Source organism: Amia ocellicauda, chromosome 16, assembly GCF_036373705.1.
Source record: "Amia ocellicauda isolate fAmiCal2 chromosome 16, fAmiCal2.hap1, whole genome shotgun sequence".
NCBI classification, from domain to species: Eukaryota; Metazoa; Chordata; class Actinopteri; order Amiiformes; family Amiidae; genus Amia; species Amia ocellicauda.
This window is the reverse complement of record NC_089865.1, coordinates 21685903-21757991: the sequence shown is the minus strand read 5'-3', so window position 1 is coordinate 21757991 and position 72089 is coordinate 21685903. Positions and strand designations below refer to the sequence as shown.

At 40.1% G+C, this 72089-nt stretch overlaps 2 protein-coding genes across 8 annotated transcripts; both read right to left on the bottom strand.

Moving 5' to 3' along the window:
* Nucleotides 1-37923: 37923 nt before the first annotated feature.
* LOC136711656 (5'-AMP-activated protein kinase subunit gamma-1) lies at nt 37924-47745 on the bottom strand. Of its 6 annotated transcripts, none has more exons than XR_010804767.1 (13): nt 47414-47716; nt 46738-46777; nt 46214-46323; nt 44541-44622; nt 43838-43896; nt 43358-43403; nt 43186-43240; nt 42808-42934; nt 42484-42649; nt 41521-41558; nt 40141-40287; nt 39732-39900; nt 37924-39152 (listed from the first exon to the last, which is right to left on the bottom strand). XR_010804767.1 is itself a non-coding variant. In XM_066688037.1 (13 exons), exons 1-13 carry the CDS (start codon nt 47450-47452, stop codon nt 39121-39123), a joined length of 1032 nt encoding a protein of 343 aa, XP_066544134.1. In that variant the 5' UTR covers nt 47453-47715; the 3' UTR covers nt 37924-39120. The 6 variants fall into 6 exon arrangements, 4 of the variants coding, with proteins under 4 accessions (XP_066544134.1, XP_066544133.1, XP_066544135.1 ...); XM_066688037.1 differs by having other exon boundaries at nt 39807-39900; nt 46214-46320; nt 47414-47715; XM_066688036.1 differs by having other exon boundaries at nt 39807-39900; nt 47414-47714.
* A 3340-nt stretch (nt 47746-51085) lies between these two features.
* On the bottom strand, nt 51086-71846 carry ttll4 (tubulin tyrosine ligase-like family, member 4). Of its 2 annotated transcripts, none has more exons than XM_066687658.1 (19): nt 71750-71846; nt 68409-69927; nt 66901-67013; nt 63556-63619; nt 62682-62803; nt 60414-60524; nt 60234-60310; nt 59815-60009; nt 59330-59412; nt 58696-58824; nt 58083-58205; nt 57743-57841; nt 57340-57474; nt 57072-57206; nt 54048-54150; nt 53576-53786; nt 52762-52832; nt 52452-52531; nt 51086-51871 (listed from the first exon to the last, which is right to left on the bottom strand). In XM_066687658.1, the coding sequence occupies exons 2-19, from the start codon at nt 69839-69841 to the stop codon at nt 51718-51720; spliced, it is 3438 nt and encodes a 1145-aa protein (XP_066543755.1). In that variant the 5' UTR covers nt 69842-69927; nt 71750-71846; the 3' UTR covers nt 51086-51717. The 2 variants fall into 2 exon arrangements, with proteins under 2 accessions (XP_066543755.1, XP_066543756.1); XM_066687659.1 differs by lacking the exon at nt 71750-71846 and adding an exon at nt 71242-71336.
* Between the last annotated feature and the right edge of the window lie 243 nt (nt 71847-72089).

The following is a 72089-nucleotide window of genomic DNA, read 5'->3' as shown; positions in this document are numbered from 1 at the left end:
GAGGGAATCTACAACTAACTTGAGAAAACGTTCAGTTCCACGAGGACAACTGTTCTTCTGACAAGAACCACCCCCGACACCCCACTCGCCCTCCCCCCACCCACGCACTTACTCCTGATTTGCTGGCAATTATGAACTATGAAGAATTAATGATCTTGTTGCAATATCGAATTTCTCCACTTCAGTGGCCCGATGTAGCAATCCATTTTCTGCTAAGTTCAAAACACATTTATTAATATTCTTTCTCCATTCATTTCAGACTAATTTGCCCACTCAGTCCTAATCAGGAAAATTGCAGAAAATGAATTAGGGGAAAATATGACGGGGGTGGGGGGGAGTATTATAATGTTAACAAGCATGCCTGTACTACTTTCAACAGGAAATAACCAGAGAAAAAATATTCGAAACCGCTATTTTGTATTTCACCTCGCTTTGTTGTTTTATTTCACCAGTAATTATAGGATTTGCTCTTTCTCTTGTTACTTGTTGTCTTTCATAACATGTTGTTTACTTCTGAGTAGTTTCGTAAGGCTACATGTATGAATCTTGATTTAGTCCCCCACCTCACTCCCTCCTAGTCAACTTTGAAAAGGCAAAATATGTTAATATGTTAATATGTTGAAAAAACACATTTAAGTCTCTATTTAAGAATCCATTTGATGTTAAATACATTCAAATCTCCTTGGTTGTGCAATTAAAACATTTTCCATAGATAAATCCTCATTCAGGATAGTCAAGTTAGTTTGGCAGTTTTCTTGACTGTATTCAAATACAAACTGAAGAACATTTTTAGTTCGAATGAATCCTTGTGAGTCCCATTTTGCCATTTGCACCTCATATTTAAAATACAAAAATAGAAAGTGTAAGCGAACCGTCAGCTGGAATGCAGATGTGCTTTTGTGACAGCATCTGAAGACAAGACACTTATTATAGAATGCTAATCACACATTTCTCTGCTTAAAAACTACTGGTTACAGGGCCCTAACTCTTCTCTGGATGTTATGTAAAGAGAAGTCAGCCCTGGAAGTATGGTTGACCAGTCAAACAGTCTGTTTTCAACCAGGCTTTATACTCCAATCTTGATCACAACAGGTGGGCAGAAGAGGTGAGGAGATGCAAACTGAGGGAGATGTAAACCTAACCTTTGTGCTCACAGTTGTGCTACAGCAGGAAGAAGACACCTGGGGTTAGTTTGACTCATCCTGGCCAAAATAAATGCACTGCACTGGAGGTTTGTAACCCAGCAACATGCGTGACCGAGATCAACTGGGTGAAAGGTGAGAGGCTAAGGGTGCATTTTGGAGAACACCCACTCAGACCTCCTGGGTTCAATCTTGGGAGTCTGGGACTGGGTAATCCATAAAAAACAGAAGATGTGCTGGGCTGAAGAAACGTGGGTGGCACAGTGTTGAAAAGTTTCTTGCACTTACAATGTCAATTAAAGGGTAGTCGTATTGTCCTCAGGGTCTGATTGGTTCCTTACAGTAATATATTCTCTCTCTCTCTCTCTCTCTCTCTCTCTCTCTCTCTCTCTCTCTCTCTCTCTCTCTCTCTGTATCTATCTATCCATCTCTATATCAATCTATATATATGTTTATATACATTAATTTTAAAACCCATTTGGCATAGTTGTTTGTTAGCTAACAATACACCAATAATTGAAACACTACTATTTATGGTTGTAATACAAGCGTCTTCTAAATGACAGTATGCTTTTGTAAGATATAATTGAAGTTGTACAGACATATTGACTTAATGACTTATTGATTTGTTTATAACCGGATCCATGGGAATAAAGTTTCCCCATATATTAGTATATAATGTAATGAAGAGTGACAATCCATAAAAAATACAACGTGTTCCTTTTGAGATAAATGATTTCAGGAAAGTAGACCTCGAGTTTTAAGCTCAGTAGGTCTCTTAGATGCACAGCTTGAGATGGGACACAGCCTTGTTTATGCATCCTCGCCCATCCACACTTTTTTCATTGTCTATGATTTATTTTTCTATTTTTTTAAGCAGGCAAAAAAGACTCAGTTAAAGTTCAGTTTAGCGTAACTGTATTGAGTAGAGTGTCAAGTGAGCAGCATGAACCAGAATGTGAAATATTCACACCTTTAAGCATCAGAGCTTTAGTCGCCACAGTTTTCACTTATTTCAAACAAATGCAGTTCCTTTGTTTTTTTTCGTGTTGCCAGTTTTGCCTTTTCTGCGGCATATTCCTCAGCAACAGTTTGTGTTGGGCGAGGGTCTTAAGAGTGTTAGGCTGTGTTTGTGAAATGTTTAACACACACTCACAATTTCCTACAATGTTTCAAACAAACTGAAATGTAAAATGACTCATTCTCTTGCAGATTCTTTAAATTAAACTGTATGTGCCGTGAATAATACATTTCAAATTTCAAACACTATTCTTATTTTATTTCAACTTTAGAAACTTTAGATGAGTCATAGCTCCCCCTCAGCGCTTGCCATTGACTATAACCTGCACTAATTTTAAACTGTAAATCTATAAATCTAACCATACATTAAGGAGAGTGATTAAACATGCTGGATATGAATATCATGAATAGGTATTACTATATGAAGGAACAAGCCAATTGCATATAATTTTGTCATTTGTTTCAATTATAAAAGCAATTTAGTCATTTAACAGGGTGTCACCCCAGCTCCTTGATTTAAGATTCTAAATGATGAATCATAATTAATGACACAAAACCATTAGTCCTCATAAATGTAATGCATTTATATAGATATAGATATTTGTACCTCATCCCTCTGTTACAGGCCATGTCAAAAATAGCAAATCGGCGTGGTTTGATAAGTGATGTGCGTTGGAGACGCAATCTGAAGGAAATGCATCATTGGATTCTTCATTCATGGCTTAAACCAGACTGTGCGAAAACTCCCAGAGGAAGCCAACTTTACAACAATATTTTTGTTTTCCTCCACTGAATGAGACATTCCCTGCAGGTATTACAAAAGAGCAGTCAGCTGTTTGTTTTTAAATGTTTCACTTTGAAATCCTGTCTTGTGAAAATATGGGATCTCGAATCAGACCAGATAGGATGCATGCCCACGGAAATATGTTATTTTCAAGTCCATGTAACAATACATCGGCAGCTGCTTGTGTACACAGCAGGACTACACGTCAAAGTAGTTACTTCCACAGAACTCACAATAAACAATTCGGCAATGCGTGTGACAAAGTATTGATTCGGATTTGTCATCAGGTTTTCTCTAATATTTACCTCACTTTCAGACTTTATGATCCAGGTATCCTTCTGCAGCCCTATGTTGACCCCAGTGCCATTAGGGGAGTTATTTTAGTTAATCTGTTTCTATACTGGGCTCAGTTGTAAGGTTTTATTGTTGTTATTCAAGTTAGGGATTTCACTTTCAATTTTGGGAAAATATCCTATCCCCGCTGTCCTTTTCCTGTAACATTTCTCTTTGTTTGAAAAATCGGTAAGTAAAGAAGGCCCAAGGATCATTAATAAGAAAATATAAAGGCCTCTTTTGTTATCTTAATCATGACATCAGCGAGTTTACTCAATAAAACTGCCACTTTCCTGTCTATTTGGTTAGCATTTTGTCATTTCTACATTAAGTTAAACTGTGAAACAGCTGTGCCAGAATGATACCCTCCTCCTGTTGCCATAACAACCAAGAAGACATTTCTCAGCTCCCACATACACACGAAGAGGAGCATCGTTTACAGCGCTCCAGAAAGTAAGATGCATTGCTTAAAAAGAAAACCTATGCATTTCATTTTGCTGCCATGGTCTACCACATTTCACTTAATTTCACATTCCAGAATGAACTATTTACTCAAATGAAACTACATGTTTTTCGAATACCGTAATGGCCCACAAAAACTGCTCCCTGATTGCCTGATTAGGGCTAATGAGGTCATGCAAGACATCAATAGCACCAAAACTAAAGTTGTATTCCTGTCTCATGTCTTTATGGGGTGTTTATAACCTCGGACAGTTGTTTGCATTCCCATTTTCAAAAGCTGCGGCGCTCTGCAATGTTCAGACTCTGGCTCAGGCTGGTTTGGTTTCTCTGTTTCATTACATGTGGACCAATTAGAGGAAGGTGATGTTTAGTGCCTGGGTTTTGAGTTTCAAACTGCTGTTAAGCCCACTGAAGCCACAAAACAGCCCAGCGTTTAATGGCCTGGGAGTGATTGATGCTGTGTGAGAGGCTTGAACTGCTCTTTTCACGGGGAGACCCTGCTGAAACATCGGTTATGGATCTGCTGAGGCAACCAAAGCTATGAAGTGGTAAATATTTCTTATCTCAGGACTACTGTGCTGAGAAACATGAATGCTGTTCTTTGAGGAGACACCCCTTGTCACTGGACAGAAGTTTCTCATACATTTTCTAAGCAGACTCACAGGCCTTTGCTTTGTCAGCAAAAAAATACTTTGCACTCTATAAAAGATATGTTAATTTGTATTTAATTTTTTAAAACCCACCTCTAATGGTCATCACAGGTTGTAGACTGCAGGAAACTGTGATAGACCTTCTCTTCCATGCTCAAACAAGGGTTCTTATTAAATCCTATATTTATTTATTTTTGAAAAGCTGATAATCATACAGTAGAACTCATTTAATTCTATTCCATTTCAAGACGCTGTACAGGAGTATCAATTCAACTTCTCAGTGCAGAGAAACAAAAGTGTGAAACAGCATCCCATGGCAAGTGATTACAGGACCTCAGGGGAAAGAAAGTAATAAAAAAAGAGGAAAAACAACTTTCATATGAATTCAAAGGTGGGGGAAAGAAAACAAATAATCAAAGTATATAAGATGGAAGGAAACCTCATTTTACATACTTTTGGATTGAGCAACCTCCTCTCCAATATTGCATCGTAATGATGCCTTAAAGCTTTGACCTTTTCTCACTCAGATGCAGAACCCCCCTACACATTTGTTTTGTTTTTGTCTCTATGGTTTAATATGAAATTGTTAGCAGCACAGAATGAGGAGTCAAAATGAAAATGAGACGACAGCAAATGCCTAAAATCATCACGTCTCAGTCACAACCAGGAGTCTTCCAGGGACCCACTGAATTACATTCACCCAATTCAGGGAAAACACAAGGTGAGCTGCCAATAGTGCATCACTGATTACTTTTTTCATAATCACAAATGTCAGATGCTCAGTTCTACCTTTTCTTGTTGTTGTTTTTATGTCTTATCAAAATCTGTTGTTTGCCAGATGCAGCAGAAGGAGATGGTGCTTTTCTATGGCGGACTCAGAAAACATCCCCAGAGAAAGCTTTGAAACATTCAAAATACACACAGGAAAAGTGAATATTTATAAGGCAGCTCCTTTTTTTACCAGGCTATTATTTATAGCAGCTACACCGTCATTCCTTTGTGCCTCACAGCTGTAAAAGGAAGTACACGGTAAAGTTTGCTTATTTTATATGAAAGTGTTTATTGAACTACACTGTCTGCTACAGCTCTGTAGGTTGCTATGTTTTTAAATAGTTTCTTCATTTTTATGGACAATGGAAAGATCTGTCTTTCAGAGCTAATGGATACCGAATAAACAAAACAAGCGAATGTACTGCGTATTGGTCTTGCTAAACAATTATATTTAGTTTTCCCATTTCATATTTTAGTCCATCTTTTCATTTTGCTGTCAAGGTTGTCCACTGGTTCTTAAATGCTACCATTTAATTTGGTTTGGTCTGGTTTCAGCTTTAAAGCTAAGTCTATGACTTCATAAACCATCCCCTTGCAAACATATCATTAAGACTGCAGATCAGTCCATGTATATCTAAATAAACTCTGTGGTGTCTATTTATGCTTACTCCATATTAGGAAGTGTGTTGGCAATAGTGATTACCAAGCTTGAGTGGGAGCACACAGCAAATGGCAAACATGTGTTTAATCTTTTGTGCAATTACTGTCAAATAGGTGGAGCTTCCAAATACCTCACTTCCAAAGAGGAAAATAAAAACAGGCAATTCACCAAATCTTTAATATAGTCTCAGACTCGCGAAGAAATGGTTTGTTTTAATGTTTACATTCTGGTACAATTTTGTTTTGAGAGCCTGCGAGGTAAAATCTAAAACACATGAAACTGAGCAAGCCGCAGAACTGGATCGTGCCAAGAATCTCCGATAGAATGTAATAACTGGAAATGAAAAAAAGAAAGAAAACGAAAAGCAAAACTTCTGGAAGGAATGTTGTGAGACCTGGAGATTTTAGTAGAAGATTTAGAAAAAGTCAAAGATTTAAGTCTTCTAGAATATCCCACACTGAGCTGTTAATTACATATCCATATAAATTAATCTGATTTGTACAAAAAACAAACACACAATGCGGTAGTTACCACTAATCTTACAGCTGAGGGGGAATCTGTCACAGTGTGTGCAGCAAATGAGTCAGCAGCAAGGTACAGTAATCTGACAGAAGCTGAGGTTTCCAACATGCATGCTATTTTGTCGTGCGATCCTGTTCCTCTCCTAGTGAAACCTTTTGCTGGCTTATAACAATGGAAGCTGCCAGCTCAAACTCCAAGAGGGGAGGTTTAGAGTGGGTAACGCTGGCATGAACAAGGAAGAAAGACAGCGATGAGAAGAGAGTTGTGCTTGACTTGCAAAGCAGCTCTTACTGATGACTTGAAAAGACCGTTCTGCTGTTCCAAGTAAGCATACCATTGTGGTAAGGGGAGTCAGGAGGGTGTGTCACAGTGAGTACCAGACTATTACAGAGATGGAGAGAACAAAACACAATAATACACAATAATAAAAGGAAAGTGGGTCTGAGGGCCTGCCCCCATCACAGTAAATAAGAGTGAAGTGGCTGGCCATATTTCACTATCTATAAAATGCCATTGTAGCCCCCCCAAAACAGCCGTTTTAGCCATATATGGAGCGAGGCAAAATGGAGGCAGTCTGACACGCAGATGGATGCAAACCACAGCCGATACAGTTAAATGTCACAGCCAAGTCTGAGGGGAAAACAGAATCCAGTTAGCAGTCTGCCTACATGGGTCTCTTTTCTGTTATTTTTTACACAAACAGATACAATTATCTCTGCCCTGGCCTGGTTCACGTTCAAATATAAATATTTAAAGAGTGACAGTGGGGCCCCATCAATCTTGAAGACAGGTGTGATTCCAGTTTCCTTACAGACACCTGCGCTTCCAGAGGTGCCGAGAGCGAGTGTGCTGTGAGCCCAGTGTGTTAAAGCACCTCTCCTTCAAACAAACACTGTTTCACTGATAACTCTTCAAGAGGCATTCAAGCTGGATGTCAACCCTTGCGTGGCATCAAGGAAGAAAATCACAGATTCAAAACAAAACACACACACACAAACTAGAAACATCAGGTGATAATAAATGAGGTACTTGCTTTAAAGAGAGAAAACAAACAGAATTCAGCCTTGCTATGTATGGGCACTATTCTTAACCATGAAAATATTTTAATGGTGGCTTTTTATTTGTTGATGAACAGCTAAACTGGCTTATTAGCGACAGTGAAAGAAAGCAATAGTTAATGTTCAAATCCAAGGAATAACAATGTACCAGTGAGAGTGCTACATTAAAAATACATTTTGTTATGCATGGCTTTTTTCCAGCTTGTTTGATATGATTAAAGATGATTGCTTTATATTATTTATCAAACAGTTAATAGAAATGTCATAATGTAGTGGGAACAGGGAAGCCAAGGATACACTACAGAAGGGACTCTTGGCAGGAGATGTCCCGGGTAACAACAGTAGGTCTCAATACAATGATAATTTACAATAATAAGTGTGTTTTCAGTCAAACACAGGCCTCCATCAAAACCCAAATGTCCTTCTCTGTGTCTGTCAGTATATCTATCTATATGTCTATCAATTTCTCTCTCTCTCCCTCTCATATATATATATATATATATATATATATATATACACTCACCTAAAGGATTATTAGGAACACCTGTTCAATTTCTCATTAATGCAATTATCTAACCAACCAATCACATGGCAGTTGCTTCAATGCATTTAGGGGTGTGGTCCTGGTCAAGACAATCTCCTGAACTCCAAAATGAATGTCTGAATGGGAAAGAAAGGTGATTTAAGCAATTTTGAGCGTGGCATGGTTGTTGGTGCCAGACGGGCCGGTCTGAGTATTTCACAATCTGTTCAGTTACTGGGATTTTCACGCACAACCATTTCTAGGGTTTACAAAGAATGGTGTGAAAAGGGAAAGACATCCAGTATGCGGCAGTCCTGTGGGCGAAAATGCCTTGTTGATGCTAGAGGTCAGAGGAGAATGGGCCGACTGATTCAAGCTGATAGAAGAGCAACTTTGACTGAAATAACCACTCGTTACAACCGAGGTATGCAGCAAAGCATTTGTGAAGCCACAACACGTACAACCTTGAGGCGGATGGGCTACAACAGCAGAAGACCCCACCGGGTACCACTCATCTCCACTACAAATAGGAAAAAGAGGCTACAATTTGCACAAGCTCACCAAAATTGGACAGTTGAAGACTGGAAAAATGTTGCCTGGTCTGATGAGTCTCGATTTCTGTTGAGACATTCAGATGGTAGAGTCAGAATTTGGCGTAAACAGAATGAGAACATGGATCCATCATGCCTTGTTACCACTGTGCAGGCTGGTGGTGGTGGTGTAATGGTGTGGGGGATGTTTTCTTGGCACACTTTAGGCCCCTTAGTGCCAATTGGGCATCGTTTAAATGCCACGGCCTACCTGAGCATTGTTTCTGACCATGTCCATCCCTTTATGACCACCATGTACCCATCCTCTGATGGCTATTTCCAGCAGGATAATGCACCATGTCACAAAGGTCGAATCATTTCAAATTGGTTTCTTGAACATGACAATGAGTTCACTGTACTAAACTGGCCCCCACAGTCACCAGATCTCAACCCAATAGAGCATCTTTGGGATGTGGTGGAACGGGAGCTTCGTGCCCTGGATGTGCATCCCACAAATCTCCATTAACTGCAAGATGCTATCCTATCAATATGGGCCAACATTTCTAAAGAATGCTTTCAGCACCTTGTTGAATCAATGCCACGTAGAATTAAGGCAGTTCTGAAGGCGAAAGGGGGTCAAACACAGTATTAGTATGGTGTTCCTAATAATCCTTTAGGTGAGTGTATATATATATATATATATATATATATATGTTTAACATATTGGTACTATTTCACATTTGTATAATAGCTTCTTCTGACAGTTTAGAGTGTTAGAATTAAACGCAAAGTTTTCTTTTAATGTTATCTTATGTCTTTAGTAAGTATTTGTTCTCCTCTGTCAAGCACATATACATGTTGTTTTATAGCACTATTTGTATAATTTACTTATTGTGGTTTCAAAGGAATGTTAGGCAGATCTACATTTGTTTATCTCTCACAAAGCCTAGCATTTTGTATTTTCATTGGAGTAAATTATTCCACATTGACACCTAGAGGCAGAAAGAATTCATCACCCTGACCCTGAATTGTATATCGTTTAGCGAGAAGCAAACTCCTGCTGTATAATGTATAACACTGTGACAGGTTTTAAAACACAGAAACATATACAACATAGATCTATAAATTATTGGTACCTGTTCTATTGCCACTTGAGAAGGGAAAGGAGAAGGGAGATCCTCCTTGGAATCACCATTTCTGGATTTTTCAATGTCTTTTGTTAAACCTTTGACATATAGGCATATATCTTACTGTGACAAAACACCAAGTCCAAAAAGGAGCTGACAGAAACACACCTGTATCTGGGAGCTTGGCCTTTGTGTATGACAATGATGTATATATATATATATATATATATATATATATATACACTCACCTAAAGGATTATTAGGAACACCATACTAATACTGTGTTTGACCCCCTTTCGCCTTCAGAACTGCCTTAATTCTACGTGGCATTGATTCAACAAGGTGCTGAAAGCATTCTTTAGAAATGTTGGCCAATATTGATAGGATAGCATCTTGCAGTTAATGGAGATTTGTGGGATGCACATCCAGGGCATGAAGCTCCCGTTCCACCACATCCCAAAGATGCACTATTGGGTTGAGATCTGGTGACTGTGGGGGCCAGTTTAGTACAGTGAACTCATTGTCATGTTCAAGAAACCAATTTGAAATGATTCGACCTTTGTGACATGGTGCATTATCCTGCTGGAAGTAGCCATCAGAGGATGGGTACATGGTGGTCATAAAGGGATGGACATGGTCAGAAACAATGCTCAGGTAGGCCGTGGCATTTAAACGATGCCCAATTGGCACTAAGGGGCCTAAAGTGTGCCAAGAAAACATCCCCCACACCATTACACCACCACCACCAGCCTGCACAGTGGTAACAAGGCATGATGGATCCATGTTCTCATTCTGTTTACGCCAAATTCTGACTCTACCATCTGAATGTCTCAACAGAAATCGAGACTCATCAGACCAAGCAACATTTTTCCAGTCTTCAACTGTCCAATTTTGGTGAGCTTGTGCAAATTGTAGCCTCTTTTTCCTATTTGTAGTGGAGATGAGTGGTACCCGGTGGGGTCTTCTGCTGTTGTAGCCCATCCGCCTCAAGGTTGTACGTGTTGTGGCTTCACAAATGCTTTGCTGCATACCTCGGTTGTAACGAGTGGTTATTTCAGTCAAAGTTGCTCTTCTATCAGCTTGAATCAGTCGGCCCATTCTCCTCTGACCTCTAGCATCAACAAGGCATTTTCGCCCACAGGACTGCCGCATACTGGATGTCTTTCCCTTTTCACACCATTCTTTGTAAACCCTAGAAATGGTTGTGCGTGAAAATCCCAGTAACTGAACAGATTGTGAAATACTCAGACCGGCCCGTCTGGCACCAACAACCATGCCACGCTCAAAATTGCTTAAATCACCTTTCTTTCCCATTCAGACATTCATTTTGGAGTTCAGGAGATTGTCTTGACCAGGACCACACCCCTAAATGCATTGAAGCAACTGCCATGTGATTGGTTGGTTAGATAATTGCATTAATGAGAAATTGAACAGGTGTTCCTAATAATCCTTTAGGTGAGTGTATATATATATATATATATATATATATATATATATATATATATATCACTGTCATGGAGTATTGTACTATTTTATGAGATATTTATTTTAGTGTGTTATATAGCTTGTTAATGACATATTCTGTCCACAAATCTTGCTTTCTATTATATAAATGTACAAAACACCATTAAAAAAAGCTCTTGTCTTTAGTCTTCCTGTTTCAAAGTAAACATGAATTTGCTTTGCCAAGGGACTAGTCTGGTGTGTTTTCCACCTTCAAGTTTGACACTGTCAGCACTGTCTCTCACTTTCACTCTGCTATAAAATACTCATCTGTATTAGAAATGGTAACGCTGAGGTTTTGTATACTGCTGTGTGCTCTTGCTTTACCATGTTAATGACTTGTAGCCCCCAATGCCACTCTTATGTCCTGCTAGCATCTGATAAGACACAGTGTCAGTCAAAGTGGCCTGGCAGTCAAAGTGGTTTCAGACATAAGTAATGCCCCCCCTTATCTGAATTCAGTTCAATCAACCAGTACTAATTAGGATGGATGAGTATTCAAAAACTTGAAAAGATATTACTGTGGAAAGGGTCTGGTTTAATATACTACAAGAATATGACTGAATAACTGGGTAACACACCTCCGTGAAGTTGGCACCTCAATGTGTTCAGAATATGAATCAAAATATATGCATTCGTTTGTGCTGCATTTGTGCTGCTTTGTGCCGCAAAAATCATCGTTTGTGCCGGTATGGTTCCCAAGATATTAAAGATTATATTTTATGAGCTGTGACGACACTTAGCACACCATCAACCTCCAAATCGTGCCAAAATAGTGTCTTTCGTTTGTGCTACGTCCGTGCTGGTTTGTGTCGTTAAAAGAAACATTTGTGCTATTTTATTTCTCGAGTTATTAAGCGATACTTTTTAAATTAGTGACGTCACTCAGCACCCCATCAACGTCCAAATCACACCAAAATAGTCTCTTTCGTTTGTGCTACGTTAGTGCCGGTTTGTGCCGTATTTGTTTTCAGCAGTTATAGTTTTTTAGATATTGATTTTTTAATTATCAGCGATGACGTCACCTAGCACCCCATCAAACTCCAAATGGATCCGAAGTGGTGTCATTCATTTGTGCTACGTTTGTGCTGGTTTGTGCAGCAAAAATAATTGTTTGTACCGACAGGATTCTTGAGATATTACACATTATATTTTAATCACTTAACGTCTCTGTCCTTTATGCTGCGATTGTGCCGATTTGTGCTGTACAATGCACAGGCTATTTTGGCTGTATCCGGCTTCAATCACGTATCCTGCTTCAATATAATTCTGCTCGTACGTTGCAGTGCAATCGCACAACAGGGTCTTTATTCGGCTGAACACAGCAAAGCAGGAGACTGCTTTTGGACTGCCGACAACACCAATCAAGCCATGTTTTGCTTTAATAATAATTAAACACGTCATCAGTCTCGTGCCATGTCTCGTTTTCCTAGTTTAGGACTACAACATTGTTAATAGGTTTAAGCCTAACCCCCTACCATGAAACTGCAAACAAACACTGGAAACCAGGACACCATGAATACACTTTCAGTTCACAAATTATTACCTGTTATCAACAGGTTCACCACTCCATTCTGGGTACAAGGAAGTAGCCTATAACTCCGAACTCTATACAATTGAAAAGGTATTTTGTTTTGCACCAGACATCAGTTATCCAGGGCAACTCCTTACTATGCTATTCACTCATTGTATGTTATTTCAATCGCATTGCATTAAAATCGGTCTCCTTTATTTAAGTGCTGAGTGACGTCACTAATTTAAAAACGTAATAACTCGATAAACAAAATAGCACAAATGTTTCTTTTAACGACACAAACCAGCACAAACGTAGCACAAACGAAATATACTATTTTGGCACGATCTGGAGTTTGATGGGGTAAGTGACGTCACAGCTCATAAAATATAATCTTTAATATCTCAGGAACCATACCGGCACAAACAATGATTTTTGCAGCACAAAGCAGCACAAATGCAGCACAAACGAATGCATATATTTGGATTCATATTCTGAACACATGGGGTGCACTTCATGGAGGTGAATAACTGAAATGACTCATTACTTGTGTGTGTGAGTGTATGTTACCCACAATATTTTTGTTATGTGCCAGGTAAAAAAAAAAAAAGTATATTATATATGTATTAAGGAATTATGAGGAAAATTCAATAAAATATCCTTTTCAGAAACACAAACTTCATTCCTTCTTTTAGTGACTGCTCTAAACTTCACTATTCTTTTTTGTGTGAATCTGATTTATTCACCATATTATTATTTTTTCTCATTATCCGCAGAAGATATACAAATAAAAAACTGCAGCCGCAATACAATCTCCCCCTTGAACTTAAAACATAGCACCAGGTTGTCTCCAGGCACTTTGACTGAATGCGAAGTGTGCTGAGAAATCCTAATTAACAATAAAAGTGTATTGGCTTTCTGAAAGTCAGAACAGGAAACAGCTAACCATAACCATTTTATTTCCATATCCAATACATATGCAGTATTACTGTCCTGAATAACTATGTCCATAAACATTATAAACAGGGCAGTGGAATATTACAGCTCATAGGCCTTGGTAATGACCCATAACGTTGAGAAATCACTGCTGGTCTAATGACATATAAAACAAATGTTCAGGAAAACTCACAGGTAGTGATTATGCACTATACAATGTCAGGCCTGCTCTCAAAGTATTTTTTAGATATTTTTTGTATTTGTATTATTACTTTATTAGCCAACATGCTTTGTTGCCATTGGTTGAACCCAGTGGTCCTCAAAGCTAATTTAAATTTCTTCCCATGAGGCCAAGCTACTGCACCTGCAGGATTTTGTGCATTTTGTACTTTGTGGGAATGTAATATTTCCAGGATTGCTGTGTTTTCTGATTTGGCCCTTTAGTCTCAATATGATTTGTGCTTCTGTTGTAAGGAGTAGGAGAAATATGTATTGGGGCAGAGAAGGCTATAATTCCAATGCAGTGCTTAATTTCATGTGGTCCTGGAACTTGCACAAAGCTAAATCTGTGCCCGTACACAAATCTCTTTGAGGACCCCTGGTGTAACCTATCATGCAGACTGCAGAAAATACATATTTAAGAGAAAATAGAAGGGCTAAAATAAACACATACATAGCAAACGACTGTATTAGCGACATGCCCTTCATTGGTTCAATTTTCTTTTCTTCACACAACAGCAAGTTTTTTAACTCAGACAGTTGAAGTCTAATACCATCTATTTCAAGACGTCATCTTGTATACGTTATATTTTTATTAATTTCATGTTAAAAGTACAATATAATCAATAATACATTAAACACAGAATGGAATAAATATCAGACAATACAACAACTTATAAAAAATGAAATAAACATGAAACAACAGCAACACATCCTATGCATACCACTCAACCCTCTGTCTACATACCACAATTCATTGCCATAGTTAAGATGCAGTAAAGGCAAACTTAGAAACATTCATGTACTGAAAGAACATGTAGGTGGATGATGGTAAAATAAGTCTGTAATTCAAGGAGAATTATATTTTTCATTTATATATGTCATCTAATAATAGATTTCTCCATAAAGACCTCCCAAAGATGCCAGACTTGATTTTAAAGAAAACATTTCTGATGAGAGTTGGCCTACACTTTGGTAAAATGTAAAATGTCATATGAACTCAGTTACTACAGCCCATTACAGTTGCACCATATGGGGTTGGACATGGCTGTTGTCTATAAGGCGGGGTACTGTGCAAAGACATGCTATTTTATATTATACAGTACTTTGTGCACTAAACCAAAAGCCAGAAAAACTTGTGTTGAGCCTACCTACCACATAAACAGGTCTCTAACTACTAGGGGTGTGACGATACACTTAGCTCACGAGACGAGATGATACACGATATTGTGTTCATGAGAACGAGACGAGACGATATTTTAACACTATTTTTAAGAAATCTTTAATGACGAAATATATGACTTGAAAAATAGTATTTTATTCGACTGAAAGTAACAAAATGCAAAACAATGCAGTTGCATTTTGAAATGTTTTAACTAATCATCTTATAATGAATGTTACTTCAGTTCTACTTTCTGAGTATGAATTATCATATGCAGTAAAAGACAGAACAATATGCAAGCACTGTAAAAGGTTTTGCCACAAACTCAACTAACTGGCTTCTCTCCTGTATGATTTCACATGAGTCTCTTCAGACCTTATAACTGTGCATGAACTATGCATGAGCTTCTAACTTCTAATTGAAGCTGTGTGTGACCTTCTAACTGAACTCCTTTTCACAAATTGAACATAAAAAATTAAAACAGTATAAATAACAAAAAAAAATAACACTAAGTTTTTCTTAGTCTTATTTTTTTAAGTGCAAACAATAAGTGCAACCATAATCAAAGTAGTACTCTGTCAATACTAAAGTGCAAACAGAGACTGACCAAATTTTTTTTCAAGCATGATACAGAGCTAATAGATGGTTACAACTACACAGCCCAGCCTAAGATATGGTCATGTTCTTTTTCAAGAATATAAGCATGTCTATGTTTTCTGGCAGCAGTTGAGACCTTTGGGCAGTAACTATGTTTCCTGCAGTTGAAAATACACACTCACTTGGAACAGAGGTAGCAGGGATGGAAAGGTATGCTTTGGCAATTGGAGACAGCAAAGGATATTGAGAGCCGTTTTCTCTCCACCACTTCAGGGGGCAGCTACTGAGTGGGATAGAGGCCTCTCTTCTGTAGAGTTCATTTTCCCTCTCGATCCCTCTGTTGGGCTGTTCTGGCTCGGTAAAGAAAGAGTCCCCTAGCAGATCCTCAAGTGCCGTCTTCTTGGAAGCAGGTTCTGTTACTTCTGCCTCAGCTCCCAGAGCCCCCTCTCCTCCATGTGTGGGATAGTGAGCTCCACCTGCTGCCTCTTCTCCCCTCTCCTCACTCACCCCAGCTGTGGTCTTTGAACAGCAGAAACACTGGCGTTAACCTCAATAAGCAGCAAAGAGCCCCCCTCTCTCTCTCAACACACACACATACACACACTCAAAAGGAGGAAAGCAATTTAAATTGATTTATACCTGATTTTGCTGCAACTGATTCGCATTCTTCTGTACGCTCAGGAAGACGGCGTTGCGCTGGTTATGGTCTAGCTGCGGTAGAGTCCGGAACCTGGGGTCCAGCGCTGTGCTCTCCAGCAGTTAGTTGTATGCATCCCCGTTGTATCTGCCCGAAATATTACTGAGGATTGCTCTCTTCGTGTGGTGGAATCGCCATCAATTGGTGTCATGCTCTGTTCAATCATGCTCTTCAGTGGCACAATGAGAGACAATGTGGGGCTCTTCTCATCACATAAGACTGTGGTGGCTGTCTTCAAAGGATTCAGCAGCTTCACAAGGTCTTCGGCATCAGTTATATCGCAGCTGTCAAGTGTGTTTCGGGCGTTTTGTCTTATCTCTGGGCTGGTGAGAGCTGCCGCTATGGCGGCTTGCTGTTCCAGGTAACGATCCAGCATATCCAAGGTGCTGTTCCATCGGGTGGTAACATCCATGATTAACTTGTGTGACGGCAGTTGTAGCAGCTTCTGCTTGGACATCAACACCGCGGTAGCTGTTGAACTCCGGTGAAAAAAAGCAGCCACACGTCTCACCCGCCCGAGCGAACGAGTGACGCGCGGTACACCGAGGCCAGCCTGGGTAGCAAGGTTTATCGTGTGCGGCTCCAATCCTGCCTCACGCACAGCCACGTCCATATTACGTGCATTATCAGTCACAATAGCGATGCCATGGTTTGGTCTGTTAAGCTCCCAGTCAGTGACCGCTGCTTGTAAATCTTCGGCTATGTTTGCCCCTGTGTGGGACTCGAAAAGTAGGCGAGTCTGCAGTACAACATTTACCATTTCCCAGTCACTGTTGATTGTGTGGGCTGTAATTGTGATGTAGCTCTGCGTACCCCTAGAAGTCCAACCGTCGGTTGTTATGGCGATGCTTTCTGCCTCTTTCAGGGTCTGTACCAGCTTGGCCTTGGACTCGTTGTAGAGGTTCGTGACCACCGTGTGAGTAAAATGCGCGCGTGACAGGATGGTGTACTTCGGTTCCAGTGTGTGGAGGAGTCGCCGAAATCCCAGATTTTCATATCAGCTGCAAATGAAAATGCCGATGTCTCTCGTTATTGCCGTGGCTCTAACGCTTGACTGTGAAAGTTGAGATGCAAAGGCATTTGTCAGCGTTGTCTGGCCTTTCAGTGTTTTCTTCAGAGGCGCGGTTGATTTTAGTTGAGAGCTATGGTGGTTCTGTAGGTGTCTTTGCATAGTGCTCGTGTTAGCCGCGGTGTACGGCACTATTTTCTTACAGTGCTTACATATTGTTCGTGTCTTGTCTGTCACTCTGTCGCCGTTTATTGTTTCCACCGGGTACCCAAAATGCAGCCACACAAACGATTTATAAGTGGCGGGGGCATCTTCTATGCTAATTTCACCCTCACACTCCATCATGCTGATATCGTGAGACAGCTTTTCACCTCAACGAGAAATATCGTCACGTTTTAATATCACGAGATCTCGTCACACCCCTACTAACTACACATATAACTAAGAAGAAACGAAGACACAGAAAACAGCCAACAATGATCCAAGTCAAGTTCATATATCAAGTTTATCAATTCTCGTCTGTTCTTCTCTGTCGTTCACTCACATGCGCCACTCTCCTCCTGCCTCTCCACCTCAGGAAGCAGGTTGCTTCCCATTTTATCTGGGGGGACAGCCAGTCATGGAGGGAACAGCAGGTCAGGTGTTTTCCCATGATTTCGACTCCCCCCAGGGTTCTGGGAGGGTCAGCACATTTCAGGCATTCTCCTTGCAGTATTTTACACTCCTAAAATGGTATAAATGTGTGCTTTAAAGGTTTCACATATATGTTGGAGATTTAGAACAGACACAGGATCACTAATACTTACAATCACTTACAATCCCATTCACTTGTGTATCGTAAAACATCTGCCACTGACCTTATTTGCCACATCCCATTTTAGGCCATTATGAAAACACTTTCGGAAGCTTTTCCAAAGATTTCCCCACCGAGGAAGAAGTAAATTTGCCTCACTTGGCTCTTAATGAGCAGTGCTCATTAGGGCAGTGCTTTGAATCAACTTGAATCACGTCAGACCTTAAGTAAACCTTAAATCTGAGAAATGCAGAGTTCAAAAGTTTGTTTCTAGGCCAGCGACATGTTCACAAATTGCACCGGTTCAAACAATGGCAATCCAACAAACAGACACAAAAGAGCCCTCACTCAAATGGTGATTGACAAACCCCTGCTTATGAAAGGAGGGTGTTTCAACTGCTTTCCCTTGGTTTCTTGGGCAGCCTTTCCAAGTTGACAGTGGTTATATAACTGGATGGAGAACACAGGAACTAGAAAAGAGATCCCATTTCATAGTAAAACCTTGGAAATAGACTGCAAGTGATTTCTTAATTGGCTCTCTCTTATGCTGCTTAGGTTTGGTATGTGTTTGGTTTTGATCAGTATCTAAAGCTTTCAAAATGTTAAAACCCCGTTTCAAACCCTATACCCAAGAGAGCATTCAAGACATGAAAGATAAGGTCGCTGAATAATAAATGACTGTTTTTTTTTTTTTTTTGCACATGCCCCGTTAGTTCTGTCCTTTAAAACCATAGGAGATTATTTCTCTTCAGATTCAAAAACACACACTTACGCTTGAAATGCTTTCACGTTAATCTTTAAAAAACGTTGATAAATAGCATCTGGATGGGGCCCAATCTACGGATTGCACGTTCAGTAATCGACACAGAACTGGAAAAATGTGCAGCCCAGGAACAGTGAATAATTTCCCAAGACAAGACACATCATGAGCAACATCTATGAGCACAGTTAACAGAAACATACAAGTCACTAAAGAAAATGTAACAAAATGCCCCAGAATTATATACAAGCCAAGCGTACTGGCAATGAATGTGTTTGTGTGGTAAAAGGGTTTGGATGGGGAATATGTGTTCTCTGTGGGAAAATTTTAAACAGGCCCAACCTCAAAAGCTTAAACTGCACTGTTTTCTAAAGCCCACTCAATTGTGAAATGTTTTCAGACCAAAACATTTGGATCTTTCTTCACCTGCCCTGTAGCCAGTAAATGCAAATCACACAACGCAAATCCAACAAAACCAACAGCACTCTTACAGCATGTTTACTCTAACCTGCTCTTGTTTACATTGATGGTATCTGGTTCGTATACATGAGTTCACAGTGCCAGCTCGAAGGAAAAACACTGGCTATTGCTTTCTCACTGAGACCAAAGCAAGCCCAGCATCCACAATGCATTTGCAGGTTGGCTTCAGTTCAAGGGGATAAAGAAATGTGAGCCATTGGAGCCCTGATACTGATCTCCCCTCATCTGATGTGCTCAAATTTGGGCTTAGAAATGGGCTGCAAAGGAGAAGCGAGGCCGGGATTAGTAAACAGCTACCTCCAGAGAATCGCCTGCTCCGTTTTCAAAAATATTTATCCAACTTAAACAGTTGCTTACGGTCAATTCGCAGATCATCTGTGGAAGCCAGCACAGTTGCGAAGAATCAGCAGCCGCCATCGGTGTTGTTTCCACAGGCTTTCGTTTCACAGCAGGCCCAAACCCCCTCAAACTCCAAATCTCCCATCTTTGCAGTCATCAGGATGGGCAGCAATCCTCCCATCAATGGAATCCAGGAATCCACACAAATCTGACTAAAACCACGTGGGAGTAATGCCATAGTTCTACCTCAACTGCACTGCAGCTGACTATGAAGTATTTTGCTCATGACTCACCTGAAATACAGCGCCACACAATAGTGCCATCTTGTTTTATTGAAGATAAGAAATGGTAGAGGCTGTTGAACCTTACTTGAATAGTCTGTATGATAGTTGATGTCTCATATAATTTCAGTGGTGAATTACTGAACTACAATCAAATTCTGCCTCATGCTGGTTAATTCGCTTTGGAATAGAAATGTATGTACTTTTTCACCTCTTTTGTAATATGAGGGTAACAATCTAGATTTTGCTGCAAAATAAACAGAAAAAGGCTAAGATTTTGCAGGCTTTTAGTCCAAGATCGTGTGTATAAGAGGGCCCTGGAATCTCTGAGGCATAAGAAAACCGAAAGTTGTTTAATGGGTTTTCATGTTCGGAAGCTTTGGTTTAAAAGTGTTCAGAGGAGTGGTTTTTGTGATAATTTTTGTGGTGGTTCAGAAATTGCACAACGTTACTTCCAGGAAACTCATATCTATTAATGAGTTCCCAAATTATTTGTGGAAAAAAATGGTTTTAAAATGTTGCTGTATAGACCCGTTTAAATAAATTTAAAAAACATATTTTACATTGTTTTCCATAATGCAGGCAACAAAAGATTAAAATAGGCTGCCCATGTTCAGAACTACTAAAGATGAGCACAAAGGATTTTGTCTTAATGTACTTAAATCCGTTTCCCCTTAAATTTAGACTGAGATGACTGACTGTTCCTGCCTTTTCACTTGTGAGACATATTTACTCAGTTTAAAAAATGATCCCCATATTTTGTTAAGCAATACAAACACTATTAAACAACACTGGGATATGGTAATATTGTAATTAATGTCAGAAATGATACATGATCCTTTTTTATAGGTGCTGTAATCCAGTACCATGCTGCATCATTGGCCACAAAGTTGAGTTTAAACAGACAAGTTTGCAGCAATAAAAGAACCATGGCTAAACAGCAAACAGCAGACTCCAGCTGTCCTAATGTCTTATTGAAAGTCCACTTTACAGTTCGTCATTATATAGGACACAGAACTCCAGTCAGTAAATTGGACTCGCATGAGTTATTTAAAGAGAAAGTCGTGGAAAATATGGTACGTTATTCCGACTAAACACAGAGCTGCAACTGTTTACACACCTTTTGGGGGGAATTCGGATTCAAACCTCTAAACTATTCATCTAAGAGTGACCATCCTTGAGGTTTCAGAGCCCCAAAAAGCACTTGTACTTGTTATATGTGAATGTAATAGTGGGAGGAGTTAAGGAGAACAGCAGAAGGGAGAACTGAAAACTACATCTTGAGAAATTAACAAAATAGACATTCAATTCTTTTTGTAACAAACAAACAAATGCCTCCAGGATGCCAGTTAGAAAGGAAACTGACAGGTATCTGATTGGTAAGGCATTCGTTTTCGGAAACCCCAACCTGTTCTCTGAAGAACTCTTTAAAAACTCGATTCATGCTTCAGTGACTCCTGGGTGAGAAGATTAAGGAATGCATTATAACTTATTTATATCTGTGAATAAGGCTCAGCATTTCAGCTCCACTGACGTAGGCCGAGCTGTGGGAGGGGACGGGGGAGTCAACGAGTATTTACTCCCAGAGGGTGGTCTCTCGGGGATGGGCGCCCACATTACCGCTGAGCAATTATAATGAATCTCAAGTGTTATCATTTCAACACCTTCCTTTTGGACAGCAAATCCGTTGGAAACATCTCTAAACAAACAAAGCAGAGAGAAATCACCAGTAGTCCTAATGTCTTCATGAAAGTCCCAAAGATGCTGAAATGATTAGGGTCAGGACTGGATGTCAAGGGCTGTGAAAGCTGTAAGCTTGAGGACTATAAAGTAAACAGGCCTTAATCCCAGAATTTTAAATCTCTTTAAAAAGAGATCATGTGGAACCTAAAATGCCTTAAAATCTCTTTCTTTTTAAAATAGAAAAACATCAACATCCAAAATAATAATATGAAGAAGAAGAAGAATAAAACACACCATTCCATTCCTTCACGGCATAAAAATATAGAATAACTACGAAAAGGAATGTTATGATCTCCCTGTCTTCAGTGTACAGCAAGCTAAATTGCCTGTTAATAGTCTCATTTTTTTATTATTTCTACAGAGGATTACAACATATAACTCAACAAAAGCATTATGCATCAGAGATGTGGAACTGTTGTCACCGGTCTTGAATCATTACCGGTAAAACGCAACAATAATTACTTGCTGATCCCTTGATGTTAGGGTATGACTGCTTTATCACACACGTTGCTTGGGAGGTCTGTAAAATGGAAGCGAACTATTATAAATCCTAGCAAAACACCAGCAAAGCAATGTAAAGTGCAATAAAGCAGAGGAGAGCAAGTCAACCCACACAGGAAAGAAGTGCAAAATCTGCATTAAAAGACATGGGAAGTACCATGATGTTATAGGGTTAGCAATAAACGAAAGGAAGGAGCAGACATTGAAAACATGCACTGTGCTCTCCTCCCGCAACAGATTTCTCCCTCAGCTACATTATTTTTCTGTCACTCTGCCTTGCATACGGTCACCCGGGGAATGTAGAAATGATGCATGTTGACATTTCGTTGACATTTTTACCAAGCACACGATGGATGGCAGTCCTGGGATCTGTCCTGTTTGCACATACTGTATATCAGGAAATGTCGAACTCTAAAACCGAGCCACTGAGTTATTAATGATAAGCATTTTTTATTCACTCCTGTGAACACACACTGCCGGCCCAGCCAGAATGTTTTCTTCAGGTTGACGCTCATAACAGGAAAGATTTGGAGCAGATAGAGACGACTTGATCTACAGGAGTGATAAGAGAGAGAGAGCGAGAGAGAGGTGGTGTGAAGACATGCAATGTGTTGTTCTTAGAAGGTACAACGCCAAGATCTGCATTGACCTAGAGGTGTGAAAGTGGCTCAGCAACAGTTCAACTAATGAACTGAATGCTGAATCTGTATCAGTGTACATAATTTAATATGGCACCTCAACACAATGTACAAACTATCTTGCAGACATATATTGGGAGATTAGACGTTTATTGGATTGTAACAGTGAAAGGTAACACGTTTTCACAAAATCCAGACTTGTACCACTTATTTTACAGTAAACCTATTGAGAAACAGGTCCTCCTCTACAAAGAGATTCTGGGATGATCTATGCAGCATTGGCCCGAATATAAAGCACGTTTTTTTAAAGAAAATAACATTTAAAAAAAACTATAAGTCTGGACTATGTTCCGAGTCAAGTCAAGGCTGTTGATAAATTACAAAATGGAGTTTTAGTGGCTGCACAGCCCTACTTCTGAAAATGGATAAACCTACCTGGTGATTAGGTGGGAAAGAGTGGATTGAAAAGTGGTCAAACATCAAGGGGATTACAAAAGTGTTTCAATGTCAATCTTAAGATCATAGATACTTCACTTAGATTGCTCCTGTATAAATGGGTACAAATGTAAGTCGCCCTGGATAAGAGCGTCAGCTAAATGACAAAAATAATAATAAAAAATAATAATGGTTGGCAGAGAAACTGAAGCCTCAAATAATTGTTGAGCTGCAACATGTCACCAAAAGCAACGTCAGATGATGGTGCAAGGAAAACCTTTCATGGACCTAAAGGCAGTTGCTTTTTTGGGTTATTACCATATTGGAATACAAATCTGAGCTTCACTGGCTCAGAAAACGTTTTTTTCATCCTTAATAATGATGTACCCCTCCTACTTGCAACTATAGCTGTGTATACAATTTATCCATACCAACATGTGCAAAGTTATTTGGAGAAGTGGCCTTTAACTACACATTTCTCTGTCAATCTCTATATCCATCCAGGAAGCCTCAAACAAACACATTTAATTAATCAATGTGAGATTCGCAACTGACATGTTTTCAACAATTGCACATTGTCTTTTGATTGACTGCAAAGCCGTTCTGTATGTCTTATCGGGTGTGCCCATGCTTGGCATTGCCACGTTTGAGTTGCTCAGTGAAGGATGGGGAGAGAGCTCTGACATCACAATGCCCTCGCACCATCCGGCTTGAAGCACTTAATGAATAGGGGAGCACCTGTATTCTCCCTTCACAAATGGGACATGAAGCCTCCAGACAAGATTACCAGCAATGCTTTGCCTTCCCTGTCCAGATATAGTTAAGACAAGGTCACAATTAAGAGGACATAAGAGGGCTTATCTCAGTCCTTCATAAAACATATGGGCATCACAATGCCTTTTATTTCTGAATGTCAATACTACATTTCGAACTGTTCACTGGAAAATGCTCAGAATTAATTGTCATAGAGTGCAACCAAAAACTTTTCTTGCCCCAGTTACATTGTGAAGAAGGAGATAACGGCGCTTAACAGCTCTGTTTCGGAGAACAGTAATGCTAGCCATAAACAAACTCAATGGGACCAATAGCATCTGCCTTGGGCGCTAGGCCATGTTTGCTCTGCTACTTTCGTCATCTGCAAAAATGGCTGCTGATGGATGTTCTCAGTGATGACTGCAGAGTTCATTGTTTGGATACGGACAAAATCTGCGTACCTGCCTTCAACCCCCATACAATGCAGAGAGATTGACATGGAAAACAGCAGCTATAGAGGATTACAAGGTTGTTGTGAATTCCTGCGTCTTGGTACTTGGCACTGGGTCATGGAAACAAATGGTGAGTTTACTCTGCCAGTAGCTGTGAGACAAAGCATGCAATGCACCCCAGTTTTGTGTTATCTGCTCTGAGACTGGAGGCACTTCACCCAACGTGAGAAGCTTTAAAGTGGACTCAGTTAACAGAAGCATTGTCAGGACACTAACCCAGCAGATGGGACTTGGCCGATTCACGGAGCAGAGCTCCAAGATTGTTTGGAGGTGCTTTTCTGCTGTCAGTGGGATTGTAAAGTCTGAACGTTGAATGCTAATGTACTTCAGGGTAAATCACCTGGATTTGTACTAATGCCATCAAGTCATTTATGCCAGAATGCTTTTCAGATGTAGTTACAATTGTGCCTTAATTAATGGTAAAAACCTTGACGAAGAAAAGGCGAAAAATCAAAAATGCCGTCCTGAGGAATCTGAAGGGATTTTCTTTTGTCTGTTTCTATTTATTTGAATATTCAATATTATTTTTTTGTATCCATTACCAAAGAAGTATACACTCACCTAAAGGATTATTAGGAACACCTGTTCAATTTCTCATTAATGCAATTATCTAACCAACCAATCACATGGCAGTTGCTTCAATGCATTTAGGGGTGTGGTCCTGGTCAAGACAATCTCCTGAACTCCAAACTGAATGTCTGAATGGGAAAGAAAGGTGATTTAAGCAATTTTGAGCGTGGCATGGTTGTTGGTGCCAGACGGGCCGGTCTGAGTATTTCACAATCTGCTCAGTTACTGGGATTTTCACGCACAACCATTTCTAGGGTTTACAAAGAATGGTGTGAAAAGGGAAAAACATCCAGTATGCGGCAGTCCTGTGGGCGAAAATGCCTTGTTGATGCTAGAGGTCAGAGGAGAATGGGCCGACTGATTCAAGCTGATAGAAGAGCAACTTTGACTGAAATAACCACTCGTTACAACCGAGGTATGCAGCAAAGCATTTGTGAAGCCACAACACGTACAACCTTGAGGCGGATGGGCTACAACAGCAGAAGACCCCACCGGGTACCACTCATCTCCACTACAAATAGGAAAAAGAGGCTACAATTTGCACAAGCTCACCAAAATTGGACAGTTGAAGACTGGAAAAATGTTGCCTGGTCTGATGAGTCTCGATTTCTGTTGAGACATTCAGATGGTAGAGTCAGAATTTGGCGTAAACAGAATGAGAACATGTATCCATCATGCCTTGTTACCACTGTGCAGGCTGGTGGTGGTGGTGTAATGGTGTGGGGGATGTTTTCTTGGCACACTTTAGGCCCCTTAGTGCCAATTGGGCATCGTTTAAATGCCACGGCCTACCTGAGCATTGTTTCTGACCATGTCCATCCCTTTATGACCACCATGTATCCATCCTCTGATGGCTACTTCCAGCAGGATAATGCACCATGTCACAAAGGTCGAATCATTTCAAATTGGTTTCTTGAACATGACAATGAGTTCACTGTACTAAACTGGCCCCCACAGTCACCAGATCTCAACCCAATAGAGCATCTTTGGGATGTGGTGGAACGGGAGCTTTGTGCCCTGGATGTGCATCCCACAAATCTCCATCAACTGCAAGATGCTATCCTATCAATATGGGCCAACATTTCTAAAGAATGCTTTCAGCACCTTGTTGAATCAATGCCACGTAGAATTAAGGCAGTTCTGAAGGCGAAAGGGGGTCAAATACAGTATTAGTATGGTGTTCCTAATAATCCTTTAGGTGCGTGTATATCCAAAGTAAGCACTTATAGCTATTAATATATACTTATGCATATAACTTCTCACAAAGAACATTATGTTCTATGAAGTAACCTGAGCTCATTTGTTGTGGAAACACACGCCCTTTTTCATTGAATAGCTTTCCGATGGTGGCAAAACACTTGGCAATCATTACTAGCAATTCTTGTGCTTGATAATTGCCATCCATCATGGTAATTGACACTTGTCAATTTGTCACTGGCATATTGTGCTATTCAGTTTCATGGCGATTCAATATTTATTTATTATTTTCCCACAAGAAAAAGAAGCATGTTCACAGATTTTTCCACTTGGTCCTTAAGTGATTCAACTGAAAACCAAAGCAAGGGCTTTAAACAATGGTTGTGGCGTGTCTTTAATGAGCAGAAACAGTGGCTCTGCAGTATGGCGAGCAGTCTTTATAGCTATTGCCACTTGTAAACCAACCCTTAGATAAAAGAGGACATTGAGAGGTTACAGCACTCATTTTTGTTTTGTTCTAAATTGTTTCTCCTAAGCTGGTAATTTATACCTGCTATGCTGTCTATCATCTAACAATTTAACACATTGCACTTATTATTTCTTCCCCTGGTGAAAACCAAGGGTAGTTATGGGTAAAGACTCCTGAAAATGAAATGAAATCGCAAAGTTATTCTAAGCAACACCCTTTTTGATTCATGTAACAGAAGTGCCCTAGAATGATGGGTCTGTCTCTCCCAATTTCCCTTCTGTAAAGCAATGTGAGGCTATTGGAATTGTAGGATTGGAGCCATTTCATGAAGAAGAAAAAATACATCCGTTCCTTCCTTGAAATGGATCGCTTTAGACACAAGACACAAGAAGTGAAATCTTCTGTTTTCATTGGGCCACTGATCGCCATCTTAAGCAGTTGGAAATGGAGACACGCCAGTCCATAGAAAAACAGCGGGTGTACTCCTTCAGTGGTAAATGTACCGTACAAAGTTTTGAGTGAAGCGAATCACCTCAGCCTGCGCTTTCATTGACAAGGAAGGCATGCATATCAAAACATGAAGGCAGATAGTGAGAAACACAGAGGTGTGAGTGAGGACCAGCTTCCTCTTTCTCAGGTTATTTAAAACTGGTTAAAGCTGCTCAACCTATCTCTCCCTCTTTGTTAGATTTCCGCCTGTGCCTATTGAGTACTACATTATGTGTGTGGAGCAAACTGTCGGCAGAGATTGAGAATGAAGATTAAAATCCCAGAGGTTGACTTTAAAGAGAAACTTTCAACACTTCCTTCAGAAACCCAACCTCCAGACTTCTGACAGCTCATGAAAGGGTTGACCACTTACTTTCTTCAAGTTTGATGCCTCTTAGAGAACTGCAAAGCCTCAGGCCTAATTTTGTAGAAAACAGGCTCGAATAAACACTAATTTGCCAATCAGTCATAATCCAGGAGCTAGTAGCTGCTGTTTGCTTAGTTTTTTCCCTTCTTTGAAATTCTTCAACACTGCAAAAGGAGCACCCATTTATACTTGTGAAAATATAAAACAATCTTGCCGCAAGCAAATGCTCTAACTCGTCTTCTGTAATGCAGTTTAAAAGAAGGCTTTAAACGTTAATCCAACCAGGCATCTTACTTCTTATTAAACGGCTGTTGGGAAGTTGGAAAAACATAATTTGAATCTATCTATGGCCTAACCATCAACTCAGTGGTATTAGACAAAAAAGTATACGGTGCTCTTATAATTCTAGCAACTGTCATTATATTGAAATGCTAGATTTCTCCCCACGCTAATAACGGTGGCAGGTATACTAGAAGCATCAGTCATTAGAGAGAAAACATCTCCTTGATGTTAATAGGAAATCAAATTATTATTTTCAAATTGCATCTGAAAGGTAGCACGCATATTCTGTACAGTCTCAGAAATAGCTTATTGCATCATATCTAAGTGAGTACAAACTTTTAATACTTGCCAACTAAAACTTCAGCTTCCCTGAAACAGCCACATGGCACAACTGACTCTCTGAGGTCATTACTTGGCAGCCTATCCTTCTCTTCTTGTTAGACCGCACTATGCAATCTCCTCAGTAATCCACTGATCGGAACCAGTCTGTCGGCACTGTAGAACAAGAAAGCGGGGGGAAAAAATGAGGAATTGACTAGAAAACAGACAAATGGCATTACCGGTGTTAGGACAAGCCACTTGTTTTCTTGTTAAGAACATTTCATGACAGGAACAGCCTTCCTCAGGGCTGGATGCCCTCATATGTCAGAGAAAATTGTGCAGGTGGGCTGTATGGGGTCCCACTGCACGGTTTGATTATGGGCTTCAACTCTAGTCCAGAATTAGAAGTGTGGCTATAGGCACACACAGGTGCTCTTGCAATATAAGAACATAAGAACATAATACAGTTTACAATCGAGAGGAGGCCATTCACCCCATCGTGCTCGTTTGGTGTCCATTAATAACTAAGTGATGCAAGGTTCCTATCAAGTCTATTTTTAATGTTCCCAAATTGTGGCTTCAACCACATCGCTGGGGAATTTGTTCAGATTGTGACGCCTCTCTGTGTGTAGAAGTGTCTCCTGTTTTCAACACTGTTTGTGCCTCAAAGAGATATTCAAAACTTTTTGTAAAATGTTGAAAAGCTAGCCTCACTGAAATGAAAATCTGAAAAGCTCTGTCACAGAACGTACATGAAATAAGTCATATTCACTGTTAGTAAACAGTTAGGGAATGTGTGTAGAAAAAAATGCAAAGACAACTTTGGCTCTCAATCTGTTCTACTGCCAGCTTACGAAACCTCAATCTAGGAGGCAAGGAGAAGCAGACCAACAGGCTAGCAAGTGCTCTATAGACACCTAGGACTGGGAGAGGGATGTTTCATTCGTGGTGTCATGGTGCCCTCCGGTGAGCTGGCAACGATCCAGAGAAACACAAGCCTTGCTCATGTGAAATGGCACCGATCGTTTGTTTTTGTACAGATTCCAGAGCGTCAGCGGTTTAAGAGGCCAGGTCTTGTAAACACTTGGAGCCCCGGCCCAAGATGGATGAACCCATATTTACAGCGGCGTACTAACAAACCCTGGCGGCTTATGGTCCTAAATTACAGATCATTTGATTTGCACCGGCTCACTCAGATACTGAGCAGGATAAATGCGCTAATATTTGGTCGCATCGCTGTCTTTTGGGAGCTGCATTATAAAAATAAATAATACATAAAAATGAACAATAATAATAAACCGAATAATAATCAATGCAAAACTGGTGAATATTTTCCAGATATCAGAGGAGTCTTGCAGCTTTAGCAAAAATGAAGCAGTCTGGAGACCTACTTATAGACATACAGACCATGTATTATTAATTCGCCGTCTCTTTTCTACTCGGACCAGTGCAAGAGCAGGGAAGCCAGCACCATTCAATTCCCAGATCCATTATTGATGACATGGCTTGGGTTTATGAGGGGGAATACAACGGCATCTTCCCATTTCCAGAAAGCATTCAGCCATTATGATGCAGCACAACACTTGGCACAAAAGGGAACCCACACACCAGCACAGCAGCAGTGTTGGGTGTTATGCTGGCTTTGAAGCAGAAGTTAATGCGATGTGCTGATGTTTATACCATGGCTGGTTCTGTGGGAAAAGTGGGCAGATCCCAATGCTCTTTCCAGTCAAAGTGATGATGTGCATTAACCACACAGAAAGTAAACTGTGTGTGCCTCAACCCGTCTCTGTTCTTGACCCGAGTTCCTGAATAATGTCTCCTTTCACTTCTCCGGCATGTGTTAAGGCTTGTTTGGAGATTTTTTATCACAGCCTAGAAATTTCTGAGAGGTAAGATACCATGTATGGTGGGAATCAGACAGGAATCAGACGGAAATCTGAAGGCCAGTTTTATTGACTTCCCCCAACACGCCTTATTGTATTCTTGATGAGCAACCGCCTGTACTAGATCTTATCTGCCCTTTGTCCAATATTGGGTAATGCTGTCAAACTGTGGCGATTGTCTTCAGTGCATTCAGTGTTGTCAAACTTCCACACTCACAAACCAATCTGAGATAATGGCGATATTCATTTTTTATTATTGATATTATTGCGTGGCCTCTCAAGGGCCCCAGAGATATCAGATATGAAAGAGAGGGAGTTATGCTGGATATTGCAAAAATAGATTAGAATAAAAGTCCCCCCCTGTGAAAAAACTAACTAAAAAAGTGAGTGAGTGAGATTGTAATCTTGACAGCAAGCTTCTGCTTATAAAAAGTTGTATAAAATAAACCAATACAAAAAGGAAAGCAAGACGTGATGCATCTTTAGGTTATTTTTTCTTCTCACTCTTTCTTTTTCTTTTCCTAAAAGAATAAAGGAAATAAATGTACTGAGTAAGCCTATTAGTGCCTTTTCCAGTTTTCTTCAGACACTTTCCAAAGGGTTGGGGGAGGTAGTTCAATAGTCTCCCGGTTTTCTCATGTCAGTTTCATCTTCACTACAAACCACAAACTGCTCTCAGTAGACTGCTTTTACTCAAAGTGGCCTCCCGCAAGAATGATTACATTCAGCGTGAACATAAATAATACGCTCTCCGCTATCTCTAAATAATTAAGTTAAACTTAAAAAAGTGCCTAATAACTTCTGATGTGTTGCCTCCCTAGACAGCATCAAGGATGTTAATATAACTTTGCAAAAGCAATATACTGTTGCGCTCTCTCTCACCCGCCACAAATGCAATCCGTCAGATGTTACCAATTGCTACTTTTAATCTTACAAGTTACTGACTATCTGTAAGTCTGTTCTGACTTTTAGTTAAGCAGTTCGGCACAGTAGGCATAGCTACCAACAGAGCCAAGATCAAACAGTAGCTAAAGGTTTAGCATTGCCAACGTCTGTGGGAGACAGGAAAGGGAATTCCATCAATGAGTTTACCTCGTGAAAAACCTGTAACACACTGGCAGAAAGAGTTTGGGTGCTTTTATTTTAGGAGCAGTAGATGGAGTAAATGTGAAAGAACTCTTTGAAAAGATTACAAATTGTAAAGTCACAGTAGAGCAGGAGTCGCAGGAGAGCGAAGTGAAATTGTACCAAAGCATGGAGTGGTCAAGCTTGAATCAAAGTAGGTGAATGGGGAAATCATGGATATCTGCCAAATTACTGTGGATATTTAGGATGGTAAACGTTTACGTTTACAAGAGAAGTAGAGATGGTTTGACAGAGGACGAAAATGAATGTAAACATTGATACGTTTTATGAATTGGAAGGTTTGTTTTGGTTTCAAATGGTCATCACACTCAGTGCTACTTCCATTTGTTGAGCACTCTGTAGGCCTAGCATTAAACAAAAGCTTTCACTCTTCAGAATCTGACTTTTCTTACATCAGACAAGAGACCAAATACTTCTCATGCACTTTCCATTTTTGGTAATCACGATAGCCCAGGTAACCTCCACATGTTCAGAGTGGCATCTGAAGCTTGGCGCCAGTGCTTGTGAAAAGAAAACCTACATTTGCCATTTTTATGCAATCTACCAGCAGTGAACAGGTACAGGTTCATTGTTAGAGGGCGCGCTGCTGGTGTTCAGTCATGGCTGCTTGATGATGTTAAATCAGTGTCAGTGAGCCAAATACTAAATCATGTATAAGAAAAACAACCCACCACCAGAGAAACATTAGTACAAATTTCCATACATGTTTTTGTATCTATTAATATCTTACACCCACAAACACCCATACACACACACTCGGATATCTATATCTATCTATCCAATTATATATATAAATATATAACCTCACACTCACATTAAAGTTCCACACTGAGTGAATAATGTCAAATAATTGCTCTCCTTTGTGACAGCTGTATAATCCAAATACCAATCATCTGAAATCACATAATACATTTCCCAGTAGCCTTTCTTTAAGGGATTAGATTGATTTTACTTTTTTTAATATAAATTGCATTTCCCGGGGCAGATGGATTACAAAAAGGAAAAAGAGAAAAAGGAAATGTATACCTAACTCCTGAGCCTGCTGGGAAACCAATAAGGGCCAGAGAGCCTAACAATGAAGGATAAATGAGCAGAATGATGGACACTGGGCTTCAATAGCCATAGTTTGCGAAAGGACAAAGCCTTTGCATAAATAGCGGCTGACAAGCATAAGGTCCATTACCAGATGCACAAAGAGAGGAAGAGATAAAATAGATCAGTTACTGTCACATCCATATAAATGTTGCCATTGTAAGCCAAGGATGATAAGATTTTTTTCTCCCTTCCCTCTTTTGTGTCTCACAAGAGCAGTGGCTGAATTTTGATTTCTTTTCTTTCATCTCAAGGAGTAAATGCTGGAATTGAAGAAAAGAAAAGAAGGGGGGAAAAAAAGTGACAGGAAGTCAAACTCAAGATGGTTCTTATCCCTCTCTTTGTTCAGTGGCTGGGCAAGCCAGGGCTTTCGTACTACAATCCAACAGCTACTTCGCCTTGAGGTCAGCAGTGTTTTTCCGGTCCATTTAGTTTCTGTCAAAAAACAGCTTTATTTGTCCCCTGGTGGTGCTTTTTTTCCTGGATTAGGGGCCAATTTCGGAGTCAGTGATGTGCAGATGTCTTTGTTTTAGCTCCAGACTGTCTTCATCGATTTTTGGCGATCGTTCTCCACCCCACCCCCAGCAGTGTAAGAAGTCAGGGCAGAGGTTCACGGTAACAGAACAGCCAAGCCCTCAACCCGAGTGGTATACAGTATACAGTCTCTGTATTCCAGCACCACACTACACTGTACACTGACTGAGACAGTGGCCTGGCTTGTGCGTTGGACAGCGTTTGACTCCCCCTTAGCCCAACCAACCTTCCTGCTATTCCCTCTGTGTGGGATTTCACTGGAGAACTTGGCATGTGCACCACAGTGACTCACTCAAGGGAGAAGGAGTTCGACACCACTTTGCGCGTTTAGGCAGGGCGCAAAACCACTCTCCTAGATTTCTGCTACACATACTAGCTATGTTACAAGACAGAAAACAGGAGACACTTCTTCACACGGAGAGTCGTAACAATCTGAACAAACTCCCCAGCAATGTGGTTGAAGACACAATTTGGGAACATTTAAAAATAGACTGGATAGGATCCTTGGATCACTCAGTTATTAATGGACACCAAACGAGCATGATGGGTCGAATGGCCTCCTCTCGATTGTGAACCTTCTGATGTTCTTACATTCTTGAGAACTTGGCTGCTTTCCGGGGCTTTACAGACTTGCTTGATAAAAGCAGAGCTGTGACTGACTGCTTGTGTATATAGTGCAGATGTACACATTTTTTTTATCTTACACATACAACACTCTACCGTGGAAAAATTGAGATATATTTTTGTTATCCTTGTTTTCTTCTTGTTGTTGTTTTTATAAAAAGTCCTTGTTTTTATATACACACGCCAAATAGTTATCAGTTTATACAATGCGTGTGTGAACAATGTTATTGTGGTAGGCCACTTGTAAAGTTGTTGATGTTTTAGGAAATGGATGGGCGGCACTGTTGTGAAAGGTGCTTGAAGCAACATGTTTTCAACTCAAACGGACTGGAAAAGGTCGGTCTCTGGTGATAAACTCTTTTAAAGGTGAAAGGTCTATATACAGTACTGCACCTCACGGACTGCTTTTGGGAAGTTTGTACCGATAATGAGTAACGAGGTGAGAAAACATGGCCTTATAGAAATAATAATAATAAATCACCATCCCAAATTTCCTTCGCCTTCTTTCATGTATCACCAACTATTTTGTCTTCATTTACAACATCCCGACACCCACTCAACCTGGCCTGTGGTTTTTGAAAGAAACAGGAAAACTGGCTCCCTGCAGCCGTCTTCCTCCATCCTGATTGGATCCCGTCTCAAGAGGATGTATCCAAGCACCAATCACGTTGAGAGGAAAAAGCGTGCCATCCAAACGCGGAAATAAAAGGTTGCGCGGCCGCCTAAAACAAATAAAAAGTGCATAGTTGTCCGTTTCCTCGTTTGGTTTCATATCCTGTGTAATGTGTGAATGTGTCTGAAGCTGAGGACCTGGTCCAATGTGGATAATAAACATTTTTAGAGGAAGGGACATACCTGCCCCAGAGATAAGGCTAAACTTTACATATCAAACTGGGACGCCCTGGAAGCACTGCCTTTACAAAACAAGAATAAGCCACACAATCCAGAGTCTACTGTCTGCAGAGGATAAGTTCACCTCAAGCACAATATAATGTATAATATAAGGTTCGGAAACCCAGAAACCCAGCTTTGTAACTTCACAGTGAATCCGAGGCTGTGAGAATGATGGACAGCCAGTTCCCCCCACAGCAACTGCGTGTATTTCCACAGAGGATCCACATCAATTAAAAGTATAACAGCAGGTGCACCCCGGCAGCAGGAGCAAAAGAATAGAAAGTTCTTCAGTCGAACTTCATCTTCTTGACTCCCACAGCCCCTTGATAGCTTGAAGACCAGACCATTGGATGGGATCATTTGGATGTTCAGTCTCCTCTGATTCATGAGGGGAGAGAAAACATTGGCAGGAGAAAAACCTCCAACCAGCCCTGCCAAGAAAGTAAGAGCAGTTTCATGGCCACTTTTTTTTTTATTTGTATTTTATGCAAGACAAAATGGAAAGCAAAAAGGAAGCTATTATTGCTCGTGGAACTTGAACACCGCCCAAATTGTGTCTGGTTTACTGTTGGGTTTTTTTCCACAACGGAATTTAAAGTCACCTTGCATGTTACGTGATCAAGGAAGTGCTGACTGACTGAAGCCTGGGAAGATTTATATCTACTCGAGTCAGACAGTTGCTTCCCCTTGATCTGAGGCTCTGAAACGTCTCTCTTATCTTGCATGACACCGTACGTCTTGGCTATCTTCCTCTTCTCCTTCCCAACCTGAGAAGAATCCACTCTTGCCTGACTCTCTGCCGGTCTCCCATCCCATTGCTCCATCCTAGATGCCACTGGAAAGCTGCTCAATCCATCACTTTGGAGATCAGTCAGGTCTCTAACAGTGCCCATCAAGTGAGGTGGCACTTTGAGACACGTGTGTGACAAGAAGTTCCTCAAATCAAGTCCTCGAGAGCCACAGGTTTTACTTGTCTGAATTTATCTCCTGCATTAGACCTACACAAGGGGCTAATTCAGGTTCGGGTAAATGAGTGCAGGTAGTTCAGATGAGACAGAGTTTGCATGCATTTGGTTTTTTTGTACTTGTCTATGTCTCCTGATACTGCATTCTTCCTCCTTTTCCACCTGTGCTTTTTTCAACGCTGTATTATTCTCCCTCCTGCTCCACTAGGCTCTGATCTTTTCTTTAATGTTCCCCTCTTTCTCTCTCTCTGTCTCTCTCTCTCCCTGTCTCTGACTGCGTCTTTCATCCCTTCAGGAAAGGCACAAACTCTGAACCTGCCCTCCAGCTGTCCTACGCCTGTTCTCAGCATGCACAGTGCAACTTCCTGTCTTACAACTGTCTACACAGGTTATCCTGAATAAATAAATGTTTCAAAACTTAATAAACTATTACTGCCTAACCGGATCCCGTTTGCCCAAAATAAAGCACAAGGCTCAGATCACAAAAAACACAAAACAAACACAATCAGTCACAGGGGATATGTTCCAGTTTTCCCACAGCACTGACACTGTGGTGTGCATATGAGGCTCTGACTTGCATCATGCACAACCAATCTACGGCATACTGCTGTGTTTGTGCCTCTTCCCTGTTTTGCTTGGTGTTGTGTCAGGTACACTTGGCCTCTGTACCAGGGTGTGCTCACATTTATCTGATTGGCCTCGATGGGCTGGACTAATTCTCATTTATTCTGAGATACATTATGACAAAACTCTCTGGTACAGTTCTTTGGATGATTGTTTCAGAGTAGTGTACGTGACATGTGTTGTCAGGGGGAACAACAACGGTTGTACCCCTGGGCCCAACGCAGGAAATGACACGTGTAATGACTGTACCCAGACAGGATGTCGTCCATAGTGTTGGACATTGTACGTTAATGCTATGCTAAATGCCAAATAAGAAAGGGTGTCCCTCTGTAAAACAGGACTATAGTCTCTTGTTTTGTGTGCTGTAGGAGTAGCATATCCCCCAATAGAGAATGATTGGAAAGGCTTTACATTTCTAAACTGAAATAAATGGATTCATTCAAATAAACACCTACACATTTTTCTATGTTGCTCCTCACCTTCTAATAGATGATAATTTACCAGTATTAGTAAAACTGCTGATCCGGTTTCCCGCTCTGATTAGAGCAAGCGCACAGCTGACCAGTTTCCCTTATTTGAGTCCATGCAGATTACAGTTTCAAATTAAATAAGAAAATAGTAATATTAAAATGGAAACACGGAAACAAAAGGAAATACTGAAAAATCACTGTGTATATTATTCATTACTGTAATGTATCATATTGCATGATGTGTTGTCATGGTGTTGGTAATTCTGCAGAAATATAAAATAAGGAAATATATTAACTTTAATGTACTCATTCATTACTTTAAATTTGAGTGCAACTATAAAAATCTGCTTGAGTCAAAGCTTTATTATTATTATTATTATTATTATTATTAGGGAGTTTACATTCAGCTAATAATCAAGATGCAATTAAACATACATCACAGAACCACATAATCCCAAAGCACGCATGTATGTCAGATAGTCAAATCAGTTGTGATAAGGTATATTAAGAGACCTATAACGATTACTGTGTTCAATAGTTAAGTTAAAACAAATTTAAAAAGCTGAAATATAGCATTCACATCTTTTCAGGGTTGGATACAGCAAGGCTTAGTACTGTTGTCATTATGCAGCAACACTTTGAGAGCCTCAACAAGTGAGTGACGCCATCATCAAACAACAAAAGAATATTTCTGCATCAATATTAACAGGCTGACCGCATGAGCCCCAACCCTGCGGAAATCATTGAGCTTATGCTGCCACCTAGTGGTCAACATGAGATTACATTTGATTGATGATTATTTGATTTTTCCTCAACGTTTTCCAGTGTCCAAGAGAGAATACTTTAACACTTTATGTCAGTGGTGTTCAAGCCTGGGCCTGGAGGACCCCCTACCCTGCCAACTGAGCTCTCAATTACTTAACTGAACCCTTCATTTAACTAATAGTTGACTCCATCAGAGCATTTTAATGATTTTAAACAGTAGGGGTTTTAAGTTAAGTATAAAATTGTCCATCAAACGTATTTATCAACTTTTTATCAATTACACAATTAAAAAAAGTGAAATGTAAGCAACTTATTTTTCCAATTCAGGGTTCAATTAAGTAATTGAGAGCTTCTTTGCAAGTAAGGGGTCCTCCAGGACCAGAGTTGGGAACAACTGCTTTATATTACATCACGATTTTTGTGATATTCCTGAAACTCCATAAACGACTAAATAGCATTAAATATTAAATACTTAAATATTTACCTGGATATGTACATACAGACGGAGATTTAGCATTTTTCATTCTTCAGTTTTTGTTGTAATATTGACATTAAAGAAAACTATCGATATCAGAGTACATTGATATAATACAACTTTAACTATTCCTTAACTTCACCAGTAGGGGGCAACAAACTAAACTATTGCTGGAAGATTTAGGCTGGAACATTGTAAGATGTTGGTATTGATAATAACTGTGGCAAAAACACAGTAGTGGCCTATTGAGGTTGGACAAATGTACATCATTCACAAAGAAAAATTAAGAGTAGAGCCCCAAAAATATAAAACTTTAATGTTTATTAGTAATTGGTACAAAATGCACCACAGATTCTTCAGCTACCCTCAGGGATTGAAGTTCATAGAACATAGAAGTTCAACATAGAACTGTTCACTCGTAACCAGCTGTAATTCACAGTAGGTGTGTAACTGTCAGAAGTAGGGATCATTAAAGTCCATATCTTTCAAGCCCTGTCCTAGTAAAATAAGCAAATTGACCATGTGTTTGTGTTTGGCACAACACCAAGCACAAAATAAATAAATCACAGAATCGGTTTGTCAACATGCACAGACAATTTGAACAAATGTTTAGAGTTGAATTAGTGAAAATAACACCAACATTGGAAGCTTCTTTTTCCCTCTGTCATCATCTAATAACCAGCAGAGACCCACCCTGATTATTATATTATAGTATTATATAAATTTTGGCAGACACCCTTATCCAGAGCGATTGGTACAATGTGTATATTTTGATTACATACATTTACCCATTTATAAGTATTATGTGTATTATTAGTAGAGCATTTGAGGTAAGGGGTACCCCACCAGGATTTAACCCACAACCTTCCACTGCTACTCATATGATATGCCATACCTAAGAAAGGCAATGATGTATAAAATATAGATACAATTAAGAAAAATTATCTGAATGTTATGAAAGATGATATTTAAAAACAAAACTCCAACCAGCGTGACAGTGTAACATATTGAATCTTAGAACAGATTTTGTTTTCAGCAATGTACACAAGTCACTCAGCAGCTCATGCTTTAATTGTAAAGCCCTGTCATTCACAGCCTCAATCCCTCTTTATCCTGTCAAGCTGACACGCCAAAAAACTTTTAACACTCGTCTCTAGAGGCATTCATCCAGTGCTATGTTGCCACAGAGCAATCCTATCTGTCGATCACAGATCCACCAGTATTTATCTCTGCAAGTTAAACGAGGCATGATTGTTACACTGGTATCCCATTCATTATTCAAAAGACAATATCCTGTACAAGTGAATGAAATAATAATAATAATAATAATAATATTAATAATAATAATAATAATAATAATAACAGAAAGTCAGTCCAAAATTAGATGAAGATGAGACTACAGCTAACTCAAAGTCTTGTAAAGGAGATGTAGTCCATTTTTGGAGGGGGGAGAAGAAATAAAAAGGAAAATATCTTCTTCCTTCTGCCGTATCCCATCAACAGTTAGAGACAGACGTGCTAGCAGTGTCTGAGAAAGAAATCACACATTGACAAAGATTATTAGGCTGTGTTAAATAGGACATATCTGTCGCTGTCTAAATCGGATCCTTAACATAGAAACATTTGTGCATTGTTCTGTGACTGATCCATCGTCCACATTTGACAGCTGCTGAAGCCGCCAAATCTTCTTGAAAGCAAATTGCAGGAATGAGCTACATGCCAGAAAAGCAAAAAAGATGGACGCTAATTATTCAATTATAGTCTCTGATGTAACATGACAGATTTGAAATATGGAATATAGCGAGGTCAATCCAGAGCATAGAACATACTCAGCTTGAGAGCGCTCTGAATGGCCAAGGCATATTATATAGATGTGCTGCAGTAAAAGCAGAAGAAATAAGATCCAAAACTGATTTCAAAGGACAAAGAGAAACAAGCAAAGGAGAGGGAAAAGGCAAATATTCCGGTACAGAGTATCAGTCAATTCTGTTCCCCCACCCCTGCATTTGTTTGCACAGTTGGGGCCAGTCAGGAAAGACAAAAGCCAGGCCACGGCAGCCGCTTCTTGCGCAGAGAGAAGATGAAGCTTCAGTCGGAGTCTGCCTACCTTGTATGGGAAATGCTGTTAGCTGAGGATGGATGATCAACCCCGCAAGGAGTTAAGAGAAAAGGGCGTCTATACCTGCAGGAGTCAGGACCAGAGCCTGGAGCAGGTCGGAGAGGGACACAATTCCTCGGACCACGTCGCGGTCATCCACAAGTACCAGGCGGTGCACCTGCGGGACAGTTTTGTGGAGAGGGTGAGAGCAGGCGTACACAACAACGCAGTGGTGTGTAGGAGAGCCTTTCATTGCAGTTAGACTTTTCAATTAGAGAAATAGCTTTGCTGGCACTTTACTACAAATCCATCGAACCTCCAACTGTATCTTCCTTTGTCCACCTGGCCGCACTTATTCTCAGCTGCAGTCACCTACCTGGGAAGGGAAAAAGTTGGCCACCAACCCCGGCATTCCTACCTCTGCCTTGGCAATGCGGTCAATGATGACTTCCAGAGTCTCGTGCAGGTAGCACTTCAGCACGCCCTCGAAGCAGTGCGCCCGGGTCTGCAGGGCCTCTCTCACCGTCATGTCCAGGTTGTTGTAGGTCTTCTGAGCGGCCAGATTCTGCGAAGGCAAAAGATCTCCCGAGTGGGTGATTCATCCCAGACTCATCCACTGTTGACTGAGGGGCTCCGTCTCTGTCCTCATTCGAATACAAACTGAGGACGCCTCTCTACTTGACTATTTTTCCCCTGAACCTCTTTCCTGAAAGTTAATCTCAGATCTGTCTAACCTGCCCTCTCTCAGCTGCACCCATGTCTTCTAAAATTGCTTCAACCTGCCGTAAATATGATTTTGTGGTTTGTTTTTTTCAGATACATAAGTTTCTTGGTTGTTATTTTCTCATGGTTTTACTTCTGCATTACTACTACACTCCCTTGGAAAAATACACAGTGCTCACAATTAAAATGAATAACAAACACATTTAATAAATAACAAAAAGATGCTCTGCAAAATACAGATCTCCATACAGATTGTAGACCATGTTACACAATACTAGCATCCTCATGCTGTCAGTAACGCCTTGTTCTTAGCATGTCTTGATCCCAGATATATTCCCCCATCTGTTTCGCCCTAACCTCTAGCGCCCGTTAACCCATCAATTCTGACACCTATTATGCTACAATTAAATGTACCACTATCATTCAGTGGCAAGACTTATTCTTCTGCTTATACTAATCACTCCAATACTGGATTATTCAGAATGTATCATAACATGTTTTCTTGTCAGATAACTATCAGTAAAGGAAATGGTGGCCATGTGTCCAGTTTAAAAAATAAAGTTCACTGTTCTTCCCAACTCTCTGGTCACAACCTCAATAACATTAAAAATAACTCATTGCTGTTGATTTAAGCTGTCAAAATATGGTGATATAGGGACCTTTTAGCAACCATGTTAGTGAAATGTTCCCTGAAAACAAGCTGCATGTACAGCTCTCATACATTACACTTGATGACTGCCCCAGATGGAATGTGACACCATAATATTTTAGCAGGGGAACAGAGGATATTTATATATAGCCCTAGCAAAAGGCATTGGATGGGTTTGACTCCAAATATCTTGTGCAAGACACTTAACATTGCTTGACCAGAGAAAATGGCACAGAGCCATCAGAACTCCCATACTGAACAACTATTGCCCTTTGAAACTGACTGGACTTTGCTGTGGAAATATACAAGACTGTGCAGGATAGGGTAGCTCTGGTGGCTGCCTTTTGTGACCACTAGACACGTGAAATTCAGATGAAGGAAGAGGGACCGCTGAAATGCTTTTCATTGCTACAGTACACTACTTACAATCACATCAAACCTGGAGTAGAGTCCTACCACTTTGCCTGAAAAGAAACACAAGGAAGTGTATGTCAGTGTCAGGGGGAAAGAACTGGGCCTGGATTTCCAGGGCTTTCAAGCTGTTGATGTAGATCCTACTGCCACAGTCTCATGTTGGCAGCTTACAAACTGTTATCACTAGCCCGGCACAATCAGTCCCTGCCCACTACAGGATATCAGATCTTGGCTGTTCTACAAGCTTCTTCAAGTGTTTTGAATTGGACTCCCTTGGCTAATGCCCTGTATTTGCTGGAATGTCTTTCGCTTAACTTTTTTTCTTACATAACAGAAAGTACAACATATGCACTCCAAAGCCTCATACAAGGTGTAAAGTAATAATACGGTAACATATTACATTATGTGTCACTAATTACAGTGTATTTACACTGTAATTACTTGGTAACTAGCAGTGTAATGATGCCTATTTACACTATTTACACTAATTGTGCATGGTTACAATGTTTTTACTGTGCTAGGGTAACACTTTATATTTAGTGTCTCTAATTACAGTGCATTTACATAGTAATTAGGGACACGTAATGTAAAGTGTTACCTCATTAATAAATGATTTGTACATAGTTTATTAAACTGTTAGGAACCATTAATAATTCAATTTGTAAATGATCAATAAGCCTTGTGTTTTGGCTGCTCCAAAAATACTATTTTGTTAAAATCTTTTGATTAATGATGAATTACATATTTTAAAAGGTTTATTAAATCATTTATAAATTGAATTATTACTAGTTCCTAACCGTTTTATAAACTATGTACAAATAATGTATTAATGACTCCATAATATCAACTGTTACCTAATTAGCTGTTAGCATATTATCTACGTTTCCTCGGGACCATGGTTTGGGTTGAATAAGATTAATTGTACAAAATATGAGTAAGTATGTAAACTACTTTTTCAACTGCACTGCAACAAACCTTCTCCATTCACGATTGGGAGGGCAGACACTCGTCTGTCCACGAAGGTTGACAGCGCTTCGTAGACCGTGGCGTCCTCATGCACAGTCGCTATCTGCTTGAATGTCCCAATCGCCACTTCCTGAATTGTCTTCTGCAAAAAGCGGGGCTTTGGGATCATGGAGCCCTGAAATGGAAACCAGAAATGCACTGAGTTCTTATCTGTTCGGTCAAGGTTTCAGAATATCAGTCTCATTCTTGTATTCTTTTGCACTGATTTTAAAGATCTATTTGGTCATTGAAACAAGCCCTGAAAAATACCAGTGACAAAAACCGAAAACTCACAAAAATATGGAGGAACTTGAGGATGCGTTTGTGTGTCAGGATGTGAAGAACATTCCCGGACTCAGGGTCAATCACAGGCAATCGATGAATCTTGTTCTTCAGCAGGGAATATATGGCATCAAACAAGCTGAAACGACGATTGCTTACTGTTTCACATAAGAACAACTTATAAAGCATGGATATCATTTCTTATTCCCGAATGTTTTAGAATTTCACAGGCAGTTGAAACTATATTGTCACTTATAGTGAAATATAAAATGTGTTATTTGTGTTAAAAAAAAAAAAAAAAAGTATGAAGATCTGAAAATCTGAAGAACTGTGCAATTTGAAAATAAATCTGGGTTTTTCGTGGATCTGAAACATAATGATGTTATTTACCTGGAATCAGGTGTGATGCTGATCAGTGAATTTAATGAATACTGTAAGTAAACTTCTGGAAAGGAGAAGAAAGACAATTATGAACATCAATGGAAGTATATATATTAAATATTGTATAATTTAAACTGGTTGCATTGTTGGGATGAATTTAATCCAACATTTTTTATATCACCTCTCCAAGTTTCAATTTTATGTTCTTCCAGTTCATAAATCTGTACCTGTGAACCACAAAGAAACATATTAGACAAGTAACATGAATATTATTTATACGTTTCTCCTGACAAGCACTGTGCTAAATCATTATGTGCAGTGTTAGCTCTTCTCCTAACCTGTGGCCGGATTAAATCAAAACTTTGACCCAAATTGCAAATTACAAACCTGTACATCATAGCAGTTACATTTATAAATAGAAGATAGTGGCATCTAAATAAAAATGAAGCCGCAACTGAGTACAGTTCTGTAGTTTTCCATTAGCACGTAGGTCAAAGTTTTGATTTAATCCCAGCCCTACTTTTTTGCTTCTTATTCATTTTTCTATTTTAAAAATGCTTAAAGGACATATGCATCCTGCCCTTCATTTAGAGAGCCACATTCTTCAAGATGCTGATAGTTTACAATGATTTAAACATACTGGTTAGTGAATTGAACTTACCAAGGGGGATTTGTAGTATCTGTGTAGGATGTTGATGAAGTCAGTGATTGTCAGCATCCCTGTAGGAAAGGACAGGGACAGGGAATGACAACCTGCAATCTTACAATCTTAGAAACTGACTATTTGTACGAGTGTGTCCAGGTAGTTGTTAGTTGTTCACTTATGGTACAAATTGTCAACTCTGAGATCTGAGTGAAAATACATAAAGGTTACATAGCCAAGAGAAGCTGAAAAGGGCCTTATCTTCCCTGGATTTCCAAATTAGCCAGATCAATAATGATTTGACTAGTCCTGGGGAAGGGCTATATTTAGATTAAATTATTTGACAGGCCTGCCAGTTCCTGTAGACACTGGTGCCCAGGTGTCTGACTAAATTTAGAGCCGAGGCTTACTAGTGGGGAGACGAAAGTGAGCACTAAGACTGATCTAGGAGGGTTAAACAGCTACTGCCATCGAGGTCAGTGGGAATCATTGGTCTTCCAAGGGATCACGTTTGACCTGTGCTTTTTAGATGAGAGAGCTGAAGACAAAAAATATCTTCTTAGAGAAACATAACCATCTGCTGTGGGGTTTGTTTTCTAAGCTTGGAGTCTAAAAGGCAGAGTTCTGAGTCATGAATGCAGGATGAATACAGCTCTGGCAGCCAATGCCCACCCTCACAGGCGTCAACTGGTGTCCTATGTGACCTTCGAGGTCCTCTTACCTACGAAACACTGCATCTTATTGTCCCACAGAGGAGCTGCCCTCACGCCATTGGCCACCAGAGCAAAGAAGGCCTTATTCACCTGCCCAGGGAACAGGGAACATCAACATTACTACATTCATTCTGCAATTAAGGGTCTGTCAAACTAGATATGCCAGTGCTCCAGTGGTCTTTTGGCATAGCGGGCTTATCGCTCTACTGAGTGGAGCTCAGGGGCAGACTGGGACCCAAAATCGTCCGGGGAAGTTTGCGTCCACTGGCCCACATTTATATCAAAATCAACACATTCCAATATAATAATGAAGCTCTTATATTGTTAGGGTAAAACTTATTTCTAAATTGTAGGCTATATATAGCTACTACCAGGATGTCAAACATATCAGTGGTGATTTAGTTATGGCAAAGTATAGGCTATGATGCCATACCATGGCTTCATTATCCAGAAATCACAAATATTATTATTTTATTATCATTATTCATTAGTTATTAGCAGGGGGACATACAAAATATAAGAGCATTACAAAAGTAATAGGCATTCCTATTGAAAATATCATAGCTTTTGCCGTTTACAAAATATTTCGTCTCCTCAGGTCTCTGTCTGCTGCCAATTTGTGGTCAGTGAATGCAACATTACATCAGCGTGTTTAAGTATAGCAGCTTCATTGACAGCAATGTCTAACAGGCAGTTTTGGTTGCAGATGCTTGTCAGTGTACAGCAACTGTACAGCCAACGAGGAAGCAGCACAACTCTAAAACAAATGCTTTAACACCAGACAGTAATTACATAATTAAACACTCATACAACATAATTACAATTTATTATGTTTTTTACTTAGCAGCATAATTGAGAGCAACACTATGAGTTTTTGCAGTTAAACAGCTTTTACAGTATCGCACATTACTCCAGGTATATGAGATACAAGCCAGGACTTATTTCACTCATGAGAACTGTCTGAGTCCAACATAATGTGAATAATTTGGAAAGGGAAAGCGGTGAAATCGCCACAACCGGACCTTTTCTGTATCTTAAAATAGCAACTATTGGCTATTGTCTCAAATTACAAAATACATCTTTAACACTATTAAACACTCCTACTTGAATGTGTTCCATGTAAACAGTGTTTCAATTTACAGGAAATCTGGTTGATCAATCACGTTCTAAGAAAATCCGGTCTAGTCCAATCAGTGAGTGGCCACCCAGCCTGAGATATCGTGATATTGGATTTACTCAAGAGATGACTGGTCTGATCTTGTGTGTGCACAAGAGAGCGAGGCTGCCAGGTTAATAACAGCATCATTCATAGCATGTAATGGTGAAATTATTATTATTATTATTATTATTATTATTAATAATAATAATAATAATAATAATAATAATAATAATAATAATAATAATAATATTAAAATCAAACACAGACCAGCGGCACACCGGGGATTCTCTGCTGCTGTGCGGAACATTAGGGACTGCTGGGTGATCAAATGATGGTATTTCAAAATTATTAAAAGCATTGACCTAGTCAGCCCAGGCCCTCTACCTCAATAACACAACAACAAACATATACGAGACACGTTGTTGGGACAGTAGGCTACAAAACACCCACTAAGGGAAGAGGATGTGTGGCCATTGCCAACCTTTCTTCTCAGATAAATCATTTCAGGTTCTGAACACTCACCTGCAAAGTGGTGTCAAAAATTACCAATTTGGAACTGGTTGGAATGGCATCATAGCAGCAGTGGTTCATCATAAATTTTGTGTAGACATCTGTATCAGGCTCCAGAGCTGCTGGAAAAGGAAATAACACACAATCCTGCTGGGGCTGGTCAGCCTGTAGTACAGTACTAGAGATTGAGCTGTTAAGTTGTATAAATCACTTAATCAAAAAAAAAAAAAAAAGATTGACATTATGTAAATCTAGTTAGGTAAAGTGAACTAATTTGGACAAAACTATTGCATCAGTGCAATTGTTCTCAGAAAACGTTAACTGTTACTAAATGCCGAAAAAAGTTGATTTCATTGCAGTATTTAGTGCAAATGTTTGTGATATTCATTGCTTCATGGTAGCAGACCATGATCAGTGATATTAATGATCATTGATTAAGAACCTGTCATTTATTTTTCAGTTCCAATAAGGATAGTATGCCCCAGTCATATTAAGCATCTCTTTTATTTCAGCTCATACAGGCACACAAAACTTACCTTTATTTTTCATCACTAGGTCATAGTCAACACAGGGGACCTTCAAACGAAAAAGATATGCATCAAATATTTATTTCAATTATTGACATATATATTACTACACCACAATGCTTTTTCCTTTCATTTTGTTTGTTTTCGTACTTTGGCATTCATTTCAATTGGGAAACTAGAGATGAATACAAGCATAAATGCATCAGTATCTGTTGTTTACTGCTGCCTGTAAGTTTCTGTCCTTTAAAGATGTACAAAGGTATTCATCAAGGCCCCAGAAGTACACACACAATTGCTCACTGCCCATTTCAAAGATGTGCATGCTGTAGGCCTAAACGTTCTACACGTTCTAGAAGCAGTCTGTGCTTTCAACTGATTTTAGAACCAGTTTATTATAATCCTTCTAGTTCAGTAATGTTTAAATACAATAGGTTCTTCTGTAACTCTTCTGAAAATATCTTAACCCTTTCTTTCACTGTTAAATCTGACACGGTCTCTCTCTCTCTCTGTAACATATTTTTTCTATCAGCAGTTCAGTGTGCCTTCACTTCAAAGGCTGCCTCTTGGGTAAGACTTCAGCCGTGAGAGATGGACTGCAGCCCTCGTCCCGCCTTGTCTCTCTCTCTGAGAGCTAAGACAGGGAGCTCCCTGAGGCGTATGGTATAGGTGATTCAGCATGCCATACCTGAGAGGGGGGGTCCACATCCATGCCAGTTTGTTCCATGGAGCTTTACAGATCCAAATCTGCTAGCAGTCGGCCCGTGAACATACTCCTACTTTGCTCCCTCCAGGAGCCCTCCTCTGTTGTCTAAATTGGGAGCCGCAGCCTCTGGCATGCAGGGGACTGGTCTGTGAGGGGGAGGGACGCAGCAGATGTCTGTGGGAGTCGTATACAAACAGCAGCAGTCCAGGGAAGAGGCAAAAGGGCAGCAAAGGCAAAAGGGCTCAAGTTTGCAGCCTGTTGAGTCTTTCCCTGCATTCTGGCAGGACAGGGGGGTCTTTCAGACAGCAGAAGGCACCAGCAACCCTCCCATTTCCCAATCTAAGTTTCTGTTGTGGGTTGTACATGTGTATTGTAAAGCACTTCAGAGTTTCTGAAAGCGAAAAACAAATGAACAGCAAGCCAGAAACTCTCTCTCAAAAGCCCAAATGTAGCTGATGCCTGATCTAAATTACTGTTACACAATGTAGCTGGTTTTGTGCCGGTTAGGGAACAGGTAAGTTCATTTTTTTTCACCTCAAATCTCCAGGATGAAAAAGCAAGGCTGTCAGTCAACAGTGCCAACAAGAAGGTGTTTTACATATATAAAGAGTTTCACTCCTCAGTGTATTTGTAAAATACACAAACAAAATAAATACATACATGTTTATTTTTTGTTTTTTCTCTTTTCAATCTGTAAAGTGCTCCGTGGCTACCCTGCAGAGGGCGCTATACTAAATAAAGATTGATGGATTGATTGACATACATACATGCACAGATACACATTTACTTGTTCATTTTTTATATCTATTGTGATTTAAATCTACCAGATAAGTGTTAACAGAGTAAAACAATCTTTACCAGAGCTGATCAGGTTTAACAAGGTGCACAGTTAAGGGCTTTCAGAAAACTCTGGATTTTAGAAAACATTTTGTACTGGATCTTCAGCTAGTACCTTATGAGCAGGCAGAACTGTGGCTTCATGGGTCGTTTCCCAGGGGACCCTTCAGAGTGGAGCATTGTACCACATGACCTCCATTTGAGGGGAAAGGGCTTCATCATGGGTGCACTGTACTGCTTCGACAGGTGACTCTGGGGTCTTGATAGGAGAAAGTCTCCACTGATGTTCAAGGAACCCCACTCCGCTGATTGTGTCTAGGTTTGCTTCACTGCTGGGGTTGGGTGGGCTTGAGTCCAGAGGGTTACCTTGGCTTGTTACACAACAGCCCTGAGGTTTCACACCCAGTTCCTCGAGGGCGACATTATCTTCAGTCTTTCATGCCACCTGGAGTGCTTCATTAACCCAATGTATCAGACAATTAAGTACATATCAACATGGTTTCAGGTTATTTTACAGTGGACACCTACTGTGACAGGAAGCACATAGCTCAGTAGTGCATGTTTCACAGGACACGTGGCAGTGGCCTGTATTTCTTGAGTATTAGTACCTGGAGGTTTAATGGCAAGTTGGTTGACAATCTGACATTCCAAGAACAAAATATGCACAAAAATCAGATCTTCTCACTGGGTCTGCTACCCTATAACTTTGGCGTCCATTGATGTGGAGAACTAAAAAAAAAAAAAAAAAAAAAAAAAAAAAAAAAACAGCTTTTCACATAACTCAAAGTAGTAATCCTTAAGAGGAATGAGTGCCAGACAGGCTGAAAAATGTCAAGGGGCAATGAATTAAAACGTATTACGAAAGCAATGATCAAAAGGTGCTGCAGTTGTGAAAATGGAGTTGAAAATATGGTAGCCCTCCATACATGCATTACGTTTTGAGTCAGTTCTGACTTCTACAGTGTGCTGCTGAACAATGCATCACAGCTGCCTTGACAAGAAACAAAGTGCAGGAAGGATTCTCGACAAAACAGAAATGGTTCTTAAAGAAGGCAGTTCTTTGCATATTCAAAGAAAAAAGCAGTGGAACCGTCATTTGTCACATTCCTGAACTTCTCAGTATGATTTGAATGAAATTACAGCAAATGGTAATTAATAGCACCATGAAGTGGGAGAGAGGCTGGCAGCACCTAAAACCTGTCACCCTCAATGCCAGTCTCCCATCTTTGAAGAGGTCTTATTGCAACACTTGCTGCAGAGCTGGCACCGAATCTGCTATGTGTCAGACTCATTACAGATGCTGCTATAATTAGAAGCTGCAATCTGATGGTTATGTGGATTCATGTAAGTGGCGTATCTCTCAGGATGGGTTTGCTACAGCACTGTGGCTGATAGAAAGCAGGAGCTATGGTAGGATACTGCACTGGAATAATAGGAAATATGCAGTGATATTAACATTAAACCAAGACTGTATAGTAGGTATGATGTATGACTGTGTGATCGATTTGAAGCTGCAGACTTTCTTCTTAAAAAAAAAAATACATATTTGTAAAAAGTTGTTACATGGTTGGTTATGTAATGCAAAATCTATTAAACATCCTTTTGCTTATGTAGCTTTGAATGGTGATGATATGAATCAAAACTGCTGAAAATAGTGACATTATTTTGCACATGACTGTAGGTCATCCATGCAGTTCATTTAAACTAGCAAGACAAAAGGGACAGAGAAAGGGTAAACTGGAGAGATGACTGGGCAAGTATCTCTTATTTCAAGAAAAAAATTGTAATTGACAAAACTATATAAAACTGAAAATAAATGCCAAATCCCAGTGTATTCAGATATTCTGATATTGTGGCTCTAAAATATTTTGATTTTAGACTTTTTTTTTCTGTAGCCACTTTTGATAGACATCAACAGTTGGCTTGGAACAGCTGTTGTGAAAAACACTTTTGGGGTCGTGCATCTAATAAACGGCTACACAGAAAAACAGATCCTTCCTCCTCCTCCGTCTTGCAGATCACTGTAATTTCATACATGCCTGCCTGTACGGGGCTAAGCATTAATAAATTACATTGTCAGATCATGCGGTTTGGCACTTCTAGTAATTAGGCCAGCTTGTAAGTGGTGAAGAGGATTTCTGCACAACACCAAAAGGCATCAAGTGTGTTGCTCCAAACCAGAAATATGCCCGGTTGAATTACATCACTATACTGGAATGACATGGAGAAAAAACAAATATATAGAATTAGTCCCACTGTGCTGCTGTTTTTTGTTCCAGTTAAACTCACTTAAATGAAGCCCTTATGAAGTAATAATTAATCTCAGCTTTTTCATGATTTTAAACAGTTGGTGAAATATAAAATGATAGAAGGTAGTTGAATTATCAAACATTTTGTCAGCTAAACAGGAGAGGGGGTCCCCAGGCACAGTTGAAAACCCACACTTCAGCTCTTCCACAATGGTCATACCATTCAAAAATATATTCCAGAACAGAAATGCAGTTTAGTTTTTTCTTCCCCCCCCCCCACATTCTCATTTTGATTTACACATATGAAATCTAATTACTCAGCTGTCTGATAATTAACAGTGGTCTAATTCAGGGGATCCAGTTTTCCCAGCATTAATCAAACACTTTCAGGTCACTCCAGGTAATGCAAGACTATTCCCCTGGCTCTTTCAGACAAGGGATCGAGTGTACTGGAAGCACAGAGCCGAGAAGGAAAGACCTCTGAGTGTCGGAGTCTCTCGGGTGGCAGAACGTGAATAATGGAAAGAATTTAGGGATGCAATAACACTGTATAATAAAACAAAAACAATGCTGAAGACTAGAAACCTTTATTATAGTTTTAAGAAACCTGGACCTTCACAATTGGAAAGCTTACCTGGGACAATATCAAAAGATTTTCAAGTTCTATAGATTTTTAATTCTTATTATAATGAAATAATCCACAAATCTTCTCTTAATTTTTTTTTATTTTTTTTTATTCCAAATACACCCGAAGGGGGCATTTCTGAAGCAACCTCCCCTAACTTACTTTGGTTCCCTTACTAACAGTCAACCAAATGTTAATACAAAACTTTAAAAGACAAATTGTTTGTTTACCTGGTCAGAATCTGAGGAAGGTTGGCGAAGGAATCAAACCACTCGGAATGGGTGCTGATGGGAAACAAAGATGTCCCAAAAAGCCAGCCATACTAGAAATTGACACACCTACTATAAATAAGCTCTTAAATAAATAAACACTTCAATTTGTCCAGTGATTTCTGTAACAACCTCCAAATCAGAAGGGCAACCGATCAGTTTGCTTTTAGTGGAACAAAGAGGGGAAGAAGGAGAAAAGAAGGAATGACTGCCTCTTTCAACAGCGCATGCCCAGAGGTCTGTGCCGTTGCGGAGGCAGGAGGTGTAAACACCGCCGGGAGTGGAGAAAGCATGTCCAGATCAGCGTCAAACAAGGTCTCCATTGTGCAGACTCTGGGAGGTCTGTGAATCAGCTGTCCCCAGGCTGGCGAGCAGAGGCAGACTCCGGCTGCAAGGCATCAGCTTGATGTCCGTCGTCTCATCAGGATTGGGCGCCTTCTTCCGGTCACTGACTGCGGTCCTGTGAAGAAAATTGTAAATGGAATTGAGTGAACAGGGTGTCAAGACTGATCCGTTCTTGAGTAAATGGCCACTGACTAATGATCGTGGTAGCTACACAGTTTTTCTTTGACTGCTCTCGTTTCACTTAGTAGCTGTGTAACCAGTTGTCTAAAGCATGTTATTCAACACGGCCTTGAGTATAATTCACAGTTCCCACCGTGCAGGGATCCATGTACTTTCACACAGTGACTTTTTCAGTGAACTGGAGATGTAGTTTCAGGCATTAATAAAAAAATATAAAAAAATCCCATGCCTAAAATTAATCTTTCCTGAATGTACTCCAGGGACTACTTTGCATTAATGCTTTCAATTGTATTGTTTACGGTCTGTGGCTACTTAAAAGCACAACTATTGCAGTTTCTAACATGATTTGTTAATGTCCTCATGTGTTGGTAAGAGTGTTTAAGTTGAATCTGTATAAATATATATTAGTGACATTTAACAAAGCATTATTAATTATGAATTTTGACTTATTATAATCATCGTCGTCTCTCTAACCACTGACAGTATAAATGTTTTACTTTAACCGATCCCTTTACCCGGCTCTGAGGTGCTCCTGTGTGGGTGTGAGAATACTGTGCGGTTCAAGCTTCTGGACGGCGCTGGATTTGGAGGACCACTGACATGGAGACGGAGAGAGAGAAAGGAAAAAACGTTCAATGAAAATCCCTCATGCTTCTCGTGTTATAACCTCCTCACAGGTTATGTTCTGGCAACGTGTTACAGACTCATCTCGTGTAAATATGGAATCCCTGGCACAATAATGGGAGTTATCTGCAGACGTGAACCTTTTACCAGGCAACAACATAGTCAGTGTTCTTCAGCCTTTGCAAAGATGGCTGGACTCACCATATGCGCTGGATCAAGGTTGTTTCCCATATGGACACCTTTCTGACAAAGACTCTTCAGCAGGTTGACACCTAAAATACAATATGTCCAGGTGTGGGTTAGCAAAGGTGTAAATCATGCATGCATGCATGCATTCATGCATTTCTGATATTTAAGGGTTTATTTTTTGGTGTCTATCACCACTGCAAATGCGGAATCTTTTTTCTAATTCAGGCAGATTCATTTAATGGAGAAGAATTCCTGCCATTGTTATTTCTTTTAAGAAGCTTTTGCCGGCATCTTGAGGCTGCATAAAGAATTGACAGCAATTACTAGTGAAGATGCAGTTCAATCTCAGCTGTCAGATAGTTGGGAGGTTTGCTGGGGTCCACGTTCCTGAGAAATTCCTCAATTCCTTACAATTCTGCCTGAAAATAAGCGATTCTTATCTCTGAAACTTGAAGAATGTCTTGCGTCATCCCTTCGCACTTGATCATACTGGAAGCAAAGCCTATTTAAATGTAAAAATGGGGCATGATGAGGAACAATAAGCATGCTCCATAAATGGACCAATCTTAGTTCGTTTTTTTTTTCCCTCGTCTTTCTTTTTACTTGATTTGTAATTGTTTTTTCTTTAACTGTGCGGTTTTATAAAGACTACAGCTCAATTTCTCTTTTTGTAAAGAACCTGGTAAAACATAGAAAGTGAAAAGATTCAAAGTACAACATTACAGGACTAGTCAGCGATGTTTAGATTGAAACGATTAAAGCAGGAACAGGGACCCAGTAATTGGTGGGGTGGTGCTCCTGGCCCCAAAGCCACAGTGAGGAATACCTTTCTGCCTGTTCAAGTAGTACTTCTGCTCCCACTGGTTGAGAAGCAAGTTGAGGTATCGCGGCTGCTCGAAGAAGCGCAGATAACGCGAGGAGCTAGGGGAGGGAAAGACGCGCTCAAACTCCCCCTTTCGGCAGAATTCGTCCTCCATCTCCACCAGGACCCTCACATCGTCTGGAGTCAGCAAGTCCAGGACAGAAGAGAAAAACTCCTAGAGGAGAAAACCAAAAACAAATCAAAAGAACATCTCTAGCCAGTGTTACGTCTTGCTTTACTGAAAACGTACACATCGAATGTGCAAAAATCAACATTACAATTCAAAGCCTTACAGTTTACAAAAGGAAATACTTTTGAATAACTAGAGTATGCAGTTGTAATTTAATATTGCCGTTATAGGCACACACACACACAAAAAACAATGAATGCATAGGACCGTAAAGACTGACTTGACCAGTTAAACGTTACACAATACCTGATCCGCAAATCTTTGACTCAGAAAATAAGCTCTCTTCACTTTTTCATCGGAAGACAGCTCTGTGGCAAGCTTACTCTTGGCTTTCACAAATGCAGACAAGCTAAAAGCAAAAGGTACAAAAGCAATTAGACCACAAAGAAATTAACCTCCAATTGAATCAGATGAGAAAATAGGAATTCTATGTGGCACGCAAGCCAAGTTGCTGAACTCCCTCAATGTGGGGAAAGATGAGGAACTCCAAGTAATACAGTAGCAAACCAGGCAGCCTGCCCCTTTAAAGGTGTTGTGTGAAGCAGTTTAAAAGAAACAACTGGGATACTAATGCCTCGGTACCAATGGCTTAAGCGTCCATGCCGTGCCGAGCTTTTTCTGTAAAACCAGGCCGCTGTGAAGTCCGTCCCTCTGATGGGAGGAGCAGCGACTGTGGGTTTGGTTTGTGTTTGTGTTAAAAACAGAGACGGAGAACAACACTACGAGCGACACAGCCTGACGTGGAAAGGACTTTTGTCTATTTTATTCTTCCTGCTTTACATGATTGTAAACAGCGTAATAAATACACGTTTCTGTTAAGAGATATTAAGAACAGCTAAACAAAACGTGTATAGACAACATTAGATTTCAGACGTGCATTACGTTACTATAAGAAAACGTTTCCACGTGCAACAATAATACCAAATCGCAAATATGTTTTATTATTATCGTCATCATTTGTTCTAGTATACAGTGAGGGAAAAAAGTATTTGATCCACTGCTGATTTTGTACGTTTGCCCACTGACAAAGAAATGATCAGTCTATAATTTTAATGGTAGGTGTATTTTAACAGTGAGGGACAGAATAACAAACAAATTCAGAAAAACGCATTTCAAAAAAGTTGATTTGTATGTTAATGAGGGAAATAAATATTTGATCCCCTATCAATCAGCAAGATTTCTGGCTCCCAGGTGTCTTTTATACAGGTAACCAGCTGAGATTAGGAGCACTCTCTTAAAGGGAGTGCTTCTAATCTCAGCTCGTTACCTGTATAAAAGACACCTGTCTACAGAAGCAATCAATCAATCAGATTCCAAACTCTCCACCATGGCCAAGACCAAAGACCTGTCCAAGGATGTCAGGGACAAGTTTGTAGACCTACACAAGGCTGGAATGGGCTACAAGACCATCGCCAAGCAGCTTGGTGAGAAGGTGACAACAGTTGGTGCGATTATTCGCAAATGGAAGAAACACAAAATAACTGTCAGTCTCCCTCCGTCTGGGGCTCCATGCAAGATCTCACCTCATGGAGTTTCAATGATCATGAGAACGGTGAGGAATCAGCCCAGAACTACATGGGAGGATCTTGTTAATGATCTCAAGGCAGCTGGGACCATAGTCACCAAGAAAACAATTGTTAACACTATGCCGTGAAGGACTGAAATCCTGCAGCGCCCGCAAGGTCCCCCTGCTCAAGAAAGCACATGTACAGGCCCGTCTGAAGTTTGCCAATGAACATCTGAATGATTCAGAGAACTGGGTGAAAGTGTTGTGGTCAGATGAGACCAAAATCGAGCTCTTTGGCATCAACTCTTCTCGCCGTGTTTGGAGGAGGAGGAATGACCCCAAGAACACCATCCCCATCGTCAAACATGAATTTGGAAACATTATGCTTTGGGGGTGTTTTTCTGCTAAGGGGACAGGACAACTGCAACGCATCAAAGGGATGATGTACCGTCAAATCTTGGGTGAGAACCTCCTTCCCTCAGCCAGGGCATTGAAAATGGGTTGTGGATGGGTATTCCAGCATGACAATGACCCAAAACACACAGCCAAGGCAACAAAGGAGTGGCTCAAGAAGAAGCACATTAAGGTCCTGGAGTGGCCTAGCCAGTCTCCAGACCTTAATCCCATAGAAAATCTGTGGAGGGAGCTAACGGCTCGAGTTGCCAAACGTCAGCCTCTAAACCTTAATGACTTGGAGAGGATCTGCAAAGAGGAGTGGGACAAAATCCCTCCTGAAATGTGTGCAAACCTGGTGGCCAACTACAAGAAACGTCTGACCTCTGTGATTGCCAACAAGGGTTTTGCCACCAAGTACTAAGTCGAAGGGGTCAAATATTTATTTCCCTCATTAACATGCAAATCAATGTATAACTTTTTTGAAATGCGTTTTTCTGGATTTTTTTGTTGTTATTCTGTCTCTCACTGTTTAATTTTAATGGTAGGTGTATTTTTAGACTGATCATTTCTTTGTCAGTGGGCAAACGTACAAAATCAGCAGGGGATCAAATACTTTTTTCCCCTCACTGTATATGCATTTTAAAGCGGCACAGCGTGACTCCCTTAACTTAATACTCTTTCTGCAGATTTGTAACTGCAAGCAATACTTTTTGCCGAATTATTTTTAATGTACTTATCAGATGTGCTTAACCAGGGTAAGTTACAGTTGAAACAAAATACACACATTTCATGATTAATCATCCAGATACAATATACAATGGACTTATGGACGCATTTATTAAACCAGTCCTTAATGTTTTAGAGGGGAAACCCAGATCTGCTGTATTTATTTATTCATTAAATTTAACTTGTAAATGGGCACACGTTAACTGAATCATGTTCGCCTTCATACCGATTGTCTCTGCGGATTGTCCTGCACACTATTCACAAAAAGACAGCCTGAAACACCGTCCAGCTGTTCATAAAATATTAATAACATCGGCTGCTACGATCCAATTATTATCCTTCAGTTTATTTTTTAACTAGACAGGGCACTGCACCAGTCCTGTGAAATCCAAGTTTTTAATGCACTCTTTCTGTACGTGGATTTCACTCTATGCTGCTAATAAAACTGTAATTTCTTCGTGATCACACACGACACTTGAGATTATATTTTCTGACATAATGTATCTGATCTCTTCCCCGTCTGTCTACAAGTCAAGCGCACACCTCCGCTCCTGAACGTGTCCGCCGGTGGAAACAGGGCAAAAGATGACTGCCAAGTTACCACAACTAAAAACAGACCCCTCCTCTGACACAGCTCCTACCTGCTTGTCGAGCCACTGGCACTTCCTGCCGGCGTCACGTCGTCTTTCTGAGGTAGAACGAATCCGGCCAAGTTGAAGAGGTCCCGGATCATCTGACCCTTGACATTCACATCGAGCGGGGAGTTCGAGTGGAGGCTACAACACAGAGGCACACGAAATCCAAATCAATTCCAAACGGAGTCGCATTTATAGATATCCTCTACGTTTCCCATGAGAAAAGACTAAAGCTGAACAATCTTAGTCCATACGTATTCCTGGTTTTAATTACCTTGGTGAGATGTTGACCTCCAGCACCCAAGGCTTCAAGTTCTCGTCCAGCATGATGTCGAAGCCAAAAAGTTCATGGCAGCTGTACGGGCATCGCACATGCATCTTCACCAGGCTGTTCACATACGGGTCAGATCTGAGCCAGAAACGCCACACAACCATAGAGGAAGAGGAAAAATGATTTTTTTAAATTAAAACACAGTATGTATTTGTTATAGGATGTTTGCAATTAATGTCAGAGAAATAAAATTGATCAAATATAAGTCAATTTTGTATTGTATTCCATCTTTTGCCAAAGGGAGGGTATTCTATGTGAAATGCAAGACCTAAGCATGCAGAACTCAAGTTTACCAGCATCAGCAAAGCAATACTTGCCAATCGGGGCAACTTTACACTTCACTTACGCAATGATAGTTTTGATCACAATGTCCTTGATCTTCTCCCAGATCAAAGTAGTGTCGACTCCTTTAGCATTCAGATACTGCCACAGTGCTTTCAAAGCCCTTGATGCATAATAAACATTAAACAGATTTAACAGACTTATTTATCGTTTAACTGAATAGGATCTTGCTACACAATCTACTAAAATAAATTACAAGTTAGAGCCTTCAGAACCACAGTACCGAGTGTAATAAAAATGGGACAAGCGTTATGACTTCAAACGTATCAAGCATGTCTTCTCCAGTTTGCAGACTTGTTAGTGCCTTAAGTCAGATGTCTCAAGAGCCACTAAATCATACTCACCACTTGTGACCCTGACAGGCTTTATCGTCACTGTTGGGCTGGTATGCAGAATTGTTTTTGTTCACGCTGTAGTTTGTTATGTGCATAAACTTGTTGCTCAGGCTTTTCATAGAAGAGGAGTACCTAAGGAAAGAATAACATTTTCTTGTGATAAGAGCTATAAAATTACAGAACATGATGACACAAACTGATGCTGACATCTACAATTATTAAACCCTCATATCTCCTTTTAGTGCAGCAGATATGACTCGTTTTGTAGTGACTGAATGGACCCTTTGTCCACAGGCTGACAAGATTTATTATTCATGAACATGATTAGACCTGCTGTACCACATCACCATTGTCCACTTTTTAATTCAACTTAACGACAACAAAGGCAGACCCTTCTTACGCAAAATTGATATGGTGGGTTGTTGAAACATGACGTATTAAACAACGCAATTGAAACACTGGCGACATCTTACTTATGAAAGCATACCCCTCTACAAATATAGTGACTGGCAACCAGGAACCATGAAAGAGCTAAAACTCAACAATTCTAATATGTAACATAGTTCATAACATTTGTCCTCTTCATAAAAACAATGAATTCCCATAATACAATTTTACGTACTTGCAACTTGCAAACCGCACCAAACCATCTGTAAACATGTAGACTCTGAGTGGATCGTAGGATGTGACATACACGTATATCCTTAAGTCAAACTTGCTTCCACTGATGAGGTAGGGTTTATGAAGATATCTACAAAAATAATGAGAAACCATTGATATGAAAAGGGTAAAAATATATAAATGTTATTGGTAGTTTTCACTAGACACTTCTGGAAGTTTGAGAAAAAAAATAGTATTAAAATAAAGACCAAAATAAAATGCAATTAATTTTGAGGAGATTGACATCCATTTTTAAAATCAATGAGAGAGATGGTTTTGCTGCAACCACCAAAAGCAACCAAATCCTTTTTTTCCAGCTTCTAAAAGAGGACTACTAATTTGTGACCAGGACAAGCTTAGGTCATCACAGTTGGGGTGGTTTTGTTCAAGCTGCAAAGATGCTGATTTGGAAGTGGCTACTTCTACCATCTGTGCACTTAAGTGGATTCTCTACGCTTTAATTTCACAGACTAATTCACTTCAGTTCATATATTTTTCTGGTCCCTGTTAAATATGAAGTATTGATAAGTACCAATAAAACAAGCAGGACCATGGCTCTGCCAGCCAGCCAGCCAGTGGATGGCTACTTTACTTACTTCTGTACCAACAGAGGCCGTCTCCTTGGCAGCTGGCTCCATTTGTGAATAACCTGGATCCCGATCCCTCTGGCTGATGCGGGCTGCAAATAAAGATTTCCTGAATTCCCTCAAGATTGCTTTTGCACTCTTATTTGTGTTAGAGAAAGAAGAATCTTCATCGGTCGATTTAAAATGTGTTGCACCCCAAAAAAAGCAATTTCTGAATTAACGTTTGCCTTATTTGTTATGATCGATGTGCTGTCAAAGACCTGGCATTACATACAGCAGAAGCACTGCATGGCTCCCAACTCTGGCAGGAACCCTATTAGAATATTAATTAACATTTAGTGTCTCAGACTGCAACGCAATGGTCTTCTCTGCAAACCATTACTGAATAATATAAGAATATTTTGTGCACACGTTCAAAATCTGACCTGAAATGAGTCAACTCAACTCAAGGGATGCTATTTTATAATGAAATTAGGTGTGTTTTTTTGACTTACTGGTTTTATGATCCATTTCTGCTTGCTTCCACATTCCTCCCAGGCTTTCTTCAGTAGCTTAATATCTTGCGGAAGCACAAAGGACTGGGGGAAGAAATTAAACTCCCTCTTTCCAAAGCGTGCCTGCATTTTCGACAGGTTTCTCCACAACCGGTCTTTTCGACCAATCTGGAAGGACCCTGGGAAGTGATTCAACTGCAACATAAATAAATAAGGTTGTATGTAAATAAGGATAGAGTCAGGATCAATGCATATTTCAATCTATCAGCCATGGCCCAACATTGCAATTGGTTTCTCCTTCCTAAATGAAATCACCACATCAAATACTGAACTTCTGGTCAAAGATCACTTTAAACAAACTTATCAGCTATGCAATTTTTAAACAGAAGTATACAAAACCTAAAACATCCATCCTATACCTTCTGGTATTCTCTGATCGCCTTGAACCCCGGAGACTTCATGTGGTGACCCCAGCAGCCCAGCCAGTCATGGTTTTCTAGAATCAAGAAAAATAAATATGAGCGAGCAGGTAAAAGCACAAGCCTCATCAGTGATGCCGCACAAGTGGGCCACCTGTGGTCATACTGGGGTGTACTCACTCTTGGTGACTTTGAAGTGAGACCTGGCAATGGTATGCTTCACCACGTTGGGGGTCACCGTGCTCATCTTCCATTTCAAGAGCTTCCTCTGCTCCGCCGGCAGCGGCTGCACTGCAACACAGCCAAATCACAGACACGATGACAGGCATTCAGGGAATCATCACCTCTCGTTCCTTTAAATAAAACCCGCAGACCTACAGATATCACTTAGAAGGAAGCAAGAATTGTAAGTGATGTGTTAATTGAGAAACGTGTCACAACGCCTTTTATTTGAATGCAGGGGTTGATTGCCGTAACTGGCTAATTACCAATCTTGTGAAATCCATTATCTTTCCATCTTAAATTGAGACCTTCTCCTTAAATGTATGTTTTTTTTAATTCTACACTTTATTTGCCAGATATAGATCAAGCAACTCGCTTTAAAAAAAGTTTAAATCCAGTACATTTTGCTTATGACAGAGAGTCACCTGTTTCAATTCACAGGGTACGGAAAACGCAACATACTGAGTGTCAATGAATTCAAGGTAGTGCTTTTGGGGAAGCATCCCTGCAGCAAGCGATATCTGTCAGGTTCCACAGATTTAAAGGGTTGACGTGTGACAATCCCGAGGGTATGCCGTTGGCAAATTTGTGCCAAAGTCATTGCATCACACACATCTGAGTCAGGTGTTTAATCCTCACAGACCGTGAAAGATTGATGTGACAATCTTCGGGAGTTGGAAGTATCATTACAGCAACAGATAAGATTGTGGGCCATTAGCTAGACAGGGTAATACTCCCCCTTTTTCCTGCACCATTAACTCCCCGTTATTAATAAGCTTTCAGATACCGAGTCTAAAGTGTTCTTCAAGGGAAATGTTAGTTCCTATATTACTAGAATTGGAGGAAAAACTTTAATTTGCCTCAATTAAAAAACATGCAAGCCAAAAAACTATTCACACCTGTTCATTTAAAAGGACTTTTTAGAATATACTTGGCTTAATCACTTTACACTCAACTGAAGAAAATGTCGTGGAGTTTATTTTGATTTAATTTCTCGCTTCTGACACCAATATCTGAAAACAAGGGAATCATTCAATTATTCTAATATCTTGATCTAATTAATGTATAGGCATTTATTACTTTATTTATTTGGATTGAACTTCAGTGTTTAATGACTGACTTATCTGTTGGGCTCCATCTTTCACAAGTTGTTTGCTCGTGGCTGGCCCTTGCTCATATACTTTCACTCCCTGCTCCTACATCTGTATCCTGTTGACTTTTGATAAACAGCTCTCTGATGCTCATTCAAGTCTGCTAATCACTATCTTGTCCTAAAGCTGTAGAAGAGACGCAAATCTCACAGCCCCTAACCACACAAGGGATTGTGTTGAGCTCATTCTGGATACAACCTTTAATCCATCAAGTCATCTATTAATTATAACTGTTCGACAAACAGATGCCCCAAAGTAAAAAATGTGCTCACTGCTGATGCATGCAGTATGCACCATGTTTTAGCAACTAGTACATTTCTGTGCAGGCTGCCAGCATATTAGCAAGTTCTGTGATAAACATATTACATCACTAATGAGGCCTATTTATTTGCTGTGGGTTATTTTGAGTAATTATAGTGCTTCACATTTAAATTTCACAACAGCCAGGACCAAAAATCAAACCACCCATTGAGTGCAAACCCCAACATTTTCGGGCGTTTTTTTGTGATCGTCAGATGGGTAGAACATTTGGTTTGGTTCAGGACCAAAAGTAAAGTTTGTAGGTGAAAAAATATGTTGTTGACCCCTCAAGTGCTTTGTCAAGCAGGTAAATAATGAAGGCACTATATAAACACAAATACAGTTTGACTAGCTGACTTTCACCACACTTCATGTTTATCAAACCAGATCAGTTTCAGTTCAAGGTCTGAAGTAAAAAGAGGAAGTGAAAAATAAAAATAAAAATCACTAGGTAGCTCCCACTTTCTTATTGCTAAGCAGCTCTGCCCTAATACCGTATTAAATATAAAATCACAAAAGTTTAAATATTTAAGTGACCAAATGCTTCTGTGAGCAGCTGTGTGAGACCTAGAACCCATATTACACTCAAAGAAAATTGTTGCTTGAATTAATAAAGCATGACAACACCAATAATTCATATTATTTGAAGTTCGGGGACACCCAGAGGGAAGTGAAAATAAAATGCAAAAATCTATACCTGGCACACTCACAGATGCTCTTGCAAAGTTTACTAATCTTCTATTCACAAATACACAAAATGCATGCATCCACCAACCTGTTTCATCGGGTGTACTAAAGTACAGTGTGGGAGGCACATTGGGGAATAAACTTGGCACCAGTGCAGGCTTCAAAACCTTGTTATCTGACAGGGTCATGACTGACTCCTCAGTACAGCTCCTGCAAAACCCAAATCCATTAGAAGATAAAAGAATTAAAAAAAAGAAAAATGTCTCTGTGCATTCAGTATCACTATTTAACATTTCTGCGCATCACATTCAGTAATTATCCAGAACTTCACTGTAATCTCTATTTCATAGCCGTGCTCCCCTATTAGCCACCATTTGTGTCGTAGCTACGGGAGCTATTTTAGAATTCTATACAAAAGTGACAAATGAAAGGCCTATCTGTGCGAGTATTTAGCCCCTTTCAAGACTTTTATTGAGCTCACACACAGAGGATTCACATGACAGCACTGCTCAGCATTTCACAGTGCGAACCCACTGTCAAGTGTTTTTGATTTTTCTGTTATGCAAAATGGTATTAATAGCTTCACATGCACTGGATAGACTGTTCTACATAAATCACAGCGACTTATGCAAAATGAAAATAAAATGCACAAAGCACAACTGCACCGCCAGGTACACGTGCGGTGGTTAATTGAGTGAACTGTAACATTCCTCAACAAAGATTGTGTCTGTACTGTTTTTCTAGTATTAGCTAAAAATATAGATGCATGATTTTATTCCCCCCAAATTAGTCAATTTACTTATTTTCAATTACTGTCCAAAATTTCACTGTAACCCAGAGTGTTTCTTTCAGTGATCTTATTTTAAATGCAGACGTTGCGTGTTTGTGTGTGTATGATTTGACAAAAAACACATTGTAGACCTTTTCGGATTACTTTGCCACATTGGGTAAGTGACAGTTACCTTGATATAAGGACCATAGAAGCAGTTGAGGACGTGTCATTCATTGAGGAGCAATCTGATCTCTCTGGGGGGAGAGAGACAACACAGGAAGCTCAGTCAGACATTTGGTATAAAATCTATCAGACTAGATGGAAAACAAAACAAAAAGTGCATTGAAACGCAGACAGCTGGGGTTTGCATGACCAGTGTACAAATCAATCTCCTACTGGAAATATTATTATTATTATTATTAATTATTTATATTTCTTGGCAGACGCCCTTATCCAGGGCAACTTACAACATAAGTGCAAAAATACATTAAGTACAAGGCATCAATCATTACAAAATCAATTTAACTAAAACATTTCCCCTCAAAACATATTTTATCACAAAAAATAAATATAAATAATAATTTACAAAAAGTTATCAAATAGGCTCCAGTTGTTTCACTGGTGGTAGTTTTTGTGGGCATTTCTAATTTTTTTTTTTTTTTTCGTTTTGGTGGATTTAAATACTCTCCTTTGTATTCCAACTACATAATTTCCTAGCATACATAACACAAACAGTATTGTGCAACTCCTAGTACTGGACACAGCGCTGTGTGCTGCAGGTACACTGGCTGATTTAATAAATTGCTCCAAGTTAAACTACAGAAAACTTGTCTACAACTAGTTTCACCAGTACAGCAGTTAGTGTTTTGTGTCCATCTCGTCTTCGCTGTTGCTGCGGCTCATGGAATGAAACTTGCATAGACGTTTAATATTAGTTATCTAAATGCTGACGAGGTTGCACGATGATTAAATGATGACTACATTGGGAAGCAGCTCTGTAGTGCCCGGACTCTCCCAGTCAAACCAGCGAGCCGACACATCTGAAAATGGCCATTCAATCTGTCCAGGTTAAACTAGCCACGGACATTGAAGATGTATTCTTTCACCTCAGATAGGGCTGGGCGATGACTTAAAAATGGTATCTCTAAAAAAAAATTGCAGTTTGGGAGATACACGATATATACCTCGATATGCCTTGTTTTTATCCAATCAAGCTACAAAATAAGACCAAAGACATTTAAACAACAATTCTTTATTTAATTATTAAATATGCAAAACTAACAAATACTACATGCAGGCTGTCATGGTAAATATATGCAGAATGCAATATATAACAGTGCAAGTGGTGTGTGATTAACTATTATGCGTGTTATGTTATGGGATTATATATATATATATATATATATATATATATATATATATACATACATACATGATTTACGGTCACATAACAATAACACAAGTAATAGTAATCAAGCAACACATGTGCTGTAAAATGGTACAGATTCAGTTATATTATCACAGCCGGGTTTACAGTGGCGCATTAACATCTGCTAGACAGGGACATTTCTCCTCTGACTGTCGCGTTTCGATTCTACTTACCGGTAAGGCACGTGTTAATTCAAAATAGTTATAATAATAATAATAATAATAATAATAATAATAATAATAATAATAATATTATTAATAATAAAAGCTGTTATACCACTTCACCATCTAATGCAACTTTCTGCATGTTTGTATTGCTTTCCAATTTATTAAAATGCAAACAAACTCTTATTCTTTAATTTTATACAAATTATATCCGTCTAAATTAGCGGGGGTGGGGGTGCTTGCAGATGGAGTTCAGCCCGGCGACGAGAGCGGGGCGGACCGTGTGCGCTTGTGCATTAAAGTATCTCTTGGTTGTGTTGGTTATTGTGTGTCAGTTCTCTCTCCTCATGTCTGTCTGTGTTTCTGATGCACATTTCTTGCCGCACCCGGCACGTGTATCAGAACCGGGGAGAACGCAAAGCGTCCAAATGACGAAAAATCCTGCCGTAAAGAGTGCGATTTGCGACACCACGATATAAACGATAGAGCATAATATGAAACGATAGACGTTTTTCTATCGTCATACGATATATATCGTCATATCGCACAGCCCTAACCTCAGATCATATTTTTAAAGTTTATAGACATTTAAAATTGCATTGTCATTGCAATGTTAATTTCTATGTAATGAATGATTATTGATTTTGTCAGTTATGATTATTATTTTTATTTCTTCAGCTTTTGCCTGGTCAATAATGGCACAATCTGATTAAGCTGCGTTTATAAAATGTCTTGTGCTCACTATTGCTGGAAGTCAAATTACGTATTTCTTACTCTTCTCTTTGACATTTGTGGCTTGATTTATTTTAGCCTTATTTTCCATATGTACTATTAGCAACGCCTTCTTAATACTTAATTAATTGCATTATCATCAACAACCGATAAATCTATTAACAACCTATATTAAGAATATACTAGTAATATCATCCATTTGTATATTCTATGACATCTGTAGGTGATGTTTCAATTAGCCAATTAATCAATTAAATTAATCCCACTGTCAAAAGGGTTGCTGGCTCATTCGTTTTAAAATGCTTTAATCTGGTTTTACCTTTTCATTCAATTATCTTTAGTTTTAATGTTTTCGATCACGGTTACCCCACCCACCCAAGTTCAATGGTAAATCAATGGAAGACAATCGTAGAATTATCCGAGTGTTAATTGGCGATAGCTTCCTTAATAATGAAGGTACAGGCATGATTTTGGTATTTCAATATTGGAAAGTTCAATTTTTTTATTTTATTTTTTCCCACAATCTCTATGTCAGGGGTAATTTGTGACATTTAAACATTTTGTCGATGCATCGATCACGATTTACATAAGGTTAATGTTACCTCCACTCACAGGCTGGGAATCCCCTAGCGGAAGACAAGGCGCTGCAGATTCTGCGCAGAACTCATTCTCCGCGCCAAAACCGCTGCTGTGCGATGACGTACACATCACCAGTTCTGCGCAGAATCCGTTCTTCGGCTTGATTGATTTTGCCACCAGAAGCGGCGCGATAACCAATTTGAACAATTTAAGGTGGAATCGCATCATTGAAGATACGAAAAGACAACAGTCTAAGAAAAAACTCACGGCATTGCGATAGAAGTAAATCACAGCAGGGGAAACACTTTGTATTTGTTGTTATTATTATTGACCAAATGCTGCTCGCCAGGTGGGCTAGTAATTCATATTTGTCACATTTGCCCTGCCTTCAAAACTCACCAGTGGCGAGCAGGCGACCTTAATTTCCAGTCCTGTGCATAATAGATCACATTAAAGGTTTGTCTGCAAGGCATTATACCGTGCAAAACATAGCCCCCAAATTGCTGGACACAAACACACGATGTAAGATTGGTATAATGATGTATTAACAGTAGAAGAAACCTGCCAATTTCAGTATTCTCAGGCTGTATAGTACAATTCAAGCACATAGGGAGCAAAAGAGCCCACCCACCATCATCATCATCTTCATCCACACTACATTCATTGTCCAGATCCTCCGTTAGCTCTTCCTCCTCCTCCTCCTCCTCCTCATCCACACCTTGCTGCATGGCTTCATCTTCAGGACTGGGAAATCACAATTTAAACATTAGAACCACCTCTTTTACCCAACTGCAAAATGGGTTGAGCTTGCAGAAAGTCTCTTCAGAGAGCCATCCGAGTCTTCACACTCTACAACAACAGACTGCATGCATTAAGAATCTTTTCAACAAAAGCACCATGTGATTGAACAAAATACTCCCAATTAACACATCTGTAATGTTAGAATGTAGCAGACAGTGCTTTATTTATAAAACTATATGCATTCTTAAGCTGAAGAAGTCCACTGCTAATTTGAAACCCTTGAATGAAGCTCAACTTGTGAGGTATTTTGCATTACAAATATATACAAAAGGAGGTGCAAAACAAACAACCCACAAGGGAAAAAGTCTGCACATGTTGCAAAAGTCTGGAAACACAGACCTCAGCCATCATAGAAAAATGGCAGAAAACTGTAAATGACAACTAAGTGCCAAAAAGGAACAGGATACAATAACACCTAATTTTGTGGCTCAGGTCTGACCACACCCTTGCGCAGACACGAACAGATTACAGACCAAATATCAGAAGTGATGTTTAACAAGATAATGGACTATCATAAAAATTTGCATTTTAGGTGTGACCAGCTGTGTAAACATGGGACAAGATCTATACCATCCAGGATCCTTACTATAAATCTAACAAGATTTAAGTGAAGAAAAAACTGTATAAAGACAGACAAATAAAATGACTTTCTTCTGTGAAGCCACACTTACCGATGAGGATTACATACCAATACTAGTGGTCATATTCATCCTACTGATTTTTTGCTACTGTAAAATACCACAGTTGTAAGAAGCTGCTCTTACACAAAAATGTATCTTCCTCCGTGACTGAAACCATCAGTATTCACTAAAGCAAAAGTGATGTTTTACAAAACTACTTGCAAAAGATGTTGGAACATGTTCCACAGATTCCAGACAGCAATCCTTTTGGGATTAAATCAAACAGAACTGCACATGTTTTACACAGAGCAAATTCAGACAGCATCCCTGTAAGTGACAGGCAAGCTGGTTCATCCCAAGCGTAAACCGCTGTCAAAGCCAAAGGAGGCACCAAAACAACACAGTCATTATGAAAGACATGTAGTTGATTAGGACACCACACCGTCCAGAAGAATATCACAATAAATAACAAGTATTTTGCTTTACTGCATCCCATTCTATATTATTAGTATTGTTTAACCAGGTTTAAAAATATATATATATATTTAGTAATGACTACAAATATTTGTATATCCTCTATGTATAAAATGTACAGTTTAAAATATCCATCTGCCCTGAAAAAAGATGTCTTATAAGTTATAACACTTACAGATGATATACCCAACAAATACATAATCTCCAATGAAGCATCACAAATGATAAGGTAGGCATGACTTACTCCAGGTCTTTCATCTCAATGGCACAGGCATCATCCTGCTTTGCAAGTGGTCTGGCTTCCTTGCTCAGATGTATGGCAGAGATCCGTGACGTTACCGAATAAACGGATGCGACCTGAGAGGATGAGGTCTCCGCAGATTCCCCCTGAGGAGACATGGCACTGTCAAGGCCCTGGGTGGCTTCGATACAAGATGGGCTACAGCAAGCCATGGGGCTTTCCCTCTTTGTCAGGCTGTCTAGCACAGTCATGGGTGCCCAACTGCAGTCCATGTCTCCTTTCATAAGGCAAAACTTTGAGGCTTTGGCTGGCAACTCAACGCCGGGGTCTCCCTGTAGAGAGGGACGTGAAGGTTTAGCTGCCTGCTGCATCTTGGCATCACCGGAGCCATTCTGAAGACACTGGGAAGCTAGAGGGCCACCGTTTGACACTGGCTGCCTGACCACACCGTTCACCACCCCGTTCTTCAGCTGACAAGCATTCCCAGTCAACTTTCGGACAGCTTCCGTAAGCCTGACGTGAGTGTGACCGTTCCTGGCCTTACCCCATTCTGTAGTAGTCCTCTCGGAACAAACTCCAGGAGCCAGGGATTGTGAATGTGGTACCCTCCAGACTTCCTCCAGTATCACGTTCAGACTCTTCTCCGGGTTATCTCCCAGGGATTCCTCAGGGAAGGGCATACTGCAGCTGAGTGAAGGCACGGAGTTGGTACCCTTTGCAGATGTGGTTTCCAAATTACAGTCGCCCTGTTCCCCGTAATAATAGGAAGCGGACAAGGTATACGTGGCAGAAGGCATCCCTTTATTGCTAGACTCACGCCTGGGGTAAGAAGGCACTTTGGCGCTGGTAGGCTTCATAAATGCATTGTTGTTAATCCTAGGCTGGCTAGTCCAAGCAGAAGGCTGGTTTGTTGGCATGGCACTTTCAACTGTGGTCAATAGCTTATCAGAAGGAGCCTTCTGCGGGGAAGGGCAAGTGGGGTACAGGGTGGTTTGGTGAGAAGAAAAGGCTCTCTTCCCCAATATCCCAGACTTGAACTTGAGCGACTCCAAGCGCCAGTAAGGCCTGTAGCTCTGGATGGTCTGCTCAAAGCGGCATGGGCTGTTGAAAGGGAGCAACGGGACTCCAGACCGCGTTGGGATCCTGGTTACTACAGCCCCACCAGCTCCTGCGGTACCGACTGTGGGCACGGCTAGGTAGGCACGGTGTGGAGCAATCCCTGAGATGAAATAGAGCCGGTCCTGGAGCACTCTTACATTGCTCGGAGTCCCGGGATAAAAGGGCAGGTGAGGCCGAGGCTGCGAGGACTTGTGAAGCCTCCTCTCCAAGGGGTGAGAGGTGGAGTGGGTGGGCAGTCTGACCCCAGCAGGACCTGCTTTGACTGTGCCAGCAGACGGTGATGCCCGTTTCACATCTTCAGCTCCATTGGAGGCCATGTGTAGCCATCTCACAGCATGCCAATACCATCATCCATGGCCACATCAAGCACCTAGGAGCAAGGACACCTCAGCAGGGTGTCAACCTAAGACAAAGAGGAAAGTGCAAATTAAGAGGTAGTCAAGACTTGCAAATGAAGAAGCACCGAGGGCAATAAAGGTATAACATTTTATGACTGTGATGCGCTCTGAAAAAGGAAAGGGTATGCAGGCATTAATAATACAAACAGAGCATGAGCACCAACTGCGATCATATTACAGATCACCATACAGAAACCATTATTAGATATGTAATGTCAATCCCAGTGCAAATTCATTTAAATTGTTAAAATGTCTCTGTAAGGATCGATTATCACTCGCATTTCAGAGACAAGTTTCTGCAGTATTTACATTTTTACTCTGCTTTAGTAGCCTTTTATTTTGTTCTTAAAACAGAAACACACTCATTAGCTGAATAAACCTCCAATACACAAACAGAGGGGTAAAAACGAAAGGAAGTACGGAATCCTATCGACTATTTGTAAAAATTATGAGTGTCAACGGGGTACAGCTTTCAACAACAGATGTGATAAATAGTAAAATCTGTTGTGTTACTGACAATATACACCAAATTAGGTCTGAGCCATCTGTCTGTTATACAGTATGAAACCAGGTCTCAAGAGTTGGTTTCCATAAAGTAGAAGCAAGCCTTTATTTTACAAGTAATAAAGAAAGTCAATGTTTTGACTTAATTGAGGTAACAGACAAGATGGGCTCTTGCTTAATTGAGAGTACATTTTCAAGACAATCGTTTTCTCATTTTATTGTCTTTTTCAAAGGCATACCAGGATGTTAGTATAGCTGACATTCAACTTATTTTCATTAATTAATATATCAGTTTACATATTGGTTTAGTAAGTTACAATTGCCCAACATACATCTATTTTGCCACTATTACTTTAATGAAAATGTTAATAAAAGTATAAGGAGTATATGAGCTATAGAAAATATAACATTTCACAACAGGCCAGTTATTTAAAAGCAAACGTCATGCTTACTGCCTGGTAGTTAAAGAGCATGTTAACCAGAGGACAAAGACCAATACTGACAGTCAATAACCTCGTACTTTCACATCCTAAATCCGCCATGCAAAAATATACAAAATGTACAATATGGTTCAAGAATGCAACAAGAAAAATAAATTGATATACTGATTTCTACTACTACTTCAACAAACCATGAGCTCCAAAAAGCTGCATTATTTGCGCCATTGGTGCTGCTATTATTATTCACAGTTGAAAACGACTACTTTATTAACGCTTACAATGAATTAAGCAAATGTCAAACTAAATTACAAAATAAATTCTAAACTTTCCCCAGCAGGCTCTGTAACACAGACTGCATCAAAACCAAGGTCTTACTTTGGCATAAACCTCCGCGAGTTTCTCGTCCAAGTAGATCTGAACTGTAACTTTTCATGTCGATTTCATCATCCCTAGCCGCAGGACTGTGTTTTGAAGTCGCCTACTATGACCTCCCACAGGCCCCCCGGAGTGAGGGGTGAACCCCTGACATCACATTTTTAGCAGCTTTATTTGAATGCATGTGTTCAGCTGCATCAGCACAAACACGTTTCCAACTTGCTTAGTTGTAGCTTTGGCCCTCGGTCACAACAATTCAGTGGACCAACTCGCCCCAACCCCCATTGTAATAATACAGCGATGGCACCGGAGATGGATTCATATACCCACATTTCTGCGGTTTTGCCCGGCACCATGCTGGTTTCTCGGGCCTGGGCATGCTGACACACTGCTGCCTCACTGCACTCGTGTCCTTTGGAACCGGTGTCGCAGGGGAAAACCCTCAATACAAGATACACGTTTGCAATCAAAGTAAATTACACTTCAGCTGCATATTTTCCCAACTTACCGGTGTGCAAGGTAAGCGCCTCCACCCGAGCTCCCGCAATACAGGCCCCACAGTCCCGATCCTGCCCCGCTTCCTAGCAACCACGCCGCGCCGCCGCACCGCCACTTCCTCCAGCGTCACCAGCGCCACTGCTCTTGTAGCACATCTCCTCAGCTCTGCGCACATCTGCACAACGCTACCATCGCATTGGCGGAGCGGCGCAGGTCCGCACAGATTTGCTGCACACGAATGCAGACCCGCCCTGAAAGTGAATCGTCTGTGCGGGCATCCTGCCGCTCACCCTCGCCTGCCATTGTCAAGTATTGCGTGAGACAGTGTAGGTTTTCTGGTTTCGCTGGCA

Bases quoted from the DNA above. Each gene is read 5' to 3' on its own strand.
- LOC136711656 (XM_066688036.1), bottom strand. From the start codon at position 47,452: ATGGAACAAACTGGCATGGATGTGGACCCCCCCTCTCAG. The intron at 43,241-43,357 runs GTGATATAAAAA...TCTCCTTTCCAG, and splicing joins TAAAATTGAAACTTGGAGAG to AAGTTTACTTACAGTATTCA. The intron at 42,650-42,807 runs GTGAGTTTTCGG...TTTCCATTTCAG, and splicing joins TCAAGTTCCTCCATATTTTT to GGCTCCATGATCCCAAAGCC.
- ttll4 (XM_066687658.1), bottom strand. From the start codon at position 69,841: ATGGCCTCCAATGGAGCTGAAGATGTGAAACGGGCATCACCGTCTGCT. The intron at 67,014-68,408 runs GTAAGTCATGCC...GTGATTTCCCAG, and splicing joins ATTGAGATGAAAGACCTGGA to TCCTGAAGATGAAGCCATGC. The intron at 63,620-66,900 runs GTGGGTGGGCTC...CTCTCCCCCCAG, and splicing joins GGATGAAGATGATGATGATG to AGAGATCAGATTGCTCCTCA.